The sequence below is a fragment of the Pararge aegeria genome, chromosome 21 (assembly GCF_905163445.1).
Source record: "Pararge aegeria chromosome 21, ilParAegt1.1, whole genome shotgun sequence".
NCBI classification, from domain to species: Eukaryota; Metazoa; Arthropoda; class Insecta; order Lepidoptera; family Nymphalidae; genus Pararge; species Pararge aegeria.
Genome location: NC_053200.1, coordinates 8,424,864 through 8,496,952, shown reverse-complemented (window position 1 = coordinate 8,496,952; position 72,089 = coordinate 8,424,864). Strand labels below are relative to the sequence as shown.

Below are 72,089 nucleotides of genomic sequence, written 5' to 3'. Positions count from 1 at the left end.
TAATATTTAATAACCTATTCGGGAAACAAATAACCCACATTGCGTATAATATAATCTAATAACGTACGGAGATACATTTATATACATTGTACATATACATATATACAATATACATGTAGCTCATGGAGACGTGCAGTGATGATAACGCGAGTTTCACGCTTTTTGTTCACCCAAAAAGCACACAGAGTATATATATATATATATATACTCTGTGTAAATATATATGTGAGTATATATATATATATATATATATATATATATATATAGCTCATGGAAAGCGTTCAGTGACGACGATGACGCAATTTTCATGATTTTGTTCACCTAAAAGTGCTCAACGCGCCTAAAGAAGTTTTAACTTCAAAATATTCAAATAGAAAAATGTAATTCCTATAGTAATCAGATTAGGAACACAGTACAAAAAAACAACTTCAAAATATATTCTTCCTACGTAATAATACAAAAATTGAAGGCCAAAGTTGTGATAATGCCGAAGGTTATTCCGCAAAGTGGACTTGAAAAATGCTACGTCATTAAGTTGCACCCGGCGTGTCCTTCTACGCCCCTAGAGGCTCTCAGACCCGTGATCGTGGAGAGTCTCACCCTGTCAATAATAACGCGCTCACAAAATCTGGAGCAAGTATCTGTTTTCACCCTTAACACTCCAAACAAAAGTACAAGATTTTGTATATATTACTAGCTGTTGCCCGCAACTTCGTCCGCGTTTGATTTTGTTTTTGGTGTGTATCTAAAAAAAATAAAGTATGTAGTATCGCTAAGCCTTAAATGAGGGGTTTGCTGCTATCCACTGAGGAGATCTGTTCTCTATCTCCAACCACAGTTTAGAATATTATTTGGAAGGAATAGGGATTAATGCGGTGGAAGTTTTATAATGTTACAAAAGCTATGATAGGCTAGTGGTTAGGACTTCAGCATCACTTTACGGAGGACCCATTCCAATCACTGATAGAAACCTCTAGAAGTTATGTGAATTTAAGCAATTAAATTTCGCCCGATTTTGACAGTGTAGTGTGCCTACGAGGGGGAAAGAGATAGAAGGTGAAATAATGATGAACACGTCCTTACTTTAACGAAGTCACGTTAATACTCCTTTTATTACAACTAATATTCGTTACTTAAAGTATCTACTGCACACCTCCTAACCGGGGCAGGAGAATAAAAAAGAAATGAATAGTAGTTAATTTACTTTTTTTTCTTTTTACTTTAACGAAGTCACTGCAAAACTCCTTTTATTGTAACTAATATTCGTAACTTATACTATCTACTGCACACCTCAACAGAAAACATCGGGAGGAAACTTGTATGGCTGAGACTTTTCCTTTTCAACCGACTTAAAAAAAATTGAGAACCACTTCCGGTTCTTAATTCGACTGTTTATTTTTTTCTTTTACCTAAGGCGTAGATGTGAAGACTGTGTCTGTAATACCACCGACAACTACAGCTTTCGGATCGGAATGCAGCCATGTCTCTCGCTGGCAGAAAACGAAATGGTGGCAGGACTTCCCCGCACGAACTCTGTTACGAAAAGCTATCCTACTAAAGGCGCTCTTAAAGGCAATTTTGTCCCTAAAAAAACTACATTTGTATTCCTTTCATTAATTTTAACATTAGGAAATAGGTAGGTAGGGCCCCTCGTAAATATGTACAGTACAATAATAAACCCAAGCAAAGCATCGAGAAAAAGTAGTTTTGTATATAAGAGAAGGATTTGACTGACTATAAATAGCTAGATTCACCATTATATACGATATACCATTTCATAGACGATATAAAATTTTATTAAACGATGTTTTACAGAACGCTGCACGGAGGTATAATATAAGAAGCCCGCTTGGGTGCCGGTTGCCGAGATACTTATAATATAATCCAAGAATATCCGCTCGGCCCGGGCAGAAATTCATACCTAACAAAGCATGTTTCCACCCACTACGCCGGCGGTTTATGCGTTTGGGGTAAGGCGGTTGAGTGTGTGCGTTTTGGCAATACACACTTTCGAGAAAGGCACAAAATTTGATATTATTGCTGAATTAGCAACTTGAACTTTCATTATATAAATGTCTTCATCCAAAAATCCATCCCCAACGCTATTATTTCGTAATTATACTACTTGTCGTATAGCGAATCTACCTGATCTCAAATCAGACCTAATCAGACCAATACCGAATAAAGAATGTTATAAGTAAGTACCTACTACCATTAATATTAAAAAGAAAATCCAGAAATGACAAAAACAAACATTCTATCCTAATAAACGATATATATGAAGGGTAACGTAGTCTGTTAATCTACCCACGTCTAATTCTTTGCCGAATAAGGTCTCGTTATTTTCGGTAACTTAAATAATATCTTTTAGCTCTGAACCGGGAATCAAATCTTAGTTGTTAATCATCGAACAAAAATCCTCGCAATAAAAATGAAGCTGAGTGTGTAACTTGGTCACAAAATCCACTTTATTCGAGATGGCTATCAACCGAGCAGAAGGCGAGGGTTGATATTAAAGTCAAGGACGGAAGATGTCAACGTTTTTATATCCTTAAAGCACAATCTAATATTTCTAATGGAAACCATCATACGCGGTACGCGCCATTTTTTTATCATCGTCATCATCATCAACTCACTACCGGCCCACTACAGGGCAGGGGGTCTCCCCTCAGAATGAGAAGGAATTAGGCCGTACTTTACCCGCTGGCCAAGTGCGGAGTGGACAAGAACTCTCAAGCATACAAGTTTCCTCACGATGTTTTACTTCCCGTTAAAGCAAGTGATATTTCATCATCATTATCATATCAAATCATTACCGGCCCACTACAAGGCACGGCTCTGCCACAATGAGAAGGGGTTAAGGCCGTAGTCAACCACGCTGGCCCAATGGGTTGGTGGACTCAACACACCTTGGAGAACATTATGTAGACCTTACAGACATACAGGTTTGCTCACGATATTTTCCTTCACCGTTGGAGCAAGGGATATTTTAATTACTTAAAACGCACATAACTTAGAAAAGTTGAAGGGATTCGAACTTGGCCCCCCGAAAGTGACGAGCTCGTACCCTCTGGGCTATCACCGCTTCTAGTGTGTATAATATAAAAAATATGAATTTGAATAAATTGAATATGAATATGAAAAATAATGAAAGTGCCTAAATTTAAAAAAAAAATTATAGCATTGCAAACAGTTCTGATTTCAATTTTTACTTACCAGCGGCAACTTCTTGTCTATTGCGGTTAGTAAATAACTATCAAATTCCTAATTGCGGAAGACTTGGCTGTATATGCTTAGTTTCCTTACATATCTTATTTTATTTCCAATTATATAACAACTCATCAACATGATCATATCATCCCAATACCTCACTACAGGGCTCCTCCCACAATGAGAAGGGGCAAGGTTAGATTAGCCTATATATTTGTTCGGTTTATTTAGAAAATTGTATTTGTTGATTGATTTTGAATAGAAACGTCACCGTTAGCATCGTTATCATGCAGCCGATTGGAAAATATTGGAAAATACTCCAACTGACATCAGTTATTATTGTTCCATCCAAATACTCATATTCACCAAATCGCATAGGTTTTTCTACATAGTTATAACTGATTTACCTTTTAACTATTCGTGCCCTGGCTTCATCTGCATTAATTACGAGACACAACGTTCTGCTACAAAGTATTTTTATAATCGTACTGGAAGCACCAAATATACTGGCTCCTATCACTAACAAAGAATAGTAATCGTTAAAGAAATAACAAATTTTTAAAAGTCCTCATAAATGTGGCAACGCATTATGTATTGAGTATCGTTAAGCCTTGAGGGGTTTGCTGCTGTCCGCTTAGGTGATATGTACTCTCTCTCCAATCAAATTCATCAGATCTACACGAAATTTGGGCAAAGGTAAACTGATAGTATAAACTATTCAGTACAAAAATAATTATTGCAGGAGTTATGGTGTAAAATCGACAAACACTTCCAACATCCCGTCTCGCAAAAGAACTCAGCTGAAATTATTTAAGGATGAAAAGTATCTTATGTCCTACCTCGTAAGTCGTAGAATGAACTCAAATCGTGCTAACTTTAATTTGAATACATTCAGAACTTTCAGCGTGCTGCGCGGCCACGATGCAGACAGATAGACGGAATTGAAATAAAAATTTAGCTTTGGCAACAGTATCGATTACAGAATACAGAATTCAACCCGTTACAGTTATATCATAAATATAGATTTGTATCCTCGTCGTAGATTAAACCTTGTATGCAACTTGACGTAATTAGTCATTTTAATCATCAAAATAATAAGTGATTAAATTGAATGGGCGACGCGACGCGGTAGGTCTGTATATATTGAGTGGAATAGCGCGAAAGTTTGTATAGGAAATTCATCAGAAGTTGTACGCAAACTTAGTCGAAGGGCAACCGCTGGTATGTGATGTGTGTGCCCTTTAATCAAACCGCCAATTAATTATTAATACTCATATTTCCAATCTCGAACTCATCTCGATACCCTACGCATTATTACAGAATTTATAATGATTTACTTGAGCTGTATTCGATTGCAAAATAATGAGCTAACATGTATATATACAACACATGGGAAGCAGCTACACGTTCGGGGAGCCGAGTTCGAATCGAATCGAAGTTATGTGCGTTTTAGGTAATTAAAATATCACTTGCTTCAACGGTAAAGGAAAACGTCGTGAGGAAACTTGCATGCCTGAGAGTGCTCCATGATTTTCACAAAGGTGGAGTTCACCAATCCGCATGATGCCAGCGTGACGGCCTTAAACCTTTTGGCCGGTAATATGTTGATATGGTTATGATGAAGTATCAACAATAATTATCCCATCATATAAATTGTGATGATCCTATCCAAGATGGCCGAGTGGCGCAGTAGGCAGCTTTCTGAGTGCCGTGGCCGTGGGTTCGATTCCTGCAACTGGACAATGTTTGTGTGTTGAACATGAATGTTTTTCAGTGTCTGGCTGTGTATCTGTATATTATAAGTATTTATGTATATTATTCATAAAATTATTTAACAGTCATCTTAGTACCGATAGCACAGGTTAGGCTTACTTTGGGGTTAGATGGCGATGTGGGTATTGTCGTAGTATATTTATTTAATTTTTATTTTTTAATCATCCTAGACTGCATCATCATATACCCAGGTTACATTTTGTACGCATTCAAAGCAATTTTTGCAAAGCAACAAAAAAAAAGATTTGTATGGAAAAATCGATAAAAGCAGGGACACCAGCTAGTTTTAAATAAAATTGCCTTTATACATACGTAATAAATCTTCATAATAGTGAAAGCATCCATCCAGTAGCTCTTGAATGTCCACTCACAAAGAAACTAACATTTTATCAAAGCATTTTCCTTTTGTAATATTTATCCAGTAACGAAAGATACCGAGTAACTTAGCCGTAGACCATGATAGTCTTACAGGGAACATAGTCTATGCTTTTTACCGCAATGTGTGTTATTTCTTACGGAATTATTAATTAAATAGCATAGGATAGATAAAAAATAAATAAATACACTACGATAATACACACATCGCCATCTAGCCCCAAAGTAAGCGTAGATTGTGTTATGGGTACTAAGACGACTGAATAATATACATAAATACTTAGAATATACATATAAACACCTAGACTCTGTCAAACATTCATGCTCATCACACATACATTTTCTAGTTGTGGAAATCGAACCCACGGCCCTGGGCTCAGAAAGCAGGTTTGCTGCAAACTGCGCCAATCGGCCGTATAAATAGAGTATAAAGACTTCAAGATTATTTTTTAAAAAGTCTTTCGCATTAGTTTTAAGTATTCTGTGATGATAAATGTTAGAATAAGAATATAAATAAATAAATATAATACGCCCCGCCCCAACTGTACAAAAGATCTGTGTTGTAAGTTGTTATGCATTTAGTTCACAGATGGTTCATCCATACAAACATTATAAATGCGATAAAGTTTGTGCGTCCTAACTTTGCCCTGACTAAGCAACCAATCGACTTGATTTTTAACCAACTTACAGAAAACATGGCGGTTCTCAATTATTCGGTTGTTTTTTTTTTTAATGTTTTTTAGCTCAGAACTCTGTCATTTATAAACCGATTGAATTTTGTTTTTTTATTAAGTAAGTATAATTTCCATGTGGTCCCATTTTCATCAGATCAAGATCCGAGATAATATTAACGATTTACTTAAGCATGCACGATTAAAGTTCAATTGGAAGCTAGGAAGTTAAGCAAAATGTAATTTTCGGATAAATAAATAGACCGGGTGACCGGAAATTAAACAAAAACTTTAGAAAAATACCTCTGTTAAATGCAAATGATAAGATAAAATAATAATCACATTATAACGTGATGTGTCCACACAATTGATTGAGTACTCATAAAATCAGTGGTTACATGGCCAGTCGACAGATGGCGTTATTCATAAGACGCAATACTGTTTTCCTTAATTTCTATATAACAAAAGCAAATAACTTTTCTGAAGACATTTTCTAGCGAAATAAGGTCACTTTTTAAACCAACTTCGATAATATATAAATATTGTTCATATAAGTTCATAAGATTTCTGTAAATAAGTTTTTTTTCATAAAAAATCCTAACGCACGCTAGCGAAGTTTTTACAATCGAGGGATATATATAAAGCCGTTCTGCTTAAGCACGGGGAGAGTCCGTTTCTACACAGTAAATCAGTGTAAAAGAGCGCTGTGCTAATCTCTGTATGAGGGAAACCGTGCAGTTGGTAGCGCGCTGCAATGGAAACAGATGCTATTGAAGATTTTAAGAGTAGTCAAGGAAACTCCGGAATCAATGTAACTTCAACGAGGCTTAGAGATTTTCTTAAGCATTAAAGAGTTTAAAAGCCCATAGTGGCTATGATGAATTGCAGGAAAAAAATATTTCCTCACACTCACTGTTGTAGACAATTTGACTCTCTTTTGTTCTTTTTTAAGTCAACATTTGTACCTACTATTAGTCTCCTCGACCACGTTTATTTGAGAGTTTTTTTACTAGAATGCTGTAGTTAGGCATGAGTAGTAATGTTAAGCATGCTAGCAAAGCGGCAAAATAAATCGTCCGATTTTCAATGAACTCATCCTAAACGGCTGAACAGAATTTGATGATATTTGTGGTTAGAGCGAGCCAGTTGATGGCTTAGATTTAGGATTAGGCTTCATGAATGGTGCAGGGCAGGACGATGTCAGGACGAGTCTGTAGTTATTTAAGAATAATTGGTACTTATATCAATTGAATTTAAATGAAATTGCTTCAAACTTCCTGAAGGTAGTTTAGTCGAGTCGCTTACTTTAACGACTTTGAACTTTGAAGATCATAGAATTTTAGCTTATTTTCTTGACTTAGGAATGTAGTCTATATATAATAATACAATAGCTGCACCCGACTACGCTCAGCTACAGTTTAGTCTGCTTTTTACAAAAGAACAACTGCTGAGTCTGACTTGACTGACTTCTGAATTATCCCTGGTCTGGTCAGTTAAGAGACTTTAACCGTGGCTCGTGAAAATCTTACCAAAGACGGGCCGCCAGGTGATTTAGCGTTCCGATACGATTTTGCGTAGACAGCGATCGGGTATTGGGTATTATAATGTTACGTTAGCCCGTTACCATCTAGGACTGCAATAGCCAACATATTTAGCGTCGCCTTTTTGCGTGCAAAATGGTGCTAAATATGTATGACTGAATATTAATATATATGACTGCATCTCCGCGCTGAACAGCCAGGCCGATTCTTCGCGCAAAAAAGGAGTCAGCACAGGAGGCAAGATTTTTTCTTTGCACTTTGACCACATTCCATCCTTCCAATATGAAAATAATTTTTGATTCAATCTAAGTTACCATCTAAGACTGAATCATAAATTACCAAGTGAGAAAGCAGTCTTCTACATTTTTCTAGGCACTCACTTAAAAATGTTGTAGAAAATATTTATTTCTAGCTTTTTAGTAGTAAAACAAAGTCGGTTATTTTTTGTCAAAATTTATTTTGGCAAAGAGTTTGTTGAAAGAACTTAAAGTAATAAAGGCTTACTTACTTACTATCCCAGAAAAAAAAACGATTCCCACAGGACTTGTAAAAAAACCGTAATAAACGCGGACGATGAAAGCAGACAACTTTTACCAGCAGCAGTATTTCTGCTTAATTTTATATAGGTCCGTTAAACCATACACTGAAAACAAACAAAGATACTTTTTTTTTAATTTTAGTTTGGATAGTGTGCTAGGTTCTTACAGGCACGACTTTGTCAGTAGGGTGGTAACTAGACACCACCGAAGCCGATCCTTACAAGATCACACCAGATATTTTAAGTAAATCATGAAATATCATGAATCCGGGGCTTCCCACTTTTAAGACCGCTCACCACTGCACCAGGGAGCAGTGAACATAGAACAATAATAGTATCTTATTCCAACTGACTGGCTATAAAAATCACTTTTCGCAACTCGCCGAGCCTAAACGAACATGAAATTGGGGTAGAGTACCTACTTTTATGATGTACAGACTCATTTAGCGTTAATAGCCGAAGGGTAGAAGGTCGGATAAAAATCCAAAAGGCTGGATGGAAATCTTCAGCCTTTATGAAACACAATGGGCAAGAGTAATATTAGTCATATCTAAAGCTTTACTAGTAAGAGAATCTATACATCTAACTATATGTATAGTATATATTTAAGAAAGGAATGATGTGAGTGTCTCGCATAAACGTAAAGATGGCTTGCTCGACATGAATGTTCTTTTTGGCTTCAAAACAGAGGTGGTTTCAAAACAGAAAATAAGGAAAACCCCAGCGAAGCGAATGAAAAATGGGTAATGCTACTTTGAGTTACTTAGTTTTAAATAAAGAAGACGATATAAAAATGGAACATTTACAATATAAAAGATTTCCAAAAGCAATCCTCATATACTAATTATACAACCCAAAACGTAGTTCAACTTTTTGCACAAACTCTCAAAGGAACTTAAAAATCAAACTTCAATTAAATTTCTACAATCGCTTCATTTTCACTAATAAGAAAAAAATAATGAAAAGATAGGTTTAATATCCCCTTTCTAGTGTATTTTATGTACCTCTGCGAGTCTTCAGTGCATTCAAGTCCGCCATGGTAGGCGGACGTGTCGCTCTCATCTTGATTTTCCCGGCGGAAAACTAAAGTTACACGAAATACGGAATATCATTGTGAATAATTTTAAAAATTAGACAAAAAGGAGTGTTTAGTTTTACATTTCAGTGACAGTGTGTGTATGAATTTTCGTGAAATTTTCAGTAGTTTTGGAAAGTTGTTTGTCGGTTGCATTTTAGGTGAGTAACAGTTAATCTATATTATGAACAATTATTGTTAATACAAAATTATTGTTAATTTAACCTAATAGAAATACGTTTTAGAAAATTCAGCTCTTATTGTGAGAAATTTCAAGTTGGTCCAAAAATAGCTCTCACAGACACTAGGACTGCCGGTTTTATTCATGAGACACACTCCTTTAACTTAAACGAAATTTCTAGGCCATCATGTAGGTGATGATATTACAAAGTTATCTCTTACTGTGTTTAAATCGTTGAACTTTCAAATAACACAGCCGAGTAACGCACAGTTTCTGAAAAAAAACTTACGCTGCTGTGTTTTAAATAATTGGTGATAAATATAACAAATTAGGTATTTTATAGTTTTGCGTTAAAAGTGAGCGCGGGGAAAGCAAAATAGGTATGACGTAAACGTTCTAAGTTTTCCTTTCACAATATAAGATCGATAATGAACGCATTATTATATCAAACTATATATATATATATAAATATATATATATATATATATATATATATATATATATATACAAAGTCCTCCATAAAAAGAATAAATAGCAATACCATGACGTACAATCAGACTTTTAACTGCCATTTAACGAGTTAATTATTTACTCTACGACTGTATACGTACTGCTTACTTAGCTTACGATCAGCGCATGCTGCAGTGTTGATTTTAATTAAAGGAGTCTTCTAAACAGACGCATGCCATTTTCCGCCACATAAGTAATTATTTTTACTCTCAGACTGTGGTGAAGCGTTGCCTGTCCTGAATCTGCCTCTCTCAGAAAGACGGACGGATCGATGGACGGATGGACAGCGGAGATTTAGAAACTTTAGCACCCTACGTGTTGGGAACAATTATTACTTTAAAAAGTGCCTTGCTATCGTAATATGATAACCAATTTTTTAAGAACAACAACTTAGAAGTGTAAGCGAAATTTATAATACTAAAAGTAGATTTGGGGTTACTACCATTTATATTGGAGGTAAAAACAAAACGCTTTGGCGCCAAGGATGCCACTTTTTCTTGTCAACGACTTTTCAGTCCACTTTTGCCCAATTGTCATGTGAAGACCAAGCGAAAATGGGACTATAAGTCATATGTCATGTCACGGTCGTGATAATTTATCTTCTGGCCTAAGAAGAAGCCCACAACAAACAGCTGGATTTTCTTTTGTCCACCATTTCATAGTCTCGCCTAAAACGAAGTAATTAGTTAAAGAAAATACAAACCTTTTTTTTCTATTAATCTTACGACAATATATACCTCCTTATAATAAAACTGTAACTTGTAAAATTCTGTACATTGAAGATATTTGAAAAACTTGTTTTGGAAGGCACTCTATAACCGATACTGAATTCAAAACGTATTGTTTTTCATTCGTGTCGGTCTGTCTGTAACATGGCCGCGCATCACGCTGAAACAACTGAATGAATTCAAATGAAACTTTGCACGATTTCAGTTTATACTACGAAGTAGGGCATAGAATGCTTTTCATTCTGAAATTCTGCTAAGTTCTTTTGGGATGAAATGAAAGTGAAATGAAAGATGAAAGTGTTTGATGGTTTTACACTATAACTCCGTCAATGTTACGAAAATCATTAATTCAGGTTCTGTTATCAGTTTAGTTTTGGTCAAATTTAGTTTAGATCTGATTAACGTTATTGGAGATAACGGACAGAACTCCTCAGCGGATGACAGCGAACGCCTCACTGAAGGTCTAACGATACTACTTACTTTTAGTGTTGCCACATTTATCAAGACTTTAGGGCGAGTACTGAATAAAAAATGTTAGAAATTTCCTTCTTTGACATTTGGAATACGAATTAACTAACAATGCAAATTCGATTCTTTTTTGAACGATTACTATTATTTGTAAGTGGCAGGAGCTGAGACGGATGGATATTAAATTAACTTTCAAACTTCCAAACAAGGGCATCCATCCATTTACTGACTTGCATCAACGTTGCTTACCCAACGCTTTTTAAATTTTTTATATTTAATGCAGTTATTTGTTTGTTTGTTTGGGAATTCAAAGTATTTTCAATCAGGCAAAACAGAAGTAGATAGTCGGGATAGGCATTTGCGATCGGTTTACGTGATTGAAAATTTCTAATAGTGGGTGATTAAGCCTCCAAGACCAAGAAACACTTTATTTTATTCGACTACACCCGAGTCGTTCGTTTAAATGTGTTGACATACTATATGTATTTAATATCATAGGTTTGTATGTGGAACTTCCGGTACAATTGAAAAAACTTTACGTTTGGAATCTAATTTATGTAAGTGTACGTCTCGTTATTTACGCGAGCGAAGCCGCAGGAAAAATTGTATTAAATTGGATAATATTTCTATTATCTTAAATTATGTGATATTTATATGGACGTACCTACATACAATTGTATGTAGCTATTGGTTATTCAAAGACATTTGAAACTCTTTAAATTTATTTCACAATGACCTGCGACCTATAAAAATAAATAGTAGGTAACTAAATTGACACGTGCCTAAGCGTAGAGTCGGTTCGTAGGTACCTCAGGCAATTTTCTTGGATCGTGTTTACATCCTCCTACGCAGAGGGTCTTAGAAACCTTATGTTAAATGGCTGTAGCCTTTGAGCGGGAGATCCCGCATTCCCTTCTCGGTTCACGTTTATTTTGATGATTTAAATTTCAATAGTGGCTTAAATGCGTACTTCATACGTATTGTTTGAATTATTATGTCATATTCCATAGGTAACTGTATACATTGTTTAGAAACTGGTAAGGCAGGTTTCGAGTGTTACACCTTTTTCGTAGATATTTAGAGTCAAAGTAATAAACATATATGATACTATATAATTGATAAACTATTAACTAAACCTTAAGCTATATGAAGATACCAAATTGGCGCTAGGTTTACTACAAAATCTTAAAACAGTATTATTTAAAATTGTCAGCTTATGTAAATGACATACCATCGAATAATAAGGATTATATTTGGAAAACAAAACGTCAAAAATATTAAAATAATATTGCTTTAAGCGATGGTAGTAGGTACGGTCCCAGATCTTAAAAGAAGACCACAAAAGGTTTAGCATTGTGTTCTTTTGATTAGCACATCTAATAACAAACTTTAAATTTGCCAGTAACACAGGTATTATATTTCTACGGACAAATGGGTCAGTACACACAATGCACCGAGTATTTTCTTCGCACATAAGGCGAGCTGTGAAATCATACTTTGCTTTTATTTTTATCGAAATATTTGAGTATATTTATTTAACCATAAGGTAATGCGAAATTTTGCAGTAATAAAATTACGGATTAGATATTCCATCACTCAGAGATTTTCCATTCACATAAAAAGACTCTTATTAAAAAGATAATTTGACATAAGCCGGGAAAACAGCTTTCAATACATAGCTTTGGCCGTGGATTCGGTTGTTGATAGGGTGTCTCTAGCCATTAAAATTACTTTGATTTTGAACTGACTTCCGTGAAATGGCGTTCTAGGAGTTTTCTTCAATTTTGCATGTAATAAATGTAATCTGCTGGGCGCTTGGCAACTTAGCGAATTTTACGTATTTTTGGTTTGTACGATAAAAGAAGCTACGACATAAACATTAATGTGTTATCGTCATTATTTTCATTTAATTTTAAATTATTATTATCATTTTAATCTGGATAACCTTATGACCTCCCAGGCGAAGTGGTGACCGTTGTTGTTTATACAAATCGAAGTACGAACCTGGGACGTTCAATTCCTGGTGGCATGTTGATCCTGGCTCCTGGTTTGGTGGGCGGCTTCAATCGTTGCTAGTTACTACCCTACCGACAACGACCTGACCAAGCGATTTAGCGTCCTGGTACGAAGAAAGACCTTAGGGGTATGGGCTTATATTACTGTCATACCACAAAGATGTTAGCCCGGTACCATCTAAGACTGTACTCCATTTAACATCAAGTGAGTCAAGTGAGATTGCAGTCGGCTGTCTTGTAGTGGACAAAAACCATTTTTTTAGATCCGACCGGATGACCCTAATGAACTCTCCTTATACTAGCCCTAATTCTCTATGGTAATAAAATCCTAATCGCGCACAAAATAGATTTTGTGACGTTAATTAACTGAAGGGCAGACATATTATTATGCCACACATCGTGATTATAATTGAGAATTCTCGGTCTGGTTAGGTTTATGATTCCTAAGGAGGGTTCGTTCGTAGTAAATAAATAAATAAATAAAATAAATCTCTATCTATCTAAGGGACGGCCCTTAATACGAGTTAAGTATGTTCGCAATCGTGAAGTATTTATCAAGTATTGAAATGCTCAAATGTCGGAGTAAAATGCAACTTATTTTTATTTATTTCAAATTAAAAGTTAAAAATTTGTAAAATAGAAATTAGTAATACAGAATTTGTAACCCTAAAACCAGCGTAATACGATCGCTATGGCATTATTATGTTTCGATGCGTAAAAACCGACTCTTCGTTTACGAGCTGCAAATCTCGTACCAATTTTTATCACATACCTACGCTTAATCGTTTTGCGATAAAGCTTTTTAACCATTGTTTATACAGTAGGCTTCTTTAAATCTAAAAACATATTACTCCTCGAACTTGCGTTTATCATGCTTCCTTTTTGCAAACTGACGTAACGCTAATTATGCGAGCATTATATACTCATAGAGAACATTGCACTAATTAGAGAGTTATCAGTTGAACGCAAGACTATCTCGAGACTTAGGGCAGAAGTGCGTAATATTAGTTTTTCTATTAGTTACTGTTGTTCCTTTAATCAATAATGTACTAGATATGATATCTATAATTCTCACACAAAACGAGAGCAAAAAGCGTCAGGCGTTTTTTTTAACCAGTAATAGTAGGTATTTGAAAATATACGAGTATGTAGGTATAGCCCATACTTAATGTAAGATATTTACAAGACACCATTATTGATTTTTAGTTTTGATTATAAAACCTTTCACATAATACCTACGTAAACGTGTCTTAAAGAAATGTAGGGAGTACACTACTCATTGTGTACTCGGAGTGTTCTTTTAATATTTGTTTCAACACTTATTTGTACAGTAAGCTGAATTGGCAGCTCAAAAACCCATCACAGGGCAAAAATTGTATCACCATGATACACTTTTTGACCTCTTCATTTAGTTTACTTCAGACATAAGTTTTTGGTACAGTGAAATATCTTTAATTTTCAGTTTCCTGTAAAGTAGAATTACCACTATAGATGCTTGTTAAAAAATTGTAAGTTAAATACAAAACCTAAACATTATGATAACAAATATATGCATATAGATTATTTTCCAATATTCCCTGTTAAAAATTATATTGAAGTATAACTCAAAATTGCGTAGTAAAAGATTTTAGTATAACTGTATTAACTCTGTTATTGTACGCATTTGAAATATTTATCGTAAGTTATAAAATATTTGTTTACACGCAAATCCTCCAAACTTTAGAGCAGACAGCCGGATGGTTTGTTCGTTTAACAATGTGCGGGTTATTAAGTCTAACTCGATAACCGCGACCACGAGTTTCCATGAACCAACTAGGTTGGGTCGGATTTTGAAATACAAAGATTTTAGACTTTACAATAAAACAGTTTGCTTATTCTTACCTATTGAAGCGCCGCGCTGATAGACTAGTGGGTAGGACTTTGAGTTCACTTTTCGGGGGGCCGAATTCGAATCTCACTTTTTTACTAACTTTTCTAAGTTATGTGCATTCTAAGCAATTAAAATATCACTTGCATGAACAGTGCAGGAAAACATCATGAGGAAACCTGCATGCCTGTGAGTTTCTCCTTAATATTCTCAAAGGCGTGTTATGTCATCCAAACCGTACTGGGCTAGCGTGGTGAACGACGGTCTTAACTCATTCTTATTGTGGGGGTAGACCCGTGCCCTGTTATGGACAGATATATGTTACAGTTGATATGATGTTGACTGTTTTTTTATATATTGATTAGCTTCTGCCCGTCCCTTTTGGTATTTATGTATTGACTTCGTCTACGTGGCATTGGGTACCTCCGGGTGAGAGACAGAGCAGTAAATTTTTTAATTATGTAGGTACCTCATCTATATGGCATAAGATTGAAAATTTTAAAAGTTTACTTAAATTATTGCCTATGGGTTTATTGGTACTATAACATCTATACATCCCAAATTTCATCCAAAACGGTTCAGCCATTGTGCCGAGAAGAAGTAAAAACATCCATACTTACAAACTTTCACATTAATGATATAAAGTAAGAACGAGAATTTTGATAGATTTCAAAGTATAAAAGCAAAGGGGTATTTATAACTAGTTAACTATTTAGTATCGTTACTTGTTCAGTAAAGTACGACTAAGAAACGTGTGTGCTTAGATAATTACGCAAGTAAGAACTTGAACTTATTTGATTTGAATAAGGTACTCAGGTAAGGTACTGAGGACTTCATACTATCTACGCTTTTACTAAAAAAAACAACCAGCTAAGTTTGTTGTGGCTTCTTCTTAGAAAAGGGCGCGTTTGGAACCCTCGTAGCTTTAATTTCAAGTTTACGAATGTAGATATCGCCATCAACTTACTCCTTACGCACCTATTTTACATGTAATGCACGCGTCAAAAGTGCTATCTACTACTAACTAAGTATTACATTTCATTCAATTATACGATTAACGAGTAGCATTCAACAATTAACAATTAATCCTCTGATCAAGAGTGAGTAGTAAAGAACGTACGTGGCATAAGTAAGTTTCCAGTCGGGTCATAAAGCGAGAGGGTCATAAAAGCAGCTATAACTGGGTAAGGCTAGTACCTACCAACTCCGACGATACAATAAAGAACATTATTGATATAACCGCACCTTACTCTGTATTGCGAGTTGTGAGTTGGCAAAGAATTAAGGCACTAAATAAGAAATAGTTACAATACTGTGTACATAATATTGCCGTGGTATAGGTGACATGTGACCATGCTATATTTATTACAGCCTGCCCAGGTTGGAGACGCTTGATGTGATGGTGCATCCATTAGTGGACCACGACAGTTAGTGACGTTGGTTTTGTTGCAGACACAGGGAGGTAGACAGCGGCTTAACTTTCCTCACCGCTCAAAGGTTTTCAGTGCCGTCTTGCAGCCGTAAACCTTCAAAAACAAAGGTTCTTCCCAAAAGTTATATTTTCTATTATCATGACCATTATTATAAACTCACTACCGACCTAATAAAAGACGCGGATTTTCAGAATTAGGAAGGATTAGCACGAACCTCTAACTTTTCCAAGTTATGTGCGTTCTAAGCAATTCAAATATCACTTGCTTTAACGGTGAAGGAAAACATCGTGAAGGAACATGCATGCCTGAAAGTTTCTCCATAATATTCTTTCACACTGACCAATGAAGTTGCGATGGGCGGGGCACATAGCTCGGAGAACCGATGGTCGTTGGGCCGCCAATGTGCTGGAATTGACCTCGCGCCTCGCACCTGTAAACGCAGCGTTGGTAGATCCCCGACGACGTGGACGGATGACATCAAGCGCGTCGCAGGGAGCCGTAGAAAGCAGCACAAGACCGTGGTATTTGGAACTCCTCACAAAAAACCTATGTCCAGCAGTGGATGTCAATCGGTTGAAATGATGATGATGATAAACTGATTCCTTTCCATGAACTACCCCATATTCATCCGTCGGGGTAAAAAGGAAGCCTGGGAAGGTGTTTTTTTATTATCAGCAAGATAATTTTATTTAAAATAATAAATATCACACAAAATACCGCCGCAGGACCCCAATATTCCCATAACCTACTGTATCACTACTTTTCTACATATCATCTCTCATCTGATTTCACAACACGCCTGACGTATAACTTCTAAATCGACAAATCAACAAACACACTTTCTCATTTTAATATAAGTGGGAATGTCTTAGTCCGCTAGTGACCCGAATCGCCCCGACCTAGCCCCGTCGTCATGAAAAACAATAATTTATTATTTATTCACAAAAACATCAAAGGACTCACTGATGTATGTTTTGGTGTAGTATAAAGGGGTAGTGATTGAGTACCGATCTAATTTCCGTTGGCAAAAGTTTTACTCTTGGCAACTATTTATCACAACACCTGATAAACCGAAGTTAAAATGAAAATTTACTTAAAATTATTATGTGACAATTGCAATTTAGGGTAGCTCCCACAATAGTCTATAACGTATCAGAAAATTCAACATCGCGCATATGATTAAATGAAACAAACAAAAAAATAAAATAAAGTGTGACTTAACAATTATTCATTGTAAAGTCGACATCTCCTGAGGATGCTCCGGTTTCGGAACAAAACGTGCGTAGAGGGTACATTGCCGAGGATCTGTTTGGTGTGGAGTATACGAATTGAAGAAATTATAAATTACACTATAAAGATTCTCCTGCTGTTCGCTGAGCATAGCAGGTTAGGCTTAGTTTTCGTGATATATTATGAATTTCCGCAAAGTAACGCCTGCTTCTATCCAATATACAAATTAAAGTGCATTTTTTTTTATATTTTATCAAAGTGTTTTTACCTACACTGAGGAGAAGCACACTTATACATTAATTAATACATAAATATATTAATTTCGTTATCAGCATTATGATAACCGCAGGTTATGTGGTAAAGCGCTCAATCCGCGATTGCCAGAGAGTCACAGGTTCAAATCCTGTCAGTTTCTAAAATTCTATATGAATTTTGTAATGTATGCAGTTGAAAATGTACATTCCGAAAATATTTTAAGATGCTCCTCAACTAATGGACGTCCACTTCTTGACATTGATCTTTCGTAGTTCCAAATGATGGTTCCGATGACGTTGATGAAAAACTGTACATTATATAGGAAAAACCAAATGAAAAACTAACTACCTGTGTATTATTATATTTAAAACTGTCTAACATGTAATAAAATAAAGTTGTAACGTATTCTTATTATAACTTCATAATAAGTATTTGTTGCACTAAGAAACACCCAACATTAAGTGCGGCGGCTTGCGTTATCACTAACTGTTCTGGCCATTCATTTTCTAAAAAAAAAACATGTATAAAATCAAACATAATTTGAATATTGTCTAGATACTTATGATAAGATAGATTTAAGGTGCCGTCGATGTGAGACGATAAAAAAGTCGCCATGTTTAAGCAAGCCCCCAATAGCATCGTAAAGAGACATACTATAAAAGTTACTATAGCTGGGTGCGGCTAGACGACGAGAAATCCTCCTCAATAATGTGCGCCACATCAGAATTTTATTAGGATCGCATATTACGAGAACCCACCCTGTAATTTCTGGTTCTATTAGAGAATATTCTAGCCAACGTGTATGTAGATAATAAAGAGAGGAGTTTTTAATTAAATCTAATCGTAGTGCTTTGATAATATTACTGCATTTTAAATATTGTTAATTAATATTTTTAGCGGTAATAGCTCAATGGTTGGCTTTATTTTACCTCTCGGTTTCCTACCTGGCTACCAGCTTACCGACAAAGACTTAATCGCGCGGTTTTTTTACATTATCCTTTCCCAATATAACCATGTCAGCATACCTTGTCAACAAACCTCCAGTAACCTTAATATACGATATCAATATATTTGAAAGAATTATATTTGTCTATCAATATAACGTTTTCCGTAAACATACAGCTAACACACCATTGTCATCTTACAATTATCGTACAATTTCTTTTAAGAAAATTTGTCCCATACGAAATTTTCACGACACCATGTTGCATAGCCCATCCGTTGCACGACTATATAACAAGTAGCGTGATGATTAAAAGCTTGTTAGTCTCTCTCAATAATAAGGCTATTGTATGTCAAAAGTTTTTTTTTAAATTATTTAATAATTATTATTCACAGAGTTAATTCTTCTCTTTTACTTTCTATCAAATTCTTGTTACCATGTTAATTTTCAACCTAAATACCGATATTTATCGGCTTGAAACTGAAACTACTTTTTACAAAATATCGTTGCCTAATAACCCATTCGGGAGTGGAAATTTTAAAAACTGTTACACAAATTCTTTTTTATAAAACTTTAAGCAAAAATAACAACTTTCGTGGACATGACATGAAGAAGAACAAACAGTCACGATGTCGACCAATATCTTTATTTCAAACCGAAAACCCTAATATCAAGTTTCATGAATATGAAAAATTTCAAAATTACACTTTTAACCCCATATCTTATCTTCTTTCTTTCGGGTGGAATTAAAAAATACTATTCTTATTTTTAGCGAAACTTCTATCAAAACTTCAAGTTTCTAATCCCAGCTGGATTGGCCAGCGTGGTAGACTACGGCCTATACTAAGAAGAGACCAGTGCACTGTATTAGATGATGATGATGAAATAAGAAACACTTCGAATTATTTGTATTTATTTATTTATTTGGATTTTTACTTTGAGTTTCATTGCTACTTCAGCTAGAAGTATAAAAGTTCAATGAAAAATTTTGTTTCATGTTTTTAAGAGCCACATATTATCTAGAAACATACATGCATGTGACGTTAACAGCATGAGTAGTCTGCATCGGGCGTGCCAAAGAATAGCGACCTTATAAGCTATTTCCAAATCGCCTAAAAATGTTAAATAAAGCTAAGAGTTTATCTATTGACTTTTATAACTAACTTAAACGAATACTCGAATATTACACTGAATAACCAACAGTGGATTTTTTCCTTGTGATGGTAAACATGTAATCATTCATCATCATCATCATCATTATCATCATCTCAATCACTATAAGTAGGTATTTTGTAGGGATTTCCAATCGCTATGGTTTTTTTGCCTTTTCGCTTGTGTTTTGTGGGGGATCTACCAACTGAACTTTCTAGTGCGGGGTCGCTACTCCAGCATCTCGGGACCCCAACGTCCAGGGGTTATCCTAGCTATTATTATACATTAATAAATAATTATTGGACACAATTTTTTTACTATTAGTTCCTCTCCGAAAGTCAAACATACATACTTTATTATTATTTATTAGATATACTAAATAAACTGTATTAGTTTATTTGTTACCTATAAGCAACCAAACTTAAAAATCATGCCACCACAAATAACCCTTTTCACCAGAAAAGCATAGTGAATGTTGGAAATTACGGTAAAATACTAATTGGGTCACTTTTCAGTTGAATATTATTATAGCAGCTTCTTAAATCACTTTTCATTACTCGAGTGCCGTTTCTTAATCCTAAGATTAAGCCCGAGCATCAAAGTAAGTTGGAGATATAACTTCTCCGTCACCTCATAAAGAGAGTCATTAAACCAGCCATTACCAAGCGAGCACCTCCCAACGATATAATAAACAATATTGCTCAAGTAACACCACACCTTACTTAATAAACGATAGATAAGAAAACATTTTAACAAAATTTAACAGATTCAATTATATTTACAACTGTTTCAACTAATGGTTAGAATTGCACTGTTTACTAAGCTATTGAAATAAATAATACTGCCATTGTACTTTAAGATCGCTTGATGCTACATTTCCAAAGACTTTTATCAGATATTTACCGAATATCAATGTTTAACGGTAAACACTGATATTCGGTAGTGAAGAAAATAAAACAAGTTTTATTAGAACTATAAAGTGACTCTGGAATGCCAAAAAAAGAAATTTGAAATTATCCTACGAACAATAATAAAAAACTGTCATTGTAGATGCATATTCAAAAAATAAAATAAGAGAACAACTAGTCATCAGATAAAGTCTTATTCGAAGTGAAATATTTCTATATCCAAATAGGCATTGTAGATGGAACTTTAGATGCGTACATAAGGTAAGTTATAAAATGTATTTAGAACTGAGATGATGGTGATAAATACATTTGTAAACAAAAAAATTAAAGCTACGGGTTCCAAACAAACGCGTCCCTGGTCCCTAACTCGAAGCCCACAAAAAACTTAGCAGGGTTATTTTGCTATCGCCATGGTCATTTAAAACTATATCTGATACAGAACCAGAGAGGTGACGAAATTATTGAAATTCGATGGGGTTGCATTGTTTTATTAAAAGTTTCTCTGGCCACCTTCTAACTAAATCATCAGCTTTGCATTTATACTATTTGTGTTCTTAGATCCGTATTTTAGCAATAGCAGTAAAAGCGTTTACAGAAGGGAACTTCGATTGCGTACCATTTTTTAAATTCTGAACCATTTTATTCGCGCACACGTCTGTTCCCAGTGAGTTGGAAAAAACCAAACAATACAAAACAGTCGCTCAATAACGTAATGGGTATTGCAAAAGTGACATGAATTCGTGCGTAGTCTGCTCCAGACTATTCATCCATCAGGGATGCTATCCGTTTTTAATAAAGAAGGAAGTATAATTTCAAAAAACCTGTATTTTAAAGTTTAACTCGTTTATTTACTCTCGAAATAATGGATTGTATTCAGTTAATATTTTTTAATATAAACTCACGATCGTCGTCTGCAATGTTTATATTAAAGAGATCACGTATTTAGAGAAAATTAGAACTTTGAAGAATAACTCAAAAGATATCGAATCAAAGAGTAGATATACAAACCCTAGGTGTATTGCAAATTAAATATAAGACTTCAGTTAAATTGAAAATTATTGTATTTAGATAAAAATATTAAAATAAACACTTTTTAGTGTTTATTTTAATAATAATAATTTTTATTGTAATATTATTTTAAGTCGAAGTTATTAACGCCATATGACACATGGAAACATCCCTATGGAAACCCTTTAAAATAAACAACAATTATTCTTATCAGAAGTGGGATATTTTTTTTTTTAGTTGATTATGGTACTTATTTATTTCTCAAAACAAAAATACAGTGCAAATATAACACATATTTTTTAAAACAAAGATACTCACAAAAAATTGATAAAATTAAATATTTTAGGTATGTTAAAAATTTTGTTTAAGCGTCAGTGCAAAAACAAATATTTACATACCTTCGCGTTTTTCTAAGCCAGCCTAACAATACTTTTCGGCCCTCGTAGTAATAAAGGGCCTCGTATTTTTTATGTTATGAGATATTGTAATAGCAAGCGTCCGCCATATCATTACATAAGCAAAATACCCGGTCCACAGCGTCCCACCAGCCTAATTAAAAATAAGTGCCCATCTCTGTTCCACCAGGGGTTATCGCTCCGATAAGATTCGGTTTTATACAAAAGATTAGATCATTGGACTTACGAAGCCTTCTACGTCTTTAACCTATATCCCTGCGCAAGAATAAATTACTGGATATTGTTCGAAAGTATAAAGCCTTGTAGTATTTTAAAAACTACGGAGTTCGAGATTCTGGGTACGATTCTCGGGCTAGGTATCAAGTTTATCTTCCAAGAACATTTAGTACCTATCTGTAATTAGGAAATTATTGCTGTCCTTCTTTGACACATCTTGTTCAGTAGGATGGTAACTAGTCATAGCTAAAGCCTTCCAGCAGTCCAGACAAGAGAAAGTCACAAATTTACTCTGCAGAAGACAGAACCTAGCCTCAACTCTGCGCCAGGGAAGTCGAGAAAGTTTTATTTTCATCATCTTTATCAACCCATTACCGGGCCGGTACTCCTCTTTAGGAGCGTTTAGGCCGTAGTCTACCACGCTAGCCATTTGCAGATTGCGCTGGCCATTTAAAATTGTGGAGAACTCTCAGGCATGCAGTTTACCTAACCTTTAACGTTAAAGCAATTGGTATTTAAATTGCCAAAACGCACATAATTCCAAAAAGTTAGGGAGTTCGGACTCGGTCACTTTGAAAGAAATCCCCGTTCGTTAGGACTTTTGAATATTTTTCACTGGGCTATCAGTGTGTGGTAAAATTTTGTTACAATGCCAGCCCTGTTCTATATTACATTCGTAGTTTGTAGGTCCACGAGGCCGATGGTTTATCGTTTAGCGAGATTGTCCACTTATAGGTGTCGGCTTGGCTCCATATCGACATTGACCTTACGATATATACCTACTGTCCGAGACAATAAACTTGGCCTTGCATTGTGATAAAACGTATGCATTTAAACGCTCTTATCACTCTTTCGTCATGTATTCAAAAGTAAGTGCAGCTAAAGAACTTACTGTTAATGTTAGTTACTGTTAATGTTACTTAACATGTTAATTTTGACCATATTTATAACTATTAACAATTCAGTAACATTTTCTCGATATAAAAGATATCAACTTTGACATATTCTAACGGTAATTTTAACTAACTTCCTTTTTTTTCAAATTTAGTGATAAATTTGAAAATACTAAAAATGTGGACCATAAATGTGGACATTTCTGAGCATTTTGGTTGTTTTAAATTTTAATGGTTAGATGCTACTGATATTTCCTGCGGGTATAGATAAAAACACTTTAAATGTAAACTTTAATGATGCATGAATTTTATTATAAATTTGAAAAACGATTATAATTGAAACGTTGCATACTGAAATGAAATCCATTAATGACACAATCCTAATAGAGTTTAATTTAATAAATAATCAGATTTTCATGTGTTATTATCCTATAGACTCGTTGATTTAGCCCTTTCGACTATAGATGATGAATAAAAAACTACTATAACATGAGCTAGTGCTCTCGTTCTTTGAGGAGTCCAAACCTCTAAAATGTCAAGTCTTTTTGTGAGGGATGAGAGTGGAAATTCCATATCTCCAAACTTCTATAACAGATCCTCAACAATCTTTAGCAAGGTTCGAGTCGGTTAAAATTTCTATTGGACTTTTCTGTAAAAACAATCTTATATTCCCTTCTTAATGATAACTTCGTCCATTACGAAGTTTATAGAAATTGAAGAATGTGCATAAAAATAATAAATAGGACAATATTAAATTGCAATCGAATGACAGGATCCACAGGCATATTAGAGCAATCTTTCGCTTCTAAAACAACTGTTTTGTACAGAATTCAAGCCTACGCTTTATATTCTGTACCCTTAGTACAAATTGGCTTGTCGCAATCGAGGAGTTGTTTTAGTATCGAAATACTTAAGAGAGAGAGAGTAAAATGGATCTTCAGTTAAAATTTACGTAGAATTCGTTAGCTTTGGTAGAACGAAAATGAAATTCAGAAATAGGTACAGGATTTATATATACGTACATTACGTACATTTTTCTTTGGTGGAGTTTGATATGCGAAAACGAATCTTCGATTGGGAGCAAATCTTGTACTAAGAGTACTATTGGTTCAGGGAAAATACTTTTCATTCACTTTACCTATCTATCAATATTAACTTAGTTCCGATTCACTGAATTTCTTTTAATTGATTCTAGTGGATCTTAAGAAATATAAAAAAAAGAACCATTCATTTTATAAATGTGAAAGTAACTCTTTTCTTCTGTTTGTTACCGAAAATGAATCGTAACTCAGAAAATACCAGTCTAATTTTATAAATCTTTTCTTTTGGTTCTAACAAAATTCAATTATTTAAAAAAGTTATTGGGTATTTAGCATCACGCTACGACCTTTAGGAGCCAAGCAAATTTAATATTAGCGGGCGGGTCTACTCTGTGAGTCAGGTTTTATTTTGTAGAATAGCCATAGTAAGTTTGTATTGGAAACTTACGAGACGTTGTAAGTACGAGTACAAATTCGCTGGCGACCGCTAGTATGCAATATATTTACGTTCCAAATTATGTTCTGACTAGGCTGTTGGCCGTGTTATTTTTCGCGTTTATAACGGTTTTTAACAAATCCGGTGGGAAACGTTTGTTATCCCGCGATAAAGAGTAGCCTACGAGTATCCTCCGCAGAGCAACAATCAAGTTGACTGGTTGTTGGGGGAGTTGGAGTTCGCGGGTGAAGGAAAGAAAATTAACAAACACGCTTTCATATTCATAATATTTGTAAGGATTACGTAAAGATTCCCCGAGCCTAGCCTTCGCCATCGCTCTCAAAATGACTCCTTCTGCATTGATCTATTCAGTAGCCCGAATGTAAATAGAATTCAAATATTCGTATTCGAATGCTGGTCTTTCATTGTAGCACTTTTTGTTTCAAACTTTTTTTGGCTTTAGCCGAGCGCGGATGTCGATTTGCCTTGGACTTGGAAATAAGCCAATTCTAACCGAGGTTAATAGGCATACTTGGTCCCTCGCTTGGGGAATGACAATATTTTGCACACAGTGTATAGTTACTTGGCACATTTGTTTATAATTCTATCAATCCGTGGAACAGACAATTTAGTATAGTATAATAATAGTGCTAAATGCTGGTAGGTATTTAGTAATTTTTAGGGCTCTGTACTCGCAGGTTGACATCCATTCTAATAGAATAAATTCGGCAGGACTGGGAATTTTTAACAGTAAATTCAATACAAAAACGAATTGAGCCCAAGAAATCTTGATCTGTAGTTGAACACGCTAACCATTAGACCAACAAGGTGTTCATTTGATTTGATAACGTAGAGATAATCCAAAAATCTCTCTCTCTGCACTCGCTCTCATGATGAGTGAGTAAGGTAAGGTACAAGTCATCTGCAAAAAAGTATTCAAATGTATGGAATTGCCATTATCAACCCATTAGCGGCCCACTAAAGGGCACGAGTCTCCTCCTAGTTATGAGAAGGGTTAAATTTTAGTCTACCACTCTGGCCAAGTGCGGATTGGTAGGCTTCACACACCTTATAGAACTTTATGGAGAACTCTCAGGCATGCAGGTATCCTCACGATGTTTTTCCTTCACCGTTTAAAACGTGTAATATGCATGTTGTTAGTGCTCTTAATAAATAAATTAATTAATTAATTAAAAATGCATATAACTAACTCTAACCACTAAACTATCACTACTTCAAAATGTCATTAATTATATGCTGCTATTTAAAAAGATTTATAGACTAAAATACCTAAGGTTTAGTAAATGAATATTGATATAATAAGCACTCAATGACAAGTTTATCTGGTTCTTTTGACCGCAGATGCTCCGCCCCTTGCTGATTGCCATTTGTTATTACTCATATTATATAAGCAATCAGTTTAACAATTGATACAATTACTTACACACGATTGCATCCATACTGATATTATAAATTCAAAAGTTTTTCTGTTCATTTGTTAGCTACCTATCTTCGGCTCAACCACTGCACCAATCTTGATGAGACTTTGCACATATATAGCTTGCATGCAAGAGATGATATGACATATTATGATACTTTTTATCCCAGGAAAACTAACGGTTCTCTCAGGATTTTTACAATGTCGAATAAAACGCGGATCAAGTAACGGAGCTAGTGTTATAAAAATAATAAATAGATGTATTGACCTTAACGCAATACTTTTACTACCTACCGATATTAATTAAAAATAATTGATATGAACATAAATTATAGAACTCTTATGCAGCACAGTTGAATGCTAGCGAAAGGTTCTCATATATACAAAGACGCTATGTATTCATATGAATAAGCAGATTAAAGTGCAATGTATATAGGTATATCTCATTTCAATGAAACTGCTTCCCAATGAGCTGAGATGAATATAATATTTTATTTTATTTATTAAGGCCCAAACAGTTAAATTAATACTTAAAAATAGTATAAAGTAAATAAACATACACCAATTAAGTAGCCGCTAATAATCATACGAATACATTAAAATTTGACAGCAAACTTATATTAAATATAGTTAAACAATAACAAAGCAATGGTTTGTAATACCTTGTTTGTCTGTTTGAACGCCTAAACCGAACGTTTGGAACGTCTAAACCGATTTTGCGGACTTTATATACGTAGGTATAGGATTGTACTTTTACTCTTTAAATCTACTCGTATAAGCTAAAATGTATAACATTGTGTGAACCATTCAAACTAAGCAAGAATCATCATCGACTTATGTTGAATCTGAACCCAAAAATCTGAACAATACTTGGTTAAGATAAAAAAAGCATTATTCAAATTATTTATCTTAATTACTTGCTTAAATTATACATAGCTACAGCTATTAATTTCCCTTTATCAACAGAACTCTGTTTAAATGTAGTACAGCCTACCTTTTTTGTTTTTATTAATTGAATAATTTATAATCCTTGCTTTATTACACGACTGTCCAAAGAGGGACTGTAATGTTTTCAGGGTTTGTACGTGAGTTTCATTATTCGACCATAACTTCTAATTACCAAGACAAAACCCTTAGCGCAATAACTTTTCGCTCGCAATCTAGCAACGAGTATGGAATGTCATATAACTCAAATTTGTCCACAATTCTACAGATCTGTAGATATAGTGCTTCTGGAAAAAAGTTTGTAAAAAAAATTTATCAGTAGTAAAGATTTTTTGACTTTGAAAGGAGTGTCATTATGGTAGTTATATGTTGGCGGTTTAGAGTCTTGATGTTCAAATGTTACTTCACCTTTGCGAGCGTGAAAATCTTAAGCGAGTATAGATGTTTGTATGGTATGGTGGTTTCATTTTTAAATGTGTTAAATCGCAGTGTTGTATTTTAATTTTATTTATTACGTTGGTACTTGTTCAAATATTCCAACTTGTCCGTCCCTATTGTTATTATAATTTCTAAAGAGTGCAGTGTGCTGAGTGCGACATTTTCCATCTATTCGATCGCGTAAGAAGAAGAAAGAAAGAGCGCCATCGCTGGTCCCTAGATGGCGTTCTTTCAACGCCATACAAATAATATATAAACTTTTACGCGATCGAATTGATAAAAAATCTCGCACTCAGCACACTGGTGTGTTATATTCTTCTTTAACTTAAGAGACTTACGGATTGATGTGGGCTTTATGTGTATGGGCCGGAGAGTGAGTCGCACGGTCTTATACATATGTTTATAGAAAAACAGTACATAAATAGATACCACTTATTTATCGAGAATATGAGCAAAAATTTGTATCCGATAAATATATTTGTACGTTATTTGATAACCTTAGGACTGCTTACATCATGATTTGTATAAACTATTTGATATTGCAAAAGACTTACATAATTCACTAATACAAAGATTCATTAGTTACAATTACAAGCCCTCAAGAAAAATCCTCTTATAAATTTTGAATACAGGATTTATCTGACTTTAAAGCGACTGCCTAGCGTAATGGTGAACTTTGGGGTCATGTAGGATGGAGACAGTGGGAAAGTCGAAGCCTGTCAGAAGCAAATTTCAAAATGAAAACTTCAGATTATTTCTGGATTGGTTTAGTGGGAGGCTTCGAGAGTTGCTATTTACCACTGTACCAAAAAATAAATGCCGAAAAGTTATTTAACGTTGCGGTACGATGTCGCGTAGAAATCGATTTGTAAGTTATATGGGATTACTATAACTGCCATACCCCTGATAAACCCATAACAGGTTAGCCTACTTCCATCTTAGACTGCGTCAGCACTTATGGCCAGGTGAGATTTCAGGGCTTACTTACAGTGGAAAAAAAAACATGTGCCTTATACTTAAATAATAAAATGATCGTAAATATTATATCTTCCTGATCCACAAATTTAAAGTCGCGCAACGCGCTATGGAGCGAGCTATGTTTGGAGTCTCTCTTCGGGATAGAATTCGCAACGACGAAATCCGTAAAAGAACCAAGGTCACCGACATAACTCAAAATATAAGCCAGTTGAAGTGGCAGTGGTCGGGTCAGGTCTGTCGTAGGACGGATGGCCGTTGGGGCAGACGTGGAGCAGAGACCAGGAATCGGTAAGCGCAGTGTGGGACGACCTCCAGCCCGCTGGACAGATGACCTTAAAAAGGTGTCTGGAAGCGACTTGATGAGCAAGGCGGAGGACCGTGTGTGGTTGCGCGCTTTTAGAAAGGCCTATGTTCAACAGAGAACGCTTGTGGGCTGTTGATGATGATGATGATGAAATATATCTTTAAAAGTTTTTATAATATAACAATAAAACGCTACGAAGCTATTTTTGTATTTATTGCTGTATCGTTCATCCTAAAGAGTAATATTATATTATTATAATATAAAAAGTTCCTTTCTGCACAGGTGGCCAATTTGAGATATAATTCCGTCTATATTACATCCAAGGGTAACTTGGCTGAATAATGTAATTTTGCTAGTCGATGGGAAACGAGATTACTGTAGTTAGTTAATTTATGAGCAAAATATATTAAGAAATAAATATAAGTTAAAAAAACCGCTCCGCGCAGCTACCGGTGGTCAAAAACCAACAGCGCAGTGGGCAGCGACCCTGCTTTCTGTATTCAAGGATTCGATTCCCACAACTGGAAAATGTTTGTGTGATGAACATGAATGGTTTTCACTGTTTGGGTTTTATCTGTATATTATAAGTATTTATGTGTACTATCTATATTCATTAAAAAAACTCATCAGCTATCTTAGTGCCCTAGCACAAGCTACTCTTACTTTGGGGCTAGATGGCGATGTGCGTATTGTTGCAGTATATTTATTTATTATTTATTTTATCCTGGAAAATCTATAATTTATTTTCCGGAATCTGAATCGAATGGGAGAAAAATTTAAATGTTCCCACAGGAATTATTGTAACCGAATTTCACATGGGTGAACTAGTGCTAGAAAAGAAATAAGAAATTGATTCTTTTATGGGTGGCATCTTTTTATTTCACTCCAGCTATACTTAAGTTCATGCATTCGCAGGCAGAAGGTAGTATGTTAGAAACTAAATTAAGTTTTTTAATGCGTAGTTGCTTTTGTATTATTAGATTTGCATAGCAATTTTTATATATATTTATTTGGTATCTTGGTACCCATCACTACGCACTACACTATAACATAAATAGGGTAATTAAAAACTAAACTAAATAAAAAATATATATATATATATATATATTATAGAACATCATTATTAACCCATTGCCGGCCCACTACAGGGCACGTCTCCTGTCAGAATGAAATGGGTTTAGGCCGTCGTCCACCACTCTAGCCTGGTAGACTTAACACGCCTTAACGAACGTTATGGCGAACTCTCATCATGCACGTTTCCTCACAATGGTTGCCCTCACCGTTTACCAATTTTTTAATTAAAATACAAACGCTAAAATGTCATTTTTGTATTACCCACACGCATTTTATGATACAACGATTTTTCCATTTCACTTAGCACGTGTGAATGTGCTCTAACCTTAAATCTTCCACCGCATTGCACTCGAAATGTTTGTTAAAATTTGCCGCAGTATTTTCTAAATAGTTTGACTTTTCCACATACACGTACCTATATGGAAAGGCCAAAGGTGACCTAAAACACGATTTTGGTACATAGCCAAGCCGTGCAGTAACTCTACATTCCTCCAAATCAAATTAAATCAAAAATGTATTTATTCCAATAGTCCTAAATAAGGCCATTCATTTTCATTGGTCATTTTGTCATTCTATTTTCAGTATCTTAGTGTGGTTTACAATAAAACTGTATTTATTAATTTATTCATTTGCAGCCCTACATATAGGCATTTTCGCGTAAGTTCTTTTCTGTTTTATTGAGATGATTGTAATAACTACATTCGCACAACTTTACACTAAAGCTACGAGTGTTCCATACGCGCCTTGCATGGCGTAGTAGTGTGCATTTTGTACACGCATAAAAGCATTACCTACACTGAGTAAAATTTTAACATTTTATGCCATATTCCTGCTTAATGCCTTGGTGGGGAAACTCAGTGTACGCCACTGGCCACGAGATAATTGTGTCTACCGGTTATCCCGTCTTATCTTATAGAAATAAACTGAGCCGGGAAACTTAGTTGAACTCTCGAGATTGTCCTTAACATGAGTAATGTTGACTTCTAATATTGTTAAAGGAGACGCTCCGATATTAAATATTGCCTTAAACTTTTTAAAAATAGAATAAAAAGAAAATCAAATTTATAATCTGCAACATGTTTAAGTCAGTGCCAATTAAAACATAAAAATTACTAAGTTACACTTAGTAGTGAAGTCTGTTTTTTTCTGTGTAAAATTTTTTTTCACATTTTTTAGCAATTATGTAAGTTACAATAGCCAAATGCTAAGTTAATGGAAGTATTTTAAGTGCATTAACTGGTAAGAGGCTTGTAATTTTAAGCCCGCCATTGCCCTTAACTTCTCGTATCGTCTTTTTCGTTCTCGTATCGTCTATGACCGCTGTATCGCATTTTAATCAATTTATAAGTTTTGACTACCTCCCTAGACTCTTCGCTATACCAAATGTGGTAAAGGCGGCCATTCTTAACAGCACCGAATACTCGGCTACTGTTAGAGTACCTAACCTAATTTTGTTAGGTTGGGCATATTTAGTTAATGGTTAGGTTAATGCTTTAATATTTGTATTCTCTAAGCAGTGGTAAACAGGTAACTAAAACTACGATAGTTCTTACTGTATAGGCACACTACTTGATAATACAGGTAATAAACAAGCAATTACTGCATTCATGAGAATATGTATTACGAGTTTGTGTGTGCGTTTATGTAGGTTGGAACGAGGGCGCTTAAAATATGTATTGAAACAGCCTCCTATTATTTTACGTATTTCGTTTTATCTTTACCTGTTAAGATAATACAAGCTGAAGAGTTGGTTTGTTTGTGTGTATATTTGTGTGCCCTTTGTATACAAAGACCTTTCTTAATAAACGGGCATAGCGTTTAAGGATTATACGATATACGGCCAACCGTATGTTAACGTAAAACCATCGCTTTTTAACAGAGCAGAACAATGCAGGGTATACACCACCCTGTTTTATGCACCAGCAACCACGACGTTCAGAACGGAACACAGGAATTCTGCTTGGCGGCAGAAATAGGCATGGTGACAGTACTTCCCCGGATGAGGTCTGACACAAAAAGTGTTACTACTGCTTCATGATCTGTTTTTTAAATGTGGTAAAATCCGCGGCACATCGCTAGTGCAATATCCGTATTAAGATTTAAGCCCCGGCGTTAATGGCGAGGCCCTAATTGAAGTACGTTATTATAGTACCCGCCCACAAATATTTGCTTTTCACTAAACCTTGACGCATGGGCGTAAACACGATTTGTGACATCACTAAACTGAAAGCAAACATGGCCGCATTGAGTTTCAACCAAATTATGTCCAATAATTTTCAAGTCCATGGATATAACGATTCATGGCCTTGAAAATGTTTGGGTATAACTTGTGTAACGTAAACTACTCACAAAACTTATTTTGTGCGGAGGGCGCTTGACGGAAGCATGTAAAATAAATGTCAAATTATCAATATATGTCTATTAAAAATGGAGTGTATAAAATCATTTTGGAAACGATATATTTCCAAAAGCAACGTAGATGACGCCACTGAAATAAATACCTATAATAGAATTCAAAGCCATGAAAAAATTTATTTTTTCATTGTCTATGGCTTAGCATATATCCATTCCACCCATATCGACAATTTTTTTAAATGTACTGGTTTCAGCGTTTCAAATTTACCAACTGTTTAAAGTTTTTGTGGTTTGCCCTTTAACAACAGACAAACTGATTGACGTATTTTTAGGCATATCCACTTTTAACTTCTCTTAAATTGGTTACTTTAACACAGAAAAATGTGTCAGCATGAGAGAAAACACTAAAGGTTATTCTTAACATTATTATATAACCATCGCGTTATAGGAAAATGCTCAAGAAAAGTGACCGGGCAACGTACCTAATTAAGAGTGCAGTTACACCAAAATTATTATTGCTGAGACCTTAATTAATTGAAAAACTGCGGTTAAGCTTAAGGTTTAGCCTAGCGAACTAGCTACAATAACTCCCTTAAAATAGTTTCTAACGTTAAAGACGTTGTGATTATTTTTCATTCCAATGAAAATTATATTTTAGTGGTTCCAATTTGATTGAGCACAAATTACTTCATCATCATCATATCAACCCACTTCCGGCACACTACACGGGCACGGGTCTAATCCCACAATGAGAAGGGGTTAAGGCCGTAGTCCACCACGTTCTAGATAGTGGTCCTTTGGGACCACTATGTAGAACTCTCAGGCATGCAAGTTTCCTCACGATGTTTTCCTTCACCGTTAAAGCAAGTGATATTTTAACTACTTAAAACGCACATAACTTAGAAAAGTTAGAGGTGCGTGCTGGGATTCGAACTCAGCCCCCGGATAGTTAAGCACCTACCCACTGGGCTATAACCGCTTTACTTACAAATTACTTAATGAAGCTAAACTGTGTTAACCGTTTCCACGAATAACATAGTGAAAAGGACCACACTATCTGTATATCTTTCTCACTGAAATGATCATATTGATATTTGGCACACATATAGCCTGAACCCTTGAGATAGACTTAGGATTTTATGCCCTTGAGGTGGACATTAAATAGGGGAAAAGCAGTACAGTTAAGTTTTAAGCTTTAAGCTAAACTGATCTTGGCGGAATCTTGTATTTTGGCCACTGCATAAAAACGGTTCCTGTGGGAATTTAAACCAAAAAAAACGTGGAAAGTTTCGCGAGCCACAGCAAGTTCATCATATCTTATTAACCAATGGTACCACACTTGTAGGTCAGTAATACTTCTGAAAACCGATAGAATTTGCAATGATGGACTCGACCGTCCACCGGTGGGACGAATGGAAAAAAGTACTCAATCTTGGAAGCCCATTTTTAGAAGACGAAGAAGTATTATTGTAAATATACAACTGCAACAATAGTAGGCACTGCATTTAAATTAGATGTACTTACTCGCTTTCATCTTCTTTACATCGATCGATTATTTCCGAAGTATTTACTTAAAAATAAAGTCACAATTGTCTTGCCATTATCCTGAAGGGCATATTATTTTCGTATTTTTATAATGATTTATTTACCAATGTGCATCGGGATAAGTAAGCTTCGAGTATCGTCATTATTTTAATACGCCTTGCTCTAACACGTTATGCCATCGTTACGTCAGCGAGCCAGATTCCCCGTTTAGTTTTATGATTTAAGTAAGCATTTTTCCACAGATATTTTATATTTAAATCAAAGTTTACTTAGAGTGTTATGAATGGCTTCAGTCACGCTAATGTCGGAAAACCCACGAAAAAATTACTTTGATCATATTGGCGTACTAAAAAAACTGCGACTTTGATTGATAGTGGAACTTTGACAAAAGGAAAACTCATTTCCGAGAATACTTTCTGTGAAAATGGAGTCCGATTCTACGCCGTCATTCTGACGCACTAAACATTATTATTGCGGCATTATATTGCTATTATACATTAAAAGTTTATTAAAGCCATGTCTTTTAATGACTCCATTTTGATTACCTCTTTTACGGCAGGTTTCATTTCTGATTGAATTTATTAAAGATCTAGAATAAAGTTCTTATTTAGGTACATTAAAGTTCAAAATTCAACTCTTTTGGTGAAGTGACTCTACCGCCGATTTGAAAGGGAGATTATATTAAGAAGGAGCTGACAAGAGTATTTTCGCTTTTCCAACATCAATAAGATACAATTTTACAATCAGTAATTTCTTGCGAGGGAGGAAAGTGGCGCCAGCTGTTTCCAAGCAACCATGCGATTAAGAAATGTTTCACTTGCAGCTCACTGTAATAAATGTGTTTTAACACACTGTTTAATCTCACGTATTGTTAAACTTCCTTCAGAATCATAGTATGAAATCTAATATAGGTAATCTAAATTAGCCATTTTCTTACATTGCAAAATATGAAGTCACATTGAAATTCGTGAAATACAAATATGTCCGCAATTGATAATAATTTATTCTGTAAATTTATTCCTATTTCTAGTTCCTTTTACGTTAATTTTAAGGTTTATCGTAACAAAAGCTATAAAACTATTTAAAACACGTCAGTTTAGATAAGATAAAAGTTTGTAGTTGACACTTTAGATAATTTTGTTGTAATCCATGAATATAACAAACAACTAGATTAACTGATTATTGAAAAAATATAGGCCAGTTAGTAACAAATTACCCATAAATTAAGTTATTATAGTGTTTTAATTAACGTGCTAGCTACACGTTAACTAAAACAGTAGATGCCCATATACATATAACGAAGGATACATTATGTCGGGACAAAGCCTATGATGAATATAATATAGGGGTTATATTATATTGTAACTACACACGGCTAGGGGTAAAAACCTTTCCTCTATATGCTACCAACGCCTGCTCTTTTATTTCGGTCATATTATGCTACGTGGGAATGAGAGTCTAGAAAAACTTATCATCACGGGGAACATAGAAGGCGAGAGACCGAGAGGCCGTACACCAGCACGATGGGCAGACTTCACACTATTGCTAGACTGGCCTCAGATAGGAGCCGGTGGAATAAAATGGTCTGCACGGGGTTGCAATTACGGCAAAACCACGATCTATGAAAATGAAACTGTATGTACCTACATTCTTGTGAATAAATTATTATTATTATTTTTATTATTATTATTATTATTATTATTACTTCAACTGACTGAAGTCCACTGCTGGACATATGTCTTATGTAGGGGGTTGAAACAGCCCCCTGGCCCGCTTGTTTCCAGCGGCTGCAAGGGATTCGTTGATGTTGTCTGTCAACCTCTTTGGGGGCCGACCAATGCTGCGTTTACCTGCGTGGTTGCCATCCCAACACCTTGGAACCCCAACGTCCATCGGTTCTTCGAGCTATTTGCCCCGCCCGTTTCCACTTGCCACTGAGCTATGTCGATAAATCTGGTTGTTTTACGGATCTCCTCATTTCTGATTTTATCACGTAGAGAAACTCTCAACAATGCTCTCTCCATCGCCCGCTGAGTGACTCTGAGCCTTCTTAAGAGGCCCTGAAAAATATGTATAGAGCATTAATTATTAATATTTATGTTAAATGATTGAACTCATAAAATTAAAGCAGTAAGTATCTCATTTATTTTATATTAAAGCATGTGGTCTCGGCTACTTCAGTAGAAGGTATTCTATATTGTTCCGTGTTTTATAATGTCAGAGTTCTCTTTAAAAAACACATCTCAAGCATCTTCTTTCTTGGAAACCGAGATAAAAGCTTAATAAAACTAAGAAGATCTCCAGCGAGGGAAAAATTACAAGCTATTTTTATAACGTTTAATTTAAAAGGGCATCTTATTCGTAATTAGATTTCCTTTAAGGTGTTTTAAAAATTACTTTTTTTTTTACTTGTGGCTTACTTTATTTTTTCTAAAGTTTTCACTTTTTATCTCTTTTTTCCCGTTGAAATCAGGCGTAGGATATATATATATATACTTTACATAATTTAACACACAAAGCATATTTTTTATTACGTCGCACATTTCGTCGATAATTATTGCAATCATATACATACATACGAGTAAAAGCGACTATACCTCTCACTCATTGACTGACTAGTCACAGAATTTCAATTTAAACCTACTTACTAATCAGGTACCCTCTGAGACGAGATAATCACCTAAGATAGGACTTGGAGCACAGTTTTTTTTAATTAAAACGTAAGGTAAATAAATAAATAATAATAAATATACTACGACAATGCACAGGATTAAAAACCTGGATAAGCAATTTTTGAACATAAGCAAAGTGTACGGAATAGCACGCTTAAATATAGAAACCCTGATAACTCTGTTATTGCATCAAAGTGTCACATTTTCATATGATAACGACTGACACCAGGAGGTATCTTTGCATCGTCTGTCAAGTCTCAATACAAGAGTGAAGTGTATCGCAAATGCACCCGTAATTATATAAAAATACCCACCGACAATATCATGAACACACGTAGTGAATCAAATATAATTTTTATTATCCTGGAAACTATTCATTATTAACACACTTGAAAAATTCTAATAAATTTAATAAAATTATTCACACGCCACTTCGTCTGCACCTAGAAACTAATTGCAGCGCTACCTACCAGCAAAAAAAAGAATTATAAAAATTTGTCGTAATTTAACGGTGCTATGAAGTAAAATTGATAAAAAAATGCATCCCATTTCCCGGAGGAAACTTTTTGTTTATCGGGATAAGAAGTATCCTATATGTTGACCCGGTATATCAGCTACCACTATACCAAATTTTATTTAAATCCGTTCAGTAGTTTTCACGTGATGCCTGGACAGACAGGCAGACAGACAGACAGACAGACAGATAGACAGACATACAGCCAGACAGACCGACAGGAAATCCCCCGGTCAAAATTTTCAAAATATATTAAATGCACAGAAATCTTCCACTTATAGTTTTATTATAAGTATAGATATCAAGTTATAGTTATCAAAAGTAAGTATAATTGTTCTTAAATTTTACAAAATACTGTAACAATTAAGTCGCGCATTAGGTCGCGCAATCAACCATCGCAATAGCCAGTCGAATTTTAAAATTCTTTATTCGTTTGCTAACTTTGCTGTACCATTTTATAACAGCCGCGTTATCTTATACGGCAAGCCTGAAGCTATTTCTTTCTAAGACTAAAATAATAGCGGCTATATTTTATGAACAAAGTTGTTTTCCTTTTAAAGAGGTAAAACTAAGACAGTGTTTATGTTTTCTTTGCTTTAATTGGTTAAAGCAATAAGAATTGGAAGAAGTGTCTTCGTACTGGAATCGCATTCGCGACATCTTCGATACAAAATTAGTCGTGCATTTAGTTACTTGCGATTCTTGCGATGTCTGCGTCTCTTGAGCTTTGGTGATGACTTCAGGATCGTCATAGAGAGGTCCGATGAACTTGTATTGACCAATTAAAAAAATTAAAATTTTAAATTTAAATCTGTTTATTATAAATAAAAAATAAAATACATGGTTGGTTAGGTCTCAATTACATTACGCTAATCTTCCTTATGGAAGATTTTTGCGCTTGGGAGGGTTGCAAAAATATATATTTATTATTATATATTAATTAATGTATAATGTAAGGAAAAAGAAAAATTATCTATCGTGCCGTAAGTGGAGATATAAAGAAAGGACTCTTACTGAAAAAACTAGTAAGTTTAATGGTAGACTGTACTGCGTATGCGAGTGATCTGTAGTCATTTTAGCTGCTGACTTCCCTGATGTTCTTTTTTTCAACCTTCCTTAACGCAGTGGTGAGCATTGAGGTCTTATAAGTTAGACGTCCCGGGTTAGGTCCACGGGAGTGGCAATTAGGGTACTCCATAATTTCTGAATTTTCTCTGCTCGGGTCTGGTGGGAGGCTTCGGCTGTGATTATTTACCACCCAGCCAACGAAGACGTGCCGTGCATAAACTGATTAGGAACATGAATTTAGTATAACAGTTTCTCACTCAGGCATAGCATGAGGTGGGATTGCTTTCTAGAGATACATTGTAGAGGAATAGAAAAGCTCCAGCAACAAGGATATCGCGAGAACAACAAAATAAACAAAGATTGCTAGCTCAAGATTATTTTGTTATCCTACATTGTCACTGAAATAATATACCACATGTTTCTCCTTAGAACATGTACGTTCTAACTTGAAATAATTATTCCGTCAATTTAATTAGTTTTTCGCATGTTAAGCACTTACACGTTGACTTTTTGACTAGCGAATTTTATACGTTATATATGAATAATCCGTATAATGTATAATTTCCATTATATATGTATAATTGCCGTGTATATAAGATATTATATACACGGCAATTATTTATATAAATTCTCGTATAACATTGCCGTGCATAGGCATGTGTCTAGAAAATTCGATTATGGCTGAACCGATTTTAATTATTGTTATTATTATTTATTACTTTATTTACTTAAAATTAAGGATAAATATTAAATTATATTTTATCGTCAATTTGTAAATGTATGAAGAATTAAAAAGCTTCTTTATTTTTATTTTATTTATTTAAAAAGATATGTGGAGCAACACACTCTGGGGTCGGGCAGAGTGCCAAGTGTGAGATTTCCTACCTACGTTCTCTTATTCGGTCGCTTGTAAGATACCTATTCTGTACATGGTATCAAAGAAGCGCCATCTAGTTATTATACTGGGAAACCGTACTGTCAATAGATGGCGCTCTCCCGATGACATACAAATCGTAGTTGTTATTCACGCGATTGAATAAGCAAAAGTAGGTAGAAAATAAAGATAATTCAAAATTCCTTTCCAAAATTCAAATTCAAAATTCATTTATTTCACTCTACCACCGGTTCGGAAGGCAGGTTCTACCGAGAAGAAGCCGGGATAAAATCTCACACATATTTTATTTTATTTTATTTATTAGGTTTACTTACAAACACTTACACTAATACAACCGTTTTTAAAATTTTAAATATTCTATTTAAGTGTAATGTTTTCTTAAAAGTAAACACAGCATATGAAAATATACAATAACACCATATCATGAAAAGAAAAGGTATCGTGAATGAGAATATAATAACAAAATATCTCACACACTAAAAAATAAATCAAGGTAACAGCAAATAAGGGTCAATTGGTCCATGATAAAAAATCACTTGAGACCCTAAGCACAAAACTGACCCAAATTATCACAGAGGATTTCCCAGACCGATCGCTAGACATTGTAATCCGTATCTGTATCACAGGTATTCAGTTTACGATGAAAAATTCAATTAGATTTTAAATGATCTACCCTGCCTTGTTCGGTGTGCGCTAGCCTTTACGATTACTCTTTTAAGAATCTTGTATAAGGAACCCTAATAACTACATCATCTGTACATATTAAAAATACATTAACGTTGCTTCAACTCTCTGAGATGTGGAATTTGGCGGGACGTGATTCGCTCATTAGTATACTACTGTCTGCTTAAGTTTATGACGATTGATTTAAAAAAAATATTTCTATAAATAGAGCTCATTTAAAATACCTGAATGTAATAGTATTCAATTGAGAATCGTTTTCCCGGAATAAATAGCAGGGACATATCTTTCTCATAAGAAGGCTCAGAGTCACTGAGCAAGCGATGGAGAGAGCTATGCTCGGAGTATCTCTACGCGATCGAATCAGTAATGTGGAGATTCGTAGATGAACCAGAGTTACCGACATAGCTCAACAAGTCGCGAAGCTGAAGTGGCAATGGGCCGGTCACATAGTTCGGAGAAAGGACGGACGTTGGGGTCCCAAGGTGCTGGCATGGCAGCCCCGAACTGGTAAGCCGACCCCCAACGAGGTGGACAGACGACATTAAGCGCGTCGCAGGTAGTCCCTGGATCCAAGCGGCACAGAACCGTGGAATTTGGAACTCCCTACAAAAGACCTATGTCCAGCAGTGGACGTCTATCAAATTCAAATTCAAATTCAAAATTTCTTTATTCATGTAGGCCTATCACAGGCACTTATGAAGCGTTCAAACATATTTGTTTACATTATTATAACGGGATGGTGATAACTTCGTTCGCCAACTGAAATCTAAAGCTACGAGGGTTCCAAACGCGCCCTGGTCTAAGAAGAGCCCACAACAAACTTAGCCGGGAAAATTTATTTTTTTGTTATCACCATCTTCCAGTAAATTTATATTAAGCTAAGAAGCTAGAGCAATTCACACCCAAGCTTTTTTATCGTTTGTATAATCCTTAATATTACAATAGGATTTCAGCATCAAGGTATTACCAGCCCATCACATTGCACGGGTTTCCTCTCAGAATGGAAGGGAGGCCATAGTCCACCCAAGCTGACGCAGTGCGCGTTAGTAGACTTCACACGCTCTTGTAAACATTATGGAGAACTCTCAGTTATGCAGGTTCCCTCACAATTTTTGCCTTCACCGTTAACGCAAGTGAAATTTTATTGCTTCAATTTAAAACGTACATACCTTCGAAGAGTGAGAGGTGCGTGCCGGCGATCAAACGCGGTCCACCGCAAGAAATGCCGAAGCCTTACCGACTAGGCTATCACCGCTCCGCTAGAAAAAGTAGAAAATAAATCCCAATAGGACAATCGTAAAATGTAGTTCATTGTGACGGTCCCGATAATGGCAAAGGCAGTAAATGGTAAGGCGATGTCTACTGTCTAGTTGAGAGTAAAATGATAGCGGTACGGAAGGCGATTTGAACAATTCTTGGAAAAAGGTTTCTCTGGTCTGGTCACAAAGGAAAGATAACAAGGAATAGGCGATGCGTTTTACAGCTGTATTGTACAAGTATCTATTTTGAAAGGTTTTCACGGATACAGATTCTTTGATGTTTTATATGTGAAATTAATTTTTATCTACAGAATTTTCAGTTGGTCTTAAGTAAAATGTTAAAATTTGATAACCTACTTTGCCGAATTGTATAAAAAAAAACCCGTATATAGTAATTTTCTTCATTTTACTTTTTTTTTGAAAGGTCTTTTTTTTGTCAAATTAATTTTCAATTTTTTTAGTCGTATACGTTGTACCATATTCGTATCGCAACTAATGTAAAAGATGTTATTCTGTAGTTCCGGTGGCCATCAATTACTTTATAAAAATTTGCCTTTGTGCCTTTAATATTTGAAAAGTTCCCTCGATTTCTCCAGGATCCCTTTTATAGATCTAAGTTGGATAAAAATGGGACAACATTGGAAGTTTCACGTTTCAAACAAAAAAGGAATTTTTGTAATTGGTTTATAAATGACAAAGTTCTGAGGTAAAAAGTATTTATTTGTTTATTTAAATAGCATTATTTCATGAAAACGGATAAAAACTACAGGAAAAAAAAAATTAATTTTAAGCAAAATAAACATAATTTTCAAGGCTACCTTTGCGAACGGAGACTTTTGACAGGCGGGAGATAGCAATAATACAAATATATACACTAATAACTGCATTAATAAATACAATAAATATAAATATAATATTATATGTACAACATACGCACAAACAAGTAACAGCAAGAAAAAAAGACGTAAGTAAAAAATTTATGGCGACAATAATATTATCATAATATTATTTCCTTACTCGGGATTTAAAAAGCGCTAAAGATGAAAAGAGCCGAATTCGTCAGAGAGAGCGTTCCACATCGTTGCAGCTCTAATTACCTACGTTATACACCAACATTATACGTGTTGAAACTGTCACACACCCATGAGTTCTAAAACCAAATGCGTAAAGGCTTGGCAAAACCTAATTAAGCTGAAAGTTAGGTCAATTGCTCGTACTGGCATATTGAAGCTGTAATTTCCGCTTTAAAACGGAATTTCGTGATACATTGATCCCTAAATTCCGGAGAGATTAAATAGTTTTAACCCATCTCTCTGCAATAGACGGATGAAGTTCCCGTCAAACGACTAGGAATATTCCTGACTGATCCGGATTTTGAAGTAATAGATTTCATCCTTCTCTTTTAAAACATTAAACTTTATTAATGATATAAATAAAAAAAGTCGAGTTTATTTCACGAAAAACTTAAAGACGGTTTTATGTGTATGTCCAATGTCCAAAGTTCCAATTGGTTCTCTGACTTTTAACGAAATAAGCAGAATTAGGAATTTTATCAAGCGTAAAAGCTTAGTGATTTATCGAACTTTCACTTGACTTTCGGGGGGCTGAGTTCGAATCCCAGCGCGCATCTCTAAATTTCTAAGTTATGTACGTTTTAAGCAATTTAAATATCACTTTCTTCAACAGTGAAGAAAAAAAATTGAAAACCTGTATGCCTGAGAGTTCTCCATAAATTTCTCAGAGGTGTGTGGAGTCCACCAACCCGAACTGGGACAGCATGATCGTGGTGGATTTATCCCAAAAAAACAAATGGTTTACACGGGATTTGGTGAAAACCGTACTAATCGCGGAAAAAGAAGGCAGCAGGTAGTTTACATATACTTATGATGTCCATATTCGTCGTAAAAAGTATGTTACTGCAAGTGTACAAACCTTCAAATGCAATTAGCACGTAGCTGTCACTTCCATATAGCAGTTACGCAATGACACTTCCATAATGGGATTTCGGGGATAAACCAGGTTAACCAAATATAAATTATGCTTGGCTGTAAATACAAAACTGCTCAACTCGTCCCCAGAAAAGATATATTGCTGTTTTGGTTTTGTAGTAGCATAAGTTAAATATTGTTTTTTTTCACTATGGGCAAACTAATCTAATGCCATTGCCATATGCCAATATTAGGGGAACAGGTTGAAACCGACTTAACTGAGGGTAAGTTAATATTTTACAAAAAAGAAGAAACTTTGTAAAAAAACTAAAAACCTATTTTTTACGCTCTTTGGTGGTTTGAGGTTTGCAATTATATCAAAGTTAAAATAGCCGGGTATCGAAGCGCAACCAGTGTAATACTTATTATTGTATAGTTTCTGTAGCCATCCTTCGTCTTTATCATCAGTTTGACGAGACCAAATAGTATTTTTCGAAATAAATTAAGCCTATAAGATTTGATTTATTTAAATCAGCAATACATTGTACTTCAAGAAAACATATCCGTACATTTTAGCCGTTCAAAGCAGGTCTATTTTACTAACAAAGTGTTTGAACACATTCACAATACCAGCGATCACGGATCGGTATCGTGTGTGAAATCTATCTTTATAACCATAAAACGATAGACCAGGATTAGGCAACGAAAACCATTTTACCCGAGCTCTTTTTTTTTTTAAATAGGACAGCACGAGAAATTAAATGTCTAATTACGTACAGTTTCAGGCAAGATTTAATGTACTCGTATTGCCAGGACATAAATTACAAAAGTACGTAGGTACTTTTGTAATTTGTCAAAATTAACAAAGAAAAAAAAATACAATGTATATGAAAAAATAATGGGCTTTGCTGAATATGAAAATTTTGCTTGGGATAATTATTCAGTCAGTTGAGTAGTTGAGTATTTTTCAATTTGCTGTCTGATGACGATTTCGACGTAGACACATTATTGTTTATAATCAATCAACAGAAACAAAAATCGCAAAAATATCCCTTTTACATTGCAAATAAATACATAAATAAAACACCTAGGGATAGCTCAAAACCAATAGGGCCGATTTCACCAACCAATGTGTGTTAATTTAGCGACCCGTGACTGACTGACTGACTGACCGACCGAACAACTGACCAACCGATCAACCAACCGACCGACCAATAGACTGACCGAACGGCAGACCGACCGACCGACTAACGGAGGAGTAAAAAATTCTTTTGTGACGTCAAATATCCTCTTTAAATAACCACCCAAAAATCGTTTATTTGAACACGTTCGTCTTTATTAAAACACCAAGTTTGTTTGTAGTGACTCTACAGTTCAAGCCGGTTTTACAACAGTTCCTCAAACAGATTTTACTATCATTCATTTATAGGTAGGTATAAACAATCACAGTGTTAATTATAAAGAAAAGTAGTATTATTCTTGAATGTATTCAAAAAAATATATAGTTTTAAAATAATCATACAAAAAATACTTCAAAATGTTATTTAGTACCTAATAAAGGTATGAAATATGACTATTTATTTAACCATGGTACTGAATGCAAGTGGTTTATTTTTTTTCTGTTAAAGATTTTCATAAAAGACATTTATAAGCAACTAGATAACTGCTAAGCCCCATAAAAAGTAATGCGTGAACATCGTCGAAGCACACTTCCCTTTTTTAAAACGCATAAAAAAAATATTACATAATTTTTATATTAAATAACGTTATAATATAATATAGTATAACATTATAGCATAGGAATCAGATTTGCTCAAAAGGAACATACGAAAAATCTAGTATTTAATGCATATTGCGAAATTGCTAGGTAAGTTGCCAAGGCGCAAGCCTCACAGGAAACAAGAAACCGTCATTTTGTGGTTCCAACAACAACGTTTTAGTCAAATCGTTCAACGTTGAATGAAGTACTATGTTTCAATTATCTCCACGTTGTAATAATTCCCCTGAAGCTGCTTAAACACTTTTAAGGTGTTTAGGTTTTTGACGAAGTCTTTTTTATAGTAATAATTGACGGATCAAGCAGGTAGCCCACCTGATGGTTAGTGGAGAGCCATCGCCTACTACTATGAGCAATTCTATGCAGGACATGCCTACCGAAGTTTAGGAATACTGAATGTTTTTTACCCTAATAAACTGTCGGTTGCGGCTATAACTCATCACTCGTCATCACTACATTTGCATATTCTATATTCGATATTCAGACGTTGAGAAAATTTAATTTATTAACACTAACCTTTTCCTACTATGGGCCAACCAATGGATAAGGATATCTACTAAATTCAATCTGTTTTTAAGATTTTGTATTAGATTGAATAATAGCTTAGAGCGTCAGTCTCACAAAGAATTCAAACGCAAAGTCTAGTCTTTACAAATCGATAGTACGATTAGGTACGTTTTTTAATGAACCGTTAATAAACACAATTGCTCATGGATCGCTATAGGCGACCGTTTTTACGACCTCCATGGCTCAGTGATACTACAGTCGAAGTCAAAGTCAAATATTTCTTCTTACAAATAAGAGAGATTTTAAAAAAGAATTGTACATACTATACTATACAACAGTGTCAAACATAGTGCATGTCCGTATGCATAATCATAAAATTATAAAATATTATAAATTGGTTACATATTGTGGAGGATCGTAGACGAGTCCAATCCACAGTAGTTAAAATAGAACAACAAGGTGTAGTTGTTTTACCGGAGATGCGTTCGCTTCAGAGTCAGCGAGTGAAGTGCGTGATTTTGCCGTGTGAGGCAGGGTTTTTATGCTCACAGAAGCGCGCGCAAATCGGTATCTTTATTGGAGTTCTTGTGAGACAAAGATGGCCATCCAAAAGGAGATGATAATATAGAAACATATGGTGATACAGACATAGGTAGTTACTTTAGAGCAGGACGACAATATACAAGTTTGTAAGTTACAGTATGGTGACATACGGAAAAGTAATATACAGCTTATTATTAGTACATAGGAAAATGAACCTTATTCTACGACTATTTATAAACACTGCTAGAATCATTGATATTTACATTTATAAGTTGAATTCAGTTATCGATCAATGGTTCGAGATCGGGTCTTGAAACCGTACATTCAACCATGTAATTACTACCTAACATGACTTACTTACTCGTGCAGGGTTTTTTTAATTAACTCAATGAAATAATCTATATTGCCTATAACTATGTAGTTACCTATTTAATATCTATTTACGTACTAATTTATTACTTTCTTACTACTTAATATATTAGTTTCGAAGTGAAACGGCCAATCAGTCGGTGACTGGATTTTCAATCCGTATTTGTTGATCTTTTATTGATTTAGGCTACAACAATCTTCAACACATATTATCCCTATCCCTACTAATTTTATAAATGTCAATGTAAGTTTGTTTGTTACGCTTTCACGCAAAAACTACTTAACCGATCCTCATGAAACTTTGTACACATATTCTTGAAAGTGTTAGAAGTACGTAATATAGGATACTTTATATCCCGACATTAAGATCGGTTCCTTTGGGAGAGGGGATGAAAGTTTTTGACGATTTTACACCAAAACTCCGACAAATTATAACCGATTTAAATAATTGTTTTTCGTGCTATAGAGGTTATAATATGTGTTCAATTTTGCCCAAACTGTGGTTGGTGATAGAGGACAGAACTCCTCAGCGGACAGCATTGCTGCTGTTCGCTGAGGAGTTCTGTCTCCTCATTTAAGGCTTAGCGATACTCAATACTTGAATTTTTTTAGAACTACAACTAAATTGAATGCCACATCAAAAAACAAAATCAAACGCAGACGAAGTCGCGGGAATAAGTTAGTAAGTTATAAAGCTTATATAGAAAAGAGCTTGAAATCCAAATACAGGTTGTTTCAAACTTAAATTAAGGTCTTAGCCTATAGTTTTGTAATGAAATTGAGATAAAAAATACATTAAGTATTTTTCGTTTTTTAAGTTTTTCATTTTTATCTAGCCCCAAACTAATTGCTATAGGTACTGAGATGACATGAATATTTTTATGAATAATGGACATTAATACTTATAATATACAGATAAACACCGGAGGTGTGTGTCTGTCTGCAGGTCATAGTGTCCATGTTTCAGACGCATAAAGGAAAATGGAGAAGACGAGTGTGCGTACGAGTTTGGTCATCGGAGCGATATTTCTCGGTCTCTCCAAATTTTGTGTGAAATCGTATCGTTGTGTATAAGACCCATATGCATGAGCGTGGGGTTAACCAAATTACTTTAGGATCAAACTTTAGTCAATGGCTCTTGGTATACGTCTAGCGGAGTAATATTCTCTGTTAAACAAGATTTCATACTAGATTAATGGCACACCCCAGAGTGTACGGGCTTTTAAACTAGTTTCAAACAGGAGTACTCCGTTTATATGGTAAGTCCATTTAGTAGAGTGCTTATTTACGATTAAACTTAATTATAGATTGCTAAAGGTATACGTACAGAAGGAAGAGCAGGAGCTGCAAGAAGCACGGAGCCTGTAAGAGGCCAAAGCAGTAAGATCACATTCAAATCTTAGGGTGGCTGGAAGAGATATCTTATAGATCTATATTACGAGTATATATTTATTTAGTTTATACTCGTAGAAGTGAAATAATCGTTAACAAGATAAGATGCGGACAAGGAAACACTTCTGTTTCCTTGAAAGGAAAGGCTTCGTTCATGGCTAGTTACCACCCTTCCGAAAAAACGTGCCTGTAAGCGTCCCGGCAAGATGTCGTGTAGAAACCAATAGTGGTTTTAATACATATAACTGCCATACTCTCTAACAGGTTAGCCCACTCTCATCTTAGACTGTATCATCACTTACCACCAGAGATTGCATTCAAGAGCTAAGTTGTAGTGGGATAAAATAAAAGAGATCTCTACCAGTGACTCTAGACAGTGGGTGAAAAAGAGAGAGAAAAAGAAAAAAAAATGGATACATGCAAAGGTTAAAAATACGAATATGTACCATGGATATATTTGACAAGCAAAAACAAATATATACCTATTATTATATGTAACAAAAAATATATATTATTATTTGTAATCACAGATTCTTGTACATTATGTACATATATAATAAAAATAAATAAACAAATAAGTGCAAGTACCTACTAGAGCAGCCAAAAGAAGTGCATTGTCTTGGTTCAGATACTTACCTATTTATAGGTCATTTCCAAATCTGGCACTAATGTTCGTCTTAACGCCACTCGTAACCCACGCTCCATATACTTTTATTGTGTAGGGTGACTATACATACCTCATATAAACTGACTAGTCCCAATCCCCAGATTTCGCTAGATTCCGTTTCCTTCAAATAACAAAACGTCTCACAAAGAATTCAGAAGCCTAGCCTTAAGTTGGACGAACTGATATAATAAGTAGATTTATAGATGGTTTTAATAAAGAAAGCACAGTTTTTCCTGGCAACACCAAGAAAGATGACAGGAAGTTGGTCATAGACATTGATTTTGAAAGGAAGGTAAAAAAGGGGACATCTTGGAAGAGTTAATAAGCCGGAACGGGGAAACAGAAAAAAGGGAAAAAGCTAAGAAAACTATTGGGGTATCAAGAAAAAAGGGGACGAGAACACGGACCATCGGGAGTATCGAGAGTAAGAGATAAGTATTTAAAGAACTTTGTAAGGATGAGGGTGATTTACAAGAATTCGGGAGTCCATGAGGGGATGTGAGCAGATGGCTGTGGAAAAAATGTAGAAACCGGAGGACGGTTACTTTTCCGTGGGAATAAATAGTGATTGTAATCGGACTTACACGAGCTATTGGGGCATTTGGTAGCCTTCCAATGTATGCCTAGGAATCTCTTTAGATTAGGCGTTACTTATTTGGGCATTGCCTTATTCGTCATTATTGAAAACGGACATTAGAGTCTCAAATCTTGTACTTCTGATTTTGGTATTTTCGTTCGTCAAAAGCCCAAGGTAAAAAATTTGAGTTTTGAAACATCCATTTTAGTCTGATTTTCAAGTATTCACATGCTCGAAAAAGCCTTGATTGCAAACGGGCAAATCTTGCACTAAGGCAACACGAGGATTCTGTGATGCGACGGTCCGTTTTAAACGCACATAGCTAGTTCCTGACATGAAATAAAATCATTTTATTTCATGTCAGGAACCCATTAACCAAAATTGAGAGATTAACATAAAATAAATATAAATGACACTCAGATTTAAAAACTAAATAAAAAAAACAATAATTAATTAAAATATAGGTGATTTACGCTTCTACATCTACTTATCCCAGGAAGAACTTTTATGACCCTTCTCAGTAAATTTAAGAATATCCTAAATCGAATGCCTATTGATTTAGACGACGATGTCTATAGAAAAAAAACATTTCACTAACTCTAAGTGATAACTATTCGTCAAAGGTAGATGTATGCCTAGGAATACCCTTAGATTAGGCGTTACTTATTTGGACATTGTACGGTTCGTCATTAGTGAAAACGGGCAATAATTTCCATACTTATAAAGATTGAACGAAAATCATGTTATAATAATTATTTAAAAAAAAAATTAGGAAAACTTGTTCTTATTATGATAATGTTAAATATATAAGACTTACAGGTAGTTTAATTTCGATTTATTTATTACTGATACAAAGTATAACATAGTAGGTATATGGACTCTTCGCTTTTTCTTAATTTTCGTTTCGTTTGTCATCGTAAACCAGTAGGTACAACACATATGTATAATATCTCTTGCGGCAACATTCTCAAATTGTAACTTCATTCAACATCACGAATTTATATATATTTTTTTAAGAACTGTCACAGAATGGTAAACTGCTAATGTTAGCGCTATTATTGGGACCAATTCTGATTTGCCCATTATCACGTTGAGCGTATAATGTTGGGGCCAGCGTGTTGTTTGAGATCGTTAGATTGTGTTTCTTCCTCGCAGCAAGTTTGCATTTTATAATAATGCTAGCGTCCGAGCCCGCTTCGCCGGGCTAGATTTTGCTTTATTTTATTTAAACAATAAACTTACATCATTAAATTTTTAATTTAAGCCTCATAATATATTAAAGTATTTATTTTTCTCCGTATTCATTCTCTTCTGTTCTCTTCTCGAGCGGGTGAAGATCATTATCTACACCCACGTACACCCAATAATAGAATATCATCATAGTAAATAAAAGCTGTATTTGACAGTTTGACAGTTCAAAAAGAGTGCTCCGATCGTCACCAAACTTTACAGGATTACTCGCCAGGTCAATCCGGAGGTTCCCTGAAAGTTTCATTGAAATCGGTCCAGCGTTTCGGAGCCTATACGGAACATACCCACACACTTTCTCTTTTGTACTTATACTCGTAAATAGATAGATAGATTAGGAAAAAAAGGATACCTACGTTGCAATCGCACAGAAAAGAACACCAAAAAAATTACAAACTAATATAAAAATACGAGAACTATTGCATTACTCCGGCCGACATACATTTTGTTTCAGCACATAAGCTGTTACAACCAAAACTACGAGTATAATCTGGATCCGGATCATAAGCTTAGAGCCGACAAATAAGTTACTTTGACCTACTTCCTAACGAAACAGAAAATGCGATAGTGAAATATAGCTCAATAATTACGTCCTAGATCAGAAGATAACCTGTAAGCTTTTAAAAGTATATTTGTAACTATTTGAAGTTATATTTTTTTTGGCGCATTAGGAAAAAATGATGAGAGTAAATTTTAACGATGCGCGCGCACACCGTCACAATAAAACGACACCCTGAAGTTAGCTCAATTCAATTTAATTCTTGTTTAAGGCTGAAGTTAGCTATAGTCAACATTTTAGTTTGACTTTAAAAAGGTTTGACAGTGTACACTTTCAATTGTCAAAGTGTACTGGCTCATTCCGGTGATTTAATTGATTCAATTGTACAATAATCTCAAATTTAAATGTTCACTGAAATTTGGTTGTCCCATAATGAGATAACTAGATCATGCGTTAAAATAAAACTTTCAATGTATTAAATACCTTTTTTCTATTGTTAGGCAAACGACAACATTTTTGTAAAAAATTGCTCTGTCTACGCCAAAGAAGTATCTAGCACGTGTACATAAGTTTTTTTATGCTTTAATATTCCAATCATACTGTAGTCTTAGGATACCTTCAAAGGTTTGATAATAATTATTATTTTCAGCTACTAGGAGAGGAATTTTATACAAATAATCTCACTAAATTGTTTTTTTTTTATTCCACTCCAAGTTAGCCTCTGACTGCAATTTCACTAGAATAGGTATGGTTGTTTTATTAAACCGACTCCCTTTATCGGTTTCTACGGTTTCTTTCGGTCGCTTAGCGGTACGTGTTTAAATTATAAATTTCCCCTGCCGGATCGAAAATGTCAAAATGTATGTGCGACCAGGCCCAGATGATATTGCAGTCAAGGGAAATAATAAAAAAAGTTTAATTATTGCTGTTTTTGGATAATTCCAAATGTGTTATTAACATACGTATGTTATTACAATGTATGTTACATTAGAAATTATCAAAAAACGGTAATAATTAAACTATTTTTTATTTCCCTTGACTGCAATGTCATCTGGCGGTAAGTAATGATGCGTCTAAGACGGTAGCGGGCTAACCTATATAACCTAACCTAACCTAACCTATAAGGGAATATGGAAGTCATACCCCTAATCGGTTTCTTCGCGAAATCGCACCGGAACAATCGCACCGGAGCACGTCTTTTTCTAAGACGAATAAAGCACAAAATCAAACAGAAAAGCTTCGACTACCAGGAAATTCTAACGATCACCGCTCAATGTCTAACCGGAACGGGTAAGAGTCCAAAACACGTGGCGCAAGGAGAATTTATGCCGGTTTTGTCCGGTTACGGCCTAACTTGCAGCAAAAATTCTATTCATCATAACATTATGTATTTCTTGGATATAGTTAATATTTACGTTTGTAAAATATTTAATGACTTTATTGCCTAAAAGTTCAATAATATCGGCAATTTTGAGCAAGTAATGCCTGGAAGTGGCCCAAAAACAGTGGGGCGAAGTTAAAGAACAATACGTAAATAAATAATCAAATTGTACTGGATACAGGCGTTTTAATTGGTCCAATTATTTTGTATTTCTAAATGCCAATGATTTGAATAATTGCCTTCAATTCAGTAGGTATGGGAAATAAAGTCACTTATTATTAATTTACTATTATCAGTTAGCTTCCTTTAATTATGGGCGACCATCGACATCGCCTTTTGGTAAGGAATAATCTTTATTATTAAACAAGCTGTGCCTTGCGGCTTCACGAATTTTTTTAGAGTGCCCTTTAATTTTTTTTTTAAATATCTTCAATGTACAGCATTCAATAGTTTTATTAAAACTAAAGATTAAAGTTTCAAACTATTATGATGACTATGATTTTAGTACTTTGCTTTTTCTAATTAAACTTAATTTCCCCTTAGCTAGCTTTTAGCATTTGATACTTCAAGTATAATTCGATCTTTAAGACGATTGATTTGTTGTCACAGCTGTTAAGTGAAATAGGGTGAATAGGGCTTCTCAAGTGCTACGTAGGTACTGCAATAACGGTGATAGATGTTAAACATTTTAGATGTATTTTCTAGTATACATAAGTATTTCCTTATACCTCGATATAGTAAGGTCACATACACAGCAATAATTGCTTATGTGAGCATCAAAGTTAACTGTTTGGTGACAAAACTTGACCTGCATTGCCCAAAATTGAGCTGTTTTATTGTCCTATCTACATAACCTTTCCAGTTTCATGTATACCTACTGAAATTTTTTCATCGTTAATAAACTTTGTAGCTTTAAGTTCATATGCAATTATATTTCTGGAATAAAGTTTATTGATTTCCACGCACCGAATTTTATAGGCGTCGTTACAGTTTACTACTTTATTCTGTTTACATGTTTTATTGGCTTTGTGGATCAAATGATCTGCCGGCAGCTCTAACGTTACCCGTGGAATTCTGGAGCATAGCCAACTACCAATCGTGAGATGCCTCAAAATAGACAGATAAACAATTTATAGTTTTATTGTGATCCGTGGTCATCAGGGCTGACAACTGTGGAAACTAAAAATAGATGAACTAATAAATTATCTGTGATACAAATAAACTGAATTGATCTGTCTATTTACTAAGCTCAGGCAAATGTTTTAAAAATATTTGTCTGTCTGTTCGATTATGCGTCTAAACTGATTTTGATGGTTACAAGCAGAGAGAGGATATTAGCAGCGGTATTTAGCGGTATATCAAAGATCAGATACTCAGTTTCAACTCGGAGTGTCACGTCAAGGACAGAGAAAAAATAGCTTCATTGTAATCTATGAACTCGTTCGCAGTATATGAGACATATTCATGAATCTTACATGTTCTTTCTTTCTCTCGTATATCCTAATAGATGTCGTGTCGATCTGTCTCAAAGGCAGAGTATACAGAGTACTCCACCTATAGAAGAAGTCTGCCATTGCCAAAAGTATATGTAACTACTTGTAGATTCAAGTTACTCTTCTTGTATACTTATTGCTTACAAGCGATTGCCTGTTACTTTTTCCATGTATAGCTTGTAATACGATCAATTTTTCTATTAAAACTTTTCCCCTATTCCACACCCTTAGGGTTACTTTGAAAAAAGTTCGACTGTGACATACAATCTTCCATATCTTCTATATATGTAGCACCTGCTGATCCTCATTCGACGATTTAGAGGATTAGCTGAACCAAAATCTATAGAAATAGCTTATTTGTTATGAGTACCCTATATAAGTACATCCATACGATTAAGTAAAAAAACCATCCTTTTGCAATTAAAAAGGGACATTTTATATATTTGTATAGAAAAGAAGGTTCAAGCGGACGCGATTATATGCTGATATATTAAGCAATGGGAATGTTAAAGATCATAAAAGGGATATAATAAGATACGCTTTTATTCATAAATTGCTAAAAGTTCGTCGTTACGAATAACTTTTGTATGGCATCGAAGTATTTTGAAATATTCGCGGCGTGAATAACAAGACCGACAAAAGAATTTCATCATGTTTCAAGCAAAATATTTTCAAACAACGTTCCAATGTTTTTAGGAACTTTCCAGAACTGTTTTCGTAATGTTGAAATTTTTTGCTTTTGTTTGACATTACATTCAATTGTTGATACTTCATTGAATTTAATTTTCTTCGAAAACTTTTTATAAGTTCAATTGGATGTTTGGAATAGAAAACCCGTCTTATGACCGTCTAATAATATTCCTACTGAGGTTAACTTTATACACGTGTTTTTTAATTAAGTAAGCTTGATTCTTAGAACAAGAGACCACTTTTTATGCGAACATAGCTTGGAAAGAAGCGCTGCTTCTTAGGGTCTCTACTTATCCTGGTAATAAAAAACTTTATTGCACGCAAAAACATAAAAGAAAAAAAGCAATCATAGAGGTTTCAACAAATGTGCCACACTCAGAGTAATTTAGTATGTCCGTATATTGGAAGTAAAACCCCATTATGTCATTATATGAAGTAATTTAAGTAAATTTCAACTACGCTGCATCCCTGAATATATTTCAATCATACAAAATATAAACGGTCCACGTGTATCCGTATTTCCGTCTAAATGTTTACCAATCATTTGTATAAATCATGAGAGATGAATTTATGGCGATGTTCAAAACATGTTCGGCAAGGATGATCTTTCAACAGGATATGACATTTTTGGTTTGATGTTGTCCTAAATTGCGTATAAATCGAAACGAATAAAAACAATTAAAAAGTATTATGTTATAATAACTTAATCCTTATGAGTTTTGAAAAAAAATATATCATTACACACACAGATACACACACAGATCTCAGAATAAAAGAGAGGGATTTCACATACTTTCGAACACATTCTAGAGGACCCTCAGGCGTCCAGGTTACTTTACATTTAAAGCAAATGATATAAACGCTTAAAATGCACTTAAGTGAAGGGAAGGGAAGTCTCTACCACTGGTCATGGATTTCTGTAATTTTACTATTTTCTTTATTTTCTAATTGTCTTTGTTACCGATAATTTTAATATTTATAAGGTGTTTAAAAAGAAAACTTCCAGTATGTTGACTGAAGTAAGTCACAAGAATCTCTGCAGATTTAAGTAAGCATTTAATCATATGACAAAGACGTAAACCAAGGTGTTTTACAGTTGCAACGTAGAAATCGATTAAAGGTATGTATTTAGTATGACTTTTTAAATTTTACACATACAATCACACGCATCACGCATCACGCATCACGCATACAATTCTACAATAAACTACCAATTGTCATCTTGGAGATGTCTCTTAAAAAGTTCAAAGTTTGTATTAAACGTAAGCTTATAGAAAAGTCCTATTATAGGATAAAGGACTACGTAAACGATAAAAAAGCTTGGGTGTAAATTATTGCTCTAACCAGGTTGCTCTTCTAATAATTTAAAATGACATTGTGAGATGGTGATAACAAAAAAAAACACCCGGCTAAGTTTGTTGTGGGCTTCTTCTTAGACCAGGACGCGTTTGGAACCCTCGTAGCTTTAGTTTTAAGTTTACGAATGTGGTTATCGCCATCATCTCACTACCGTGTGGTTCTTATGTACGCATCAAAAGTGCCACCTGTGGGCCTACTTGAATAAAGATATTTTTGACTTTGACTTTTGACTTTAAATAAACTACATATAATACCATACAACATAATATGTTTAACTAACATATAAGTGTCGTAAAGTTACTATCTTAAATGAATGAAAAATTCATTAATCATTTTGACATTACCAATCGTCCAAATACAATACGTAGGTAAGATATGTTAATTTTGTGGCAGTGACAGCTTCACCGGGCATGGACAATCTGTCTGATCCATGTCTGATCCTACTCGACGTCTACAACACGCAATATTCATTAGCGCGCTGAAATTGCTTTGTATAATTCGTGGCTGTATTGAATTTAAAACAAATGATATTGGTACTAATTCGGTAGCATTCTAATTTTAGTCTGAGCTCAAAACTAAAGTGTCTAGTTTAAAAGTAGAGTGTTTCACAGTAATTGTTATGCAGTAAGGAATGTTCTTTTTGGTTCTAATTCAGCTGTATTCAAATTTTAGTCTGAACTCTAAGCTAAATTGTCAAGTATAAATGATTCACAACATTCTGTAAGGCATGATCTTTTTTGCTCTAATTTGGCTCTTAGCTAATTTGTCAACAGTAGGGCTGAATTACACTTGTAAGTTTTACTTAAGCTGCTTATAGCGACTTAAAGCTTACGAAAATCAGTATGACTAGCTTAAAAAGTTGTTGACATCAGTAAATTAATCGTAAGTGACTTACGTAAGTAAAACTTACAGGTGTAATTCTAGGCTAAAAGTAGATTCTTTGACAATATGCAGTAAGGTATTTGGTTTGCTCAGTTTATTTTTTGTTATTTAGCATCATATTTTTCATCACCTAGATGTACTCGGTCAAGGCTCAGTCTGACATTAATTCCCGTTCTAAAGGTAAGAAAAACTTGTATATTATTAATAACGTTGTGTACAAAATTTCAAATCAATATATTGACTGCTTTTACCGTTATGCGAGGAGTACTTATATAAAACAGGAGCTGAATTATAAATAAAAGTGGATATAAACAATGGATTTACTAAAATCGGACAGAAATTAGTTACGTCTTATGCAGACTTTATTTATAGTCTAAGAAAAGTATAGAAATCCTTTTTTTGAGAATTTTCGATTTTTCCTCACCTAAGTTTAAACGATATCTTAAAGTCCTATATCATGGTTACAACACTATTGATGAATTTCTTAAATACAGATTTGTTTCGATTAAGGCAGTTTTAATCTCTCACAATATTATAGAAAACTGATTGCTTAGCTGTATATAATACCGCTTTTTGCCATTGGCTTCCTCTCGGTAGAATCTGCCTTACTAACCAGCACGGCGCAGCAGTAGTGTCACAACAAACAGGCTTAATACTTAACGTTTCAAAGGTTCTTTTTATGATTATAAAGTATTTTAGTTTTGAATTTTTGAGCAGCAATCTGCCTAAGCTTTATTTCCCTCATAAAATAGTTAGGAGGAGACCGGTAGTGGTGAGTACATTTTAGGCTGAAGATGGGGATGACAAATATACTTTATTTACAAACAAGGACTATGCCGACTAATCTTTGTCTATAAAAACTCAGTATAAAAACTGATTTGCTTTTAAGCGTAAAAATAGACAGAGATATAAAACGAGTATTTTCGCCTAAGTGTTTGCCTTTCGTTTTTATAGGGTCTTGTTATGGTGGTTCAGTTTATGATGTCATAAAAACTTCCTTCCCAAAAAATCATAGGCCGTTTTATACACCAGAAAATGTTTCTTATAATAAACACGGTTTAAATAAATCGCAAAATACCCTAATACCTGGTAGCTGTAACAACCAATTTCCATACTTTTTACAAATTCATAGAAATTGTATAATCTGTCATATCCGCAACTTCAACTATGTACATTGGGGGAACAATATTCTAAAGTTAGTATATCTTCATCAAATGAACGTTCTTGTTTTAAAATAACTTGTAAATAATACTATATAAATCAACAGTGGAGAAAATTCAATAAAATAAAGTAAATGGTAGGAGAGGTATGGATAAAGATAAAAAGACAGCCACACTTAATAAACTACTTGATTTTTCTTATTGCTTGCTTTTTAGTGTCATACATTAGAAAGTTTTATTCATAAACAAAAACACCTTAAAATAACCCATGTACCAAATACGATGCAGCTACGAGTAGGACACATACGTTGCATCTCCTACAAGTCACCTTTGTGACACTTTTTAGTTATATAACAAAGTCGGTTTTCGTAGTATTTTTTTTACGCATAAAATAAAAGAAATGATAGTCATAAAGCTAACCTATTACAAAGTTCGAAATAATAGTTCTCTTTCAAGCGATTTCACTATCTAATTAACGTAATTAACGCAAATAAGTTAATAAAATAAATAGAATGAAACTAGATAAGAGGAGTTTATGGGCCTCAAATATGCCCAAAGGCGTCCCTTTGTTATTTAAATAGAAGTATGGCTTTCTCACCATTAGCAAATTTTAGTGTTGCGTAGTATATCCCATTTTAACCGATTTTAAATCTGACTAGGAGTACCAGAATTTTATTGGTTCAGGATTTATATCGACGATTGCAGCAGGTTCCAAAAGGAAAGATTTTGCCTTAATTTGAAATTTAATATTTATAATAGTGACTAAAGACAACAAGAGCATGACGCAAGTATTAATAAATTAGCTACATAAAACTTTTTAAGTTAAAACAAAGTAATTTAAAACAGACACATTCGAAAACACATCTACAATGCCTTACTTACTAAACAAAATCTTAAAATATGCTGAATAAAAAATTATTCCAAAATGAGGTTTAAATAACATAAACTATCTATTATTAAATATTAACTAAGTACTTATTTTATCAACTACACGAATAAATAAAAATATAAAAAATATCTTTGTTACTAGGAAGAGTAGCAGGAAAATATATTCCGTAATCTAAATGTTAAAATAGAGGCACTTACACAATTCAAACGGACATAACTGCAAAAAGCTATGACGTGCTTGCCAAGGATCGAACCTGGTCCCCAAAAAGTACATACCAATAGACTGTCAATGCTTTTTATTAATAATAGCCGCGCTTGATGTCATCTATTCTACCTGTATAATATACTAATATTATAAAGAGTAAATATTTTATTGTTTCTTTGATTATTTTTACCGATTAGGCTCTGATACTACTGCACCGGTTGTAACACTTTTTTCACCAATAGGCAGCTAAATTATTATATAATCAATAATAAAAAACATGGGGATCCTTGAGAAAATTGCAATTTAGAGTACTTAGCAAAATTCTGTCTATAAAATTCATAACTTGGCGTGCGGTGAGAAAACTATTAGTGAGACATAAAAACTATGTGCCTACTATATGATTAAAGACATGCACAAGAAAATACATCTTAACTGTTAAGCAACAATAGCAGCTTTTGTGTTCTATAATTTTATAAGATTGCAGGCAGATAAAAAGGTGGGTTACATTTGTATTACAGTACTAGCTGTTGCCCGCGACTTCGTCTGCGTTTGATTTTGTTTTTTGATGTGGCATTAAATTTAGTTGTAGTTCTAAAAACAAATTAAAGTATTCAGTATCGCTAAGCCTAAAATGAGGGGTTTGCTGCTGTCCGCTGAGGAGTTCTGTCCTCCAACCACAGTTTGGGCAAATTTAAACACATATTATAACCTCAAAAAAATCGGTTATAATTTGTCGGAGTTATGGTGTAAAATCGTCAAACACTTTCATCACCTCTCCCAAAGGAGCCGAGCTTAATGTCGTAAAAAAAAGTAGTTTTTGCGTGAAAGCGTAACAGACAAACTTACATTGACATTTATAATATTAGTAGGATAGGCTTAATTCTTATTCCAAAAAATAAAACTATCAAGGGTATTATATATTACAGTATTTATATATCACAGTAACGTACTTTTTTATTTTAACAGTTCTTATAGAGCTACTACTTATAAACAATTTTTTTTAAACTACACCCGTTTTATTAACATGCATACACAACTTAAAATATCTTTAGAACTACACCTAATTGAATGCTTTTACAGAAAACATATTTTAGTATCTTTATTTGAGTCAATTAAGAGAACCTATCTACGTCGTTGTCACTACTGACTAATTTAACGATTACTATTCGATGTTAGTGACATAAGCTGAGACCGTACATTAAATTCTCCTTCAATCCTTCGAACTTTGTCCACTAAGGAATAAGAAATGCTCATGTATCTTTACATGAACGTCTTTATAACACACAGTTAATTTCTCTGTGTGAATTTGAGTTACTGATTGTCTTGCCACAGTCCAAAAATTACACCTCTTGGCCAAAAGTGTTCATTAAAAACTGTATGATAAGAAGCTTCGTCCACAGTAACCTTGAAAGATGAATAATTTGTTTTATGTGGAACTCTTAGTAAACTTACATCAATAACGTTAATATTGTATTTCAATAAATACTTTCTTATATCTTGTTCCGTGACAGACTTGTCTAATTTTGTAACGTAAATACTAAAATTCGCCACTTTTAAATCAGAACAAGATTTTCTTCCAAACATAGTTCTAAATTCCTTAAAAGGTAGGGGTTCAAAGACTTCTTTTCCTTTATTAACAGTATTTTTAGAAAATAGGTCTGAATTATTTTCTGTTGAAGCGTCTGCGTAAGACGAAGTGGCTTTGTTATCCCTCAGTGGCACACGATGCGCGTGAAGTTTTGCTGTTAAGCCGAGTGTATCTGAGGTGCTTATAACCTTAACCCCATCTACATCCATCATACTTGTCTCTTTAGTAATTTTACTGAAATTTGTAGAGCCAGATTGATCTAATGAAGATTTTCTGTCATTTGCGTCTTTAACATGTTTGTTTGCCGATGAACACTGTTTTCCTTGTGAAGTCTCAGTTCGCTTACTAAATGGTGTTGCAACACTTCTAATTGAATTTTGCTTAGGTGTTGACGTGCTATTTAAAACTTTAGGGCTAACTTCACGTATGTTTACTAACGGTGTTAGGTGTACTTTATCAACCAAGCCTTGTGATTTCTGACTGGACATCAAGCCACTTTCTATAGAACTTTTTCTGATATAGTTCGTTTGTGATATAGTTTCCTTGGCAATTTTTGACGGTTGGCTATTAATTTTGGAACCGTATGTCGACGGAAATGGACGCTTACGCGGTTGGCTGTTTGCACGGCTCGGATTATTTTTCAAAACTGGTGCTGGCAAAATTCGAGGTTCCGAATTTGAATCCAACGGGTCATTTTTTTTCGCGCCATTAAATAGTTCCATAGACGACGCTGATAATCGAACACCTGTAATGAAAAAGTTTTCTTTTATATTTTTGATTTTAAAGCAATGAGAAGTTTAGGTACAGTTAAGAACCTGCAGTATAGACCTTTTATTAATAAAACTACTCTACACCCATGTCGTATTTAATAATTATAGGCACGTGAAGCTTTAGATTGATGCACGACGGGTGGAACTTTGTAGGCAGTATTTGTTGCATGCCTCATTAAAGGTGATGGCTTTCCATTATATTATAAAAAATACTTTGCATGTAGTAGCTCCAGCAATTTTGGTACCATGCCCATAAGTGAAGAGTTAGACGGTTTATATTTTTTGTAATATTAATAAATATAACTTTTTGTTTATATCAAAATATTGTTCAGAAAGTGGTATTATCAAAACAGTGGTATTATTAAAAATAAACAGTATGTTTGTATGTACTAATTTTTACAATCTGGATATCTTTATATATAAGTAATTTTTAAGACCGCTTTGGTAGTTGGGTAGAAGTTCTTAACGTCATCAGTTGATTATGTAAAACAATTATTGATTTAATTTGTTACTACCTACAATGATGCAATTGACATAACCTTGTAATAGCGCAGTATAAAAATAACTTTTTTGACAATCATTATTCAACACGAAATTTAACCGAATATTATAAAAAGATTTAATCATCTTTCGTTATTAGGGCTACTAAACAAAAAAATATAACAAAGGAACGCACGCACGTAAATTAAAGAAACATAGTTCGTTCAATCGCGATCCGTCAGGAACGCATTCTTTCAACAAACAAACTTTATACTTGTTCATATGTCATCGTTATCAACCCAGTAACTTCTTACTACAACAAGTAACAGGTCTCCTTTCAGATGAGAATAAGTGGAGCCGTAGTCCGCCACGCAGGCAAACTTGAGATTGGTAGACTTCACGTGCAATTAAAAACATTACAAAGAGCATGCAGGTTTCCTAACGATTTTTTGTCATTTCCGCCAAAGCAAGTGATATTAAGTGAATTGCCTACATTAACAAAACACATTACTCCATAATTTAGAGGTGCGTTCCAGGGAACGAACTCGGTCTCCCCGATAGAGGTGCTAAGACCATAACCATATAATAATGTGCATAGGTGTACACTTCTATTATAAATAGTATACATTATTTACCTTCTACTTTATTGTTTGAGTATTTAGTTTCACAAAGTCTGTGCCCATGTGATTTCTCCAAACTGTTTGCCAGTTGCTCTGAAGAGTTTGTCATACTTTGTAAGTATTTTTTTCCAGCTATCCAACGATAAGCATCATTCAAAGATTCTGCAAATAAAACCACTAGAATTAAAATTCCTGGTAGAAACTATGCTAAAATCTGCTAAAACGATTCACTACGACAAGTTTTGGTTATTATCATGGCAAAGAAACTTATTAAATGTAGCAGTTCATTCCAAAACTACTGTTATAAAATTACTATAGAGCAAGATTAATTTTGTGTGCTTGTATTGGAACCCAAATTTTCGTGCAACACGCACTTATAGATATTTGTACAGAGAGGCCCATATAGTGTCAAGCAAAGAAAAAAATATTCGGTCTCATACATATTCGAAAATACCCCATTTATGTTTCCCCGCTTTATTAAGCTTAAAATAATTATTATCAATAACTTTACGTCGTACGTAAAAAAATTACATTCGCGAGTGATTAAGACAAATTTTAAATATGGAATTAAATATCCTTCAACCTATTTGCATCACATCCAACTAATTTTAAAACTTAGGAAATAACTGAGTTAATCACTCGGACCAACACACACAATTTAAATCTCTAGGAGGTATTATGAAAGTGGCCTTCAATGGTGTGACATTGAAGGCCACGTTGTGGCATTATTTTGAAAAAAGTTACAATAAAAACTTAAAAAAAAACACTTAGAAACCGTTAAAAATCGCGTAATATACATGTTATTTTTCAGAGGTACAAGGTTTTAATTTTCCTTTGCCGTTACTATATGTCCACCCTGTTTATGGGCTAAGCAGATTAATGACCTAAAACTTACCAGCTACGTATCTTTCAATTGCCACATAATAACTCCAGTCTTCAGAGTAATTCTCCTTTCTTTCAATAAGTAATTTGGTCCTTGCTGGATTCTCTGTCGAAGGATATGCTACTAGTAAAGCATTTTTAGAATGAAGTCTAATCCAAGAATTCGGTACCACAACATCTTCATCCAGTCCTTCATAAGGCAATTTTGAAAAGTTGACCACAGTGTAAGCCATCTGAAAATGCACAAAATATTCATATAATTATAACTAGATATAATTAATATATCTGCATTTCACAGGATTGGTCCGAATAGGGTTTATAATTATTATAACTTAATAATATATGAAATAAAAACATCATTCTTAAAAAAATAGTTTAGTTAAACGAAAGAAGCCTTCCGGGTCAACGTACTTCAAAGTTTGCCTTACAAATTTGCATCAGATGCAATCACTAAAGACCCACCCCACACATCACAGATTACAGTTATCATCATATCAACATATGTAAGGCACGGGACTCCCACACGTGAGAAGGGTTTAGGCCGTAGTCCACCACGCGTTTGAGAACATTACAGAGAACTCTCACGCATGCAAGATTGCCTCACCGTAGAAGCAAGTGATATTTTTATTGCTTAAAACGCACATTAATTATAATAAAATTAAGCTGCGCCATGGATAAGAACCTAATATATCAAGTTTTGTATTGGATAAGCACTTTCCGGAAGACTACGATAACACCCACCAAAGATACTCTAAAATACTTCACGCACGTCTCGTTCCGATACCAGAACACCTACTGGAAACAAGTTTTACAATGAACCATTCCAAATAATTAAATTTACAATAATTGGAACAACTTTGGTACGGTAAAACATTATATGGTTGTTTTAATAAAATCGCGTTGTTTAATGCCAATAGTTGGTTCATATAATACGTTGTACCTAGTTAAGTTTATTTTGAATCACAAAACTTACCGTAAAAAACTGAACTGATTTCAGTAATAGTAGAGTGAGTACCTATTGTTCGTTCAGATGTATATAGTACTCGCACAGTATCACTTTCAGTTGTAAATTGTAAACTGGTTATTTTTTTATGCTTACGAGAATCACTGCACATTTATCCGAATGTTTAGCCACAGTAATTATTTTGAGAGTACTTGTTACGCCGACACCCAAACTTGATATGAATATTCTTTGGCGGATTGATATTTATACGCGTTTGTGAGGATAAACGTCATCTGTTATTACTGTGTGTACCTAGAACGCAACGGGCGTGTTATCAGTCTGAGGAAAACTTGTAAAAAAATAAGATAAAGCTTTAAACGAGTAACTATCGCTGTTAATGTTATGTTACTTATAATATTTAGATGTAATTGTTATTTTTATTTATCTATTGAGAATAAAACCGACTTTGTTATATTAATTAAAAAATTTTAGTCGGTGCCAAGTAAAATGTATAAAATTACTAAGTATAGATAATATACTTAGTATATGGTTCGTAAGAAGTTTATACTCGTCACAATAAATCTGCTGATGGTTAAGTGCCCTGAGATCTCTTCAACCATTAACGCCCAGGTTCGGTGAAAGGTATGTTTTGTAAAAGGTTATGAGCAGTGGACATTTGGCCATTAAAACTAAGATGCTTGCAAAAGTAACCTAAAAAAGTAATTTTTTTTTTGATAAAACAAACCGTCTTTAGTAAACAGCTTAAAACGGCTTCGGCTTTCCTTATTTGATCATCGGCGCGCACCTTAAACCTTTTTAAATATAACTTTTTTCGGTGAAGGAAAACATCCTGAGGAAACCTGGAGTTCTCCATAATATGCTCTAAGGCGCGTGAAAAGTTTGCGATGGTTGCTATTTATTTTTTAAACATAATAGACTTTTCTTCTTTAATAACCTATAACAGTCCTGGAATAGCTGGACAATAGTCCTGGAAAGGTCTGTCCCAATGGGAAGGTTTACCCATATTCACCATGCTAGTCAAGTTGGTGGCTGTTTGTTCGCGTTCTTCGTTATATTCCCTAAGTTGCCTCGTATGACACCCACAGGACGCAGAGAGGTATTGAGAACTGTGTTCTGATCTGCCATCAGCACACGGTACTTATTTGGAACTACTTGTATATTAAATAATAATAAGGAGTTCTATGTTAAATTAGGATATTGTGCTTTCTCATTTGTGATTATCATATCTGAATTACCCTCAGGTGGGGTCTTAGTTAAGGGCTTAGAATAAAAAATATCAGTATTATAATTTTTTTACACCTTTTTTTGACATTGTAATTTATGTCGTAGCAATGCGCCGTAGCCCCTCTACACATAAGTCACGACTACGAGTTATACTACGCCGCCTTCTGTCACCTTTTTACTTTTCGCTTTCGCGCTTTGCACTTCATTTCTTTAGAACCTGGACCATGCTCAACTTTCTTTACGTACGGTCAGCAGTAGGATTTTATTTTTTTCTTTGTCAGCGCTTAACTTAATAATTCTTTGACCATCTTGATTCCAGGCTACTTCCGTACTTTTTTATACGATTTCCTTTTGTGTTTTCCAGCGCCCCTTCATTATCAGCCATCATGAACTCAGCGGTTTTTAGCATTCTGAAAAAAACCTGTCGGTACCCACGCCGCCGTCCAAATTAAGCAGAGTATTCTTCGAAATACTAAGCTACCTTATTTATTAGCAAACTAAATCTATATTATGCGCAAAGAATTTTCAGAAGCAATAAACCCTATGCTGATAAGGTTGCCTAGTTATTTTGGTGTGTCTCATTGTTCTTCCATTTTAAGGATACTTACGTCACTGAGGACGTATAAAAATATGACAAGTCAGTACAGGCTCTGTAACCAATGCTAGGACATTAATGTGCCGCATTGATGCAAGGAAGATGATCGAATTAGATTTCGGAACGTTACAAACTAGAATACGACCTTAAACTTATCTATTTTCACTTTTTTTGCAACTTTCATCTCTACATAGTATGACACAAAGTTGTAATGTAGGTAGTTTAATAATTAGCCCGCACTTCATTATGTTGTTCTACCAATAAACCATTCTGCGATAGTCCGTCGTTTTATTAAGTACACTACATTTTGGCGCAGTCGGTTATTTTAATTAAAATCATGCCTTTTGGTAAAATCGAGACGAGAATTATGACGTTAGTTCCCACAACTGGGATGCATATTGTCGTCGGGTGAAGCAATTTATTGCGTTAAATAACATCAGTGAAGATTTACACGTGGCCACGTTGGTAACACATGTCGGCATTGCATGTTACGAATTGATGTGCGACTTGTGTTCCCCGGATTTACCGGAAGACAAGAAGTTTGAACAATTAGTGAAGATTGTCAAAGACCACTTGGAGCCACAAAGGTCGGAGATCGCAGAGAGACATATGTTCCGGCAAAGGAAGCAAAGGCAAGGGGAGATAGTGAGTGATTATTTGAAAAGTCTAAAACATCTCGCCAAACATTGCAATTTTCGGGATTCTTTGGAGGTAAATTTGAGAGACCAGTTTGTTTCTGGCCTTCAAAGTGAAGATATGAGGTCACGATTGTTTGCCGAGCGGAACATCGATTATAAGCGAGCAATAGAACTCGCATTGGCGCTCGAGGCAGCGGAGAGACATGCAGCGGAGGCAGCGTCCGGGGCGAGTTCCAGCGCCATCTCGGAAGGGCTGCATCGCATCAGATCCTCACCAGCGCGCGCGGAGCGCGGGCGCATGAAACGGCGCGAGGGAGCGGGTGGCGTGCAGGCAGACGCGGCGGCCAGGGCCGGTGCGCTGAGCCTCGAGGGCTCACGGCGCGGCTGCTGGCGTTGCGGGCGCAGCGGGCATCCGCCGTCCCGGTGCCGCTACAAGTTCTACAGCTGTGATTCGTGTGGGCAGAGGGGCCACCTGAAGGTCGTGTGCGGTAATGTTGATAAGTGTAGTGATGCGGTTATACAGAAAAACACAAAAGGTCAGTTGTTTTTTAATGATTCCGATGACAGTGTTTTAGATTTTTATAATATAATTTGCGAGGGTAATGACGGCCCGTATTATATCAAATTAAACGTAGAAAAGTCTGTAGTTAAATTTGAAATAGATACTGGTAGTAAGATCTCTGTAATTTCAAAGCATTTTTATGATAATCATTTTTCTAGCGTTTGTTTACAACATAAAAATTTAAGGTTAAGATCTTACACAGGTAGTGTTATTGAACCTCTCGGATATATTATGGTAAATGTACAATGTAAAAATCGTTTGTATAAATTACCGTTGTATGTTGTTGAAAACGGCGGCCCTCCTTTACTAGGCCGTGCCTGGATAAGAATTTTACAAATCGATATCACAAATTGCCATAATTTATCCGAAAGATGCGAAAATGATAATACTATAGAATTATTAAGGAAAGAATTTCCCGAGGTTTTCGCTGATGGGCTTGGGACTTTTAAAACTCGAATGCAGTTGCATTTAGCTGACAAGACTCCAATTTTCGTTAAATCGCGCCCGCTTCCCCTCGCACTTCGCGCGCCGGTCGAGCGCGAGTTGGAGCGGTTGCAGCGAGATGACGTCATTTATAAGGTAGACCGTTCTGATTACGGTACGCCTATTGTTCCTATAATAAAAAAAAATGGAGACATTCGTATTTGTGGAGACTTTAAGGTCACTATTAATCCGCTATTAAAAGATTTTCATTATCCTCTTCCACAAATTGAAGATATATTTGCTACCCTTGGGGGAGGCGAACAGTTTTCTAAATTAGACTTGTCCCACGCCTATCAGCAAGTGTTATTAACGGAGGACTCGCAACCCATGACCGCTATAACTACACACATAGGCACCTTCGTTTACAAGCGAGTACCTTTTGGAATAAAATGTGTTCCTGAGTATTTTGAAAAGTTGATCGAAGAAACTCTGTGTGGCTTATCCTCTACTGTAGCTTTTCAGGACGATATTTGTGTGACTGGCAAAGACAGAGAGACTCATTGTAAAAATTTACGTGCCGTTTTAGCCCGATTAAAAGAGGCCGGGTTGCGAGTAAATTGGTCTAAATGTGAATTCTTTAAGGACAGTGTAACATACTTAGGATACAAAATTGATAAAAAGGGTCTACACACTGATGCAAATAAGATAAAAGCTATTGTTTCGGCGCCATCACCGAAAGACGTAACGCAATTAAAAAGTTTTATTGGTCTCGTTAACTTTTACAATAAATTTTGTGTCAACATGAGTTCTGTATTAAAACCTTTATACGATTTACTAAAGAAAAATGTAAAATGGTATTGGAGTTGCGAATGTGAAAGTGCCTTCAAAAGAGTTAAAAACATTATCAGTAGTTCGCCTGTGCTCGCACACTACGATCCCAAGTTGCCGTTGCTGTTGTCGGTGGACAGTAGCGCGTATGGACTCGGCGCGGTTCTCACGCACCGCTACTCCGACGGATCGGAAAGTCTTATCAGTTGCGCCTCGCGTACTCTTAATGAGGCCGAGCGTAATTATTCGCAGCTAGATAAAGAAGCCTTAGCCATAATGTTTGGAGTCAGCAGGCATGATAAGTATCTGTTTGGTCGGCATTTCATTTTGCGCAGCGATCATAAGGCTTTAAGCTATATCTTCGGTAAAAACAAAGGTATTCCGCAAACGGCGGCTAGCCGTTTACAGAGATATGCAGTTCGCTTAGCTGCGTACAACTTTGACATCGAATTTATTTCTTCGGCTAGAAACTGTTTCGCAGATGCGTTGTCTCGTTTGCCTTTAGAAGAAAACGTTAATCGTCAAAGTATCGTTTCAAGTAATAATAACGGAAATAATAGTTATTTATTTTTTATAGAGGACAAATTGCCTATAACGTTTCACGAAATTAAATATCAAACTGCTAAAGACACTACTTTAAACAAAATTGTAGGGTATGTTAAGTTCGGATGGCCCGAACAAATTGAATCGGATCGTTACAAACAATATCATTTAAGGCGGGAAAATATTTTTTTAGAACAGGGATGCTTGGTTTGGGGATATAGAGTAATTATCCCTGCCAGTTTGCACTCCGCTGTGTTAGACGAATTACATTCCGGGCATATAGGCGTTGTTAAAATGAAACAGCTGGCTCGGAACTATCTGTGGTGGAGCGGCTTGGACGCCGATATTGAGCGCGTGTGTCGCGAGTGCACCGTATGCGCCGCGCTGCGCGCACAGCCGCCGCCCGCGCCGCTGCACTCGTGGGAGTGGCCGGTGGAGCCTTGGTCGCGGTTGAATGTTGACTTTTTAGGTCCGTTTCGTAATAAATATTATTTAGTTATTTTAGATGCTCATTCCAAATGGTTGGAAGTGGAACCAGTGCCAAATACTTCGGCAGCTACCGTTATATCTTGCCTGCGCAAAATATTTGCCCGGTTCGGTCTATGCAAGGTCACTGTGAGCGACAATGGTCCACCATTTTCTTCATCCGAATACTTACATTATTTGAATAAGAATGGAATCAAGCGAATATTAGTCGCCCCATATCATCCATCGAGTAACGGTGCAGCTGAAAACGTTGTTAAAACTGTAAAGCTAGTATTAAAGAAGGCTATAATCGAAAACGTGAATTTAGAAAAAGCGTTATGTACATTTTTATTTACATATAGAAATACAGAACATTGTACCACTCAAAAAGAACCCTCCGTGGCACTTTTGGGACACAGGTTACGCGGCAGGTTAGATCTTTTACGACCGAATACCAGAGATGTCATTCGCGATAAACAATCAAGTCAAGAAGAACGTCGCGGTGGCTCATTGCGAGAAATGAGCACTGGAGACCGGGTTCTGGTCCGGAACTATAATAATAATTTAGTAAAATGGAAGGAAGGTGTAGTGTTGGATAGAACCGGTCCCGTCTCCTATGTTGTCAAAACAGACGATGACAATCGTACTAGTAGAAGACACGTTGATCAAATACTTGACAAAAATTATAAAAAATCTAGGTATACTTTAACAGGCATGGTGGATAATGAAAACTCGGGAGAAAGAGAGATGAATGATGAAGCGTTCAAAAGTTTTGATAATTCTGTTGTCGGTTCGTCTCCTGTAACAGATACAGAAAATCAGCTAGTAAAGGCACCTTCACCTTCTCAAGCGATTCCCAATACGAATAGTCCTCTTCGTATGGCATTAAGACCGCGGGTCAAAAAGATGATGAAATTGTAATTAATTAAGTGATGTAAATATTTAGTTTTTTTTTATTGGCTTTTATGTAAATCCAATGGTTAAATTTGGAGAAGAGCAGTGTAATGTAGGTAGTTTAATAATTAGCCCGCACTTCATTATGTTGTTCTACCAATAAACCATTCTGCGATAGTCCGTCGTTTTATTAAGTACACTACAAAAGTCACTTTCGCTATTTGTACGCTAAGATCTTTTAAACTACGCAACGGATTCTAATGCATTTTTTAGCAATAGATAGAGAAATTCAAGAGGGAGGTTTACATTTTGTAAACATGCATATTAAAAAAAAAAAGAGAAAACCAAAAAAAGAATCAAAGATTTGTAATGTGATATAGGATCAAAAATATGCTGAAATTTGAAACAGAAAACCCCAAGAGGTACATAGAAAGAAATCCAGATCCTCGTTGAAAACGTTTACCTCTAAACCAACGAGGCAGTTTGTATTGGTTTCAGAGAATGATTATTTATAATTAGAGGGCCGATTGGCGCAGTAGGCTTTCTTTTATGTCGAAGGCCGTGGGTTCGATTCCGACAACTGGAAAATGAGTAATGATCATGAATGTTTTTCAAAGTCTGGGTGTTTGTGTGTATATTATAAGTATTCATGTATTTTCCTAAAAATTTATATCAGTCATCTTAGTACCCAAAACACAAGCTACGCTTACTTTGGGGCTAGATGGCGATAATAAATAATAATAATAAATAAATAATAAATATACTACGACAATACACACATCGCCATCTAGCCCCAAAGTAAGCGTAGCTTGTGTTATGGGTACTGAGATAGCTGATGAATATAATACAAATAAATACTTACAATATACAGATAAACACCCAGACACTGAAAAACATTCATGTTCATCACACAAACACTCTCCAGTTGTGGGAATCGAACCCACGGCCTTGGATTCAGAAAGCAGGGTCGCTGCCTACTGCGCCACTCGGCCGTCAAAGTCGGCGATATGTGTATTGTCGTAGTATATTTATTTTTTATTTATTTATTAACTAGTTATTGCCCGCGACTTCGTCTGCGTTTGATTTTGTTTTTTGATGTGGCATTCAATTTAGTTGTAGTTCTAAAAAAATTAAAGCATTCAGTATCGCTAAGCCTTACAGGCTCGTATTCTCACGTTCTTTGGTCACGTATCCAGAGGAGACAACGACTCGACAACGAGTGTGCTAGAAAGGCAGCTGCCAGAGAGGAGTGGCGACGAATAGTTAAGCGTGCCACAACTCTTAAATGACGACCACGACCGCTCTGACAAGAGCGAACCGACTGAGAAGAATCGCTAAGCCTTACAGGAGTGGTTTGCTGTTGTCCGCTGAGGAGTTCTGTCCTCTAGCTCCAACTACATTCATCAGATCTACACAAAGTTTGGGCAAAATTAAACACATATTATAACCTCTATAGTACAAAAATAATTATTTAAATCGCTTATAATTTGTCGGAGTTATGGTGTAAAACACTTTCATCCCCTCTCCTAAAGGAACCGAGCTTAATGTCGGAATAAAAAATATTTTATATTACTTCTAACACTTCCAAGAATATGTGTACAAAGTTTCATGAGGATCGGTTATGTAGTTTTTGCGTGAAAGCGTAACAAACAAACTTACATTGACATTTATAATATTAGTAAGTAGGGATAGGGATAGGTATACACATCCTACTGGATTATTATCTGAAAATAAAAACAGTTATCAGTTATATAAGGATTTTCTTTGTTTTAATGTACGTCGTTAGTAATAGTATATTGTTTCTGAAGCATACATTGCCGGAGGCCGTGCAGTGTATTACTCTGTAGAAGCAAAGTTATAGCTTACTGAGGCTGTAACTTCACGGCCTTTGACTGTAGTAGTTAGGTAAAACGGGGTGCTTATTATATTAAGATTATGTTTGTGGTGTGTGTTTCTCAACACACACAGAGAGCCAAGGCCACACATCATCCAACTTT

General features: G+C 35.0%; 2 protein-coding genes across 2 annotated transcripts; one reads left to right on the top strand and one right to left on the bottom strand.

Annotated features, from left to right (window-relative positions):
- Window positions 1–35,773: 35,773 nt before the first annotated feature.
- Window positions 35,774–62,217, bottom strand: LOC120633430. Its single transcript, XM_039903638.1, has 3 exons — window positions 62,090–62,217; window positions 60,069–60,949; window positions 35,774–36,019 (listed from the first exon to the last, which is right to left on the bottom strand). The coding sequence occupies exons 1-3, from the start codon at window positions 62,181–62,183 to the stop codon at window positions 35,774–35,776; spliced, it is 1,221 nt and encodes a 406-aa protein (XP_039759572.1). The 5' UTR covers window positions 62,184–62,217.
- A 4,020-nt stretch (window positions 62,218–66,237) lies between these two features.
- Window positions 66,238–70,119, top strand: LOC120633429 (uncharacterized protein K02A2.6-like). The gene is made up of 4 exons (XM_039903637.1): window positions 66,238–66,913; window positions 67,334–68,103; window positions 68,203–68,428; window positions 68,927–70,119. Exons 1-4 carry the CDS (start codon window positions 66,238–66,240, stop codon window positions 70,117–70,119), a joined length of 2,865 nt encoding a protein of 954 aa, XP_039759571.1.
- Window positions 70,120–72,089: the final 1,970 nt, after the last annotated feature.

Coding starts and splice junctions, on each gene's coding strand:
- LOC120633430 (XM_039903638.1), bottom strand. CDS start 62,183: ATGACAAACTCTTCAGAGCAACTGGCAAACAGTTTGGAGAAATCACAT. Junction 60,950..62,089: donor CTCAAACAATAAAGTAGAAG/GTAAATAATGTA, acceptor TTTTCATTACAG/GTGTTCGATTATCAGCGTCG. Junction 36,020..60,068: donor ACAATATTAACGTTATTGAT/GTAAGTTTACTA, acceptor CATATTTTTCAG/GGCCTCTTAAGAAGGCTCAG.
- LOC120633429 (XM_039903637.1), top strand. CDS start 66,238: ATGTGCGACTTGTGTTCCCCGGATTTACCGGAAGACAAGAAGTTTGAA. Junction 68,104..68,202: donor CGGCGCCATCACCGAAAGAC/GTAACGCAATTA, acceptor GATTTACTAAAG/AAAAATGTAAAATGGTATTG. Junction 68,429..68,926: donor TACTCTTAATGAGGCCGAGC/GTAATTATTCGC, acceptor ATATTTTTTTAG/AACAGGGATGCTTGGTTTGG.